This window comes from Rhinopithecus roxellana, chromosome 16, assembly GCF_007565055.1.
Source record: "Rhinopithecus roxellana isolate Shanxi Qingling chromosome 16, ASM756505v1, whole genome shotgun sequence".
Taxonomy (NCBI): Eukaryota; Metazoa; Chordata; class Mammalia; order Primates; family Cercopithecidae; genus Rhinopithecus; species Rhinopithecus roxellana.
In genome coordinates this window covers 73,639,556-73,711,644 of record NC_044564.1, presented here as the reverse complement: position 1 = coordinate 73,711,644, position 72,089 = coordinate 73,639,556, and the positions used below count along the sequence as shown (strand labels likewise).

The 72,089-nt window shown below is 40.9% G+C and overlaps 1 protein-coding gene across 1 annotated transcript; it reads right to left on the bottom strand.

Annotated features, from left to right (window-relative positions):
- Nucleotides 1-14,330: 14,330 nt before the first annotated feature.
- MTAP (methylthioadenosine phosphorylase) lies at nucleotides 14,331-69,013 on the bottom strand. Its single transcript, XM_010353390.2, has 8 exons — nucleotides 68,773-69,013; nucleotides 56,454-56,540; nucleotides 55,199-55,257; nucleotides 53,450-53,617; nucleotides 40,598-40,700; nucleotides 22,490-22,729; nucleotides 17,867-17,989; nucleotides 14,331-15,303 (listed from the first exon to the last, which is right to left on the bottom strand). Exons 1-8 carry the CDS (start codon nucleotides 68,803-68,805, stop codon nucleotides 15,265-15,267), a joined length of 852 nt encoding a protein of 283 aa, XP_010351692.2. The 5' UTR covers nucleotides 68,806-69,013; the 3' UTR covers nucleotides 14,331-15,264.
- Between the last annotated feature and the right edge of the window lie 3,076 nt (nucleotides 69,014-72,089).

The following is a 72,089-nucleotide window of genomic DNA, read 5'->3' as shown; positions in this document are numbered from 1 at the left end:
TAAAAAAGAATGAAATAATGGCATTTGTAGCAATCTGGATGGAGTTGGGAACCATTATTAAAAGTGAAGTAACTAAGGAAAAGAAAACCAAACATCGTATGTTTTCACTTAGAGCTACACTATGAGGATGCAAAGCCACAAGAATGATACAATGAACTTTGGGGACTCAGTGGGGAAGGGTGGGAGGTGGGTGAGGGATAAAAGACTGGATATTGGGTACAGTGTACACTGCTTGGGTGATGGGTGCACCAAAATCTTGGAAATCAACACTAAAGACCATCCTCAGGTAACAATACCTGTTCCCCAAAAACTACTGAAATAAAATAAGAAATGCAAATTATTGGGCCCCACCCCAGACCTACTAAATCAAAATCTTGGGGGATGGTGCCCAGAACTTTTAGGTTCTACTAATCCTGCCCAATCTCTTAAGAACAAATATATTGGAGTATACAAGATTCAAAGAAGAGCTTTCTCCAAAGTATTCTTTGGAAATAATTGCATAAAATTACAATTATTCCTTCCATAAATGTAGGATATACTTTGCCTATAAAATCTCTGGGTGGGCCTGGCTGGATTTTGTTGTTTCCTGACATAAACGGTTTTTCTTTTTAAAAGATATAACACATATAGACAGAAAAGCACATAAAATTTATATATAAAGTATGAATCATAAATAAGCATTTATAAAACAAACATCAGCTTAACTATCATCAGATTGAGACAGATAGTTCTGGTACCCTGAAAGCCCCTCCCACCATATATTCCTTGTCTATCATAACCCTTTCCCTCCCTTCTAAAGGTTAGTTTAATCCTGAATTTTATGGTAGTGGTTTCCTTACTTCTCTACAGTTTTACTAATTATGTATGCGACCTTGAATAATATAGTTTAGTTTTGCCTAGTTGGGGGCTTGATATAAAGGGAATCATGCAATTTTATGGACTACATGGTTTGTGTCCCCACAATGTTCCTATGTTGAAACCCTAACCCCCAATAAGATGGTATTCAAAGGCGGGAACTTTGGGAGGTAACAAGGTTTAGATGAGGTCATGGAAGTGGAGCCCCCATGATGGGATTAATATCCTTATAAGAAGAGAAAGAAACTAGAGTTCACTAGTGGCCATGTGAGGCTACAGCAAGAATTCTACAAGCCAAAAAGTGGGGCTGCACTACATACCACATCTGCCAATACTTTATCTTGGACTTCCCAGCCTTTAGAACTGTGAGAAATAAATGTATGTTGTTTAAGCCATTCAGTCTATAGTATTTTTACAATAAATAGCTTGAATTGACTAAGATATGTAATTTGTATTATACAGTGTCTTGCTGTTTTTCACTTAACATTATGTTTGAAAGGTTCAGCCATATTGTTGCACAAGCTCTACTTTGTTGATTTTAATTGATGTTATTATTCCATTATACCACAATCCATTTATCCATTCTGAGCATTGTGTTGTGTCCATTTGGGGCAATTAAAACAAAGCGTCTATGACCGTTTTTATATATGTGTTGGTGTATCCAACACAAATTCATGCCTTTCAAATTACAGGGTATTTCCATTAGCAATTGTTCACTTTTCAGCTCTAAATGCACTCTTCAATATATGGTTTACAATTAATAATAGAATTCTCCCAAGTGCTTCTCTTTTAAAGTGAGCATTACATTAACTTTTTTTCAGTGAGGATGTTGATGGGACATTGCAGGATAAAGTTTCTTGCAATTTTTTCAGAGGTGTGTATGTGAGGACATCCACTAGAACCCACTAAGGCCTAAGATTACTCTGCAATATTGCAGCCTCAGCTTGATGATAACCTTTCCACAGCCCTCTGGACATAAAAACCAAAGCTCCTACATGACCTTCACGACAGCCCCCTGTGGCACAGAGGCTCACAACACAGAGCTACCACTTCCTGTGTGGGCTCCCGTGTGTGGGTATGCTCTGGTCTCCTGCTTTCATCCCCAGCTTCCTATTGCAGGCCACACTAGGTATTGCTGATTGCCTGTTTCCCTACCTGTACACTAGAGGGTTCCCTATTGTTTGCTTGGAAACTCCAGACCAGCTGTGGTCTGGCTACATCAGCAGATATTTTTTTGCTATCTAGTGGCCAAACACACGTTCTCCAATGAGGTCTGAAACTCTTTCAAGTTTGTCTTTCCTTAGGTACTCTTTCCTCATATTTTATAGTTGCTATTTAATCATAGGTACTAAGTCTGATATTAAACTTCCATGTTTAGCCTCCTGTGGGGTTTCTATCTCCTGATTGGATCCAGACTGCTACAGTAAGCTTATCTTCAATTTAGTTGGATAATGTCACATTATTTTCTCAATGTGGTTTATCAATTTATGCTGTCACTAGCACTGTATGAGAATTCTTGATGCTCAAACTTGGAGTTGTCAGACTTAATTTTTTGTTCAACTGATGGGGTGTAGAGGTATCTCATTGTATCTCATTATAGAGGTATCTCTAAATTTTCATGTCTCTTATCACTAAGCATTTATTCATAAAGTGATTGACCATGCAGAGTTTCTCTTTTATTGAACTGACTATTTAAGTCTTTTACTCCCTTTTCTAATTGATTGTCTGCCTTTTTTCAGTGATTTGTGAAGGTGTTTTTGGATATTCTGGATATCAGGCTTTTTTCAGTTATAAGTATTACATATATCTTCTCCTGTCCTGTAACTTATTTTTAAATGTATCCTCCTTGTTTTCTACTTCATTAATTTAATTAAGTTCTGCTTTTCTTTTGTAATCACTTCTTGAGTTAGGGGCCTCACTTCTTAATTTTTTGTTTTTCTTTTTGAAAATAAGCATTAAAAACTATAAATTTCCCTCTGAACATATTTGGCTTCATCTCATGGTTTGATAGGAAACCAAAATTCCTCTGCAGTGAAACAGCCCTTGCTACTCTCAGACTAACAAAGGAACAAAGATCCTAAGTGCCCTATCCATACCTCCAATAAACTGTTGTTGACACAAGGAGAGAAGGCCAGTCTGTCTCCTGTGGGTCTCATCCATCCCCCTGCTTATCACCAGACAGGATACCCCCAGCTTGGGCCCACATCACAGACCATCCATCCTGGGCTGATTACACTGAGTGACTGCTGATCTGCATCTCTGGGGTGGAGCCTCCACCAGGAGACAAGCAAAAGACCCTTGGCCACAGCTACTACTAAGGTCCCTTCCTCTGCCGCCTCCAAGTTGGGGAGGGAACACAAACCTTGAGATCACCAATGACAGTCAAGCTGAGAGCCAAATCAGGAATGCAATCCCATTCACAACTGCCACAAGAAGAATAAAATACCTAGGAATACAGGTAACCAGGAAAGTGAAAGATTTCCACAAGGAGAATTATAAAACACTGCTCAAATAAATCAGAGATGACAGAAACAAATGGAAAAGTATTCCATGCTCATTAACAGGAATAATCAGTGTCATTAAAATGACCACACTGCCCAAAGCAATTTAGAGATCGAATGCTATTCCTATCAAACTACCAATGACAATTCTTCAAAGAAAATTTTTCTTTTTTAAATTCACATGGAACCAAAAAAAGAGCCCAAATAGCAAAGGCAATCCTATGCAAAGAGAACAAAGCTGGAGGCATCATGTTACCCAACTTCAAACTATAATCCAAACTACAGTAACCAAAACAGCAAAGTACTGGTAGAAAAATGGATACATAGACCAATGGAACAGAATAGAGAGCCCAGAAATGAGGCTGCACATCTATGACTGATCTTTGACAAAACTGACAAAAACAAGCAATGGCGAAAAGATTCCCTATTCAATAAATGGTGTTGGGATAACTGGGTAGTCATATGCATAGGATTGAAGCTGGACCCCTTTCTTATACCATGTAAAAAAATCAACTCAAGATGGATTAAAGACTTAAATGTATAACTCCAAACTATAAAATCCCTGGAAGACAACCTAGGCAATACCATTCTGGACATAGGAATGAGCAAATATTTCATGACAAAGATACCAAAAGCTATTACAACAAAAGCAAAAATTGACAACAGTGATCTAATTAAACTTAAGAGCTTCTGCATAGCAAAAGAAACTATCGACAGAGTAAACAGACAACCTATAGAATGGGAGAAAATATTTGCAAACTATGTATTTGACAAACATCTAATATACAGCATCTATAAGTAACTTAAACAAATTTACAAGAAAAAAACAACCCCATCTAAAAGTGGACAAAGGAAATGAACAGGCACTTTTCTAAAGAAGACATATATGTGGCCAACAACCATACTTTAAAAAAGCTTGGTATCACTGATCATTAGAGAAATGTAAATCAAAACCACAATGACACACCATCTCACAGCACTCAGAATAGCTATTATTAAAAAGTAAAAAAATAACAGATGCTGACAAGGTTGTGAAGAAAAAGGGAACATTGATACACCGGTGTGAGTCGAAATTAGTTCAACCATTGTGGGAAGTAGTGTGGGGATTCTTCAAAGAGCTAAAAACAGAACTACCATTTGACCCAGCAATCTTATTACTAGGTATATATCCAGGGGAACATACATCAATCTATCATAAAGACACATGCAGCACTAGTCACAATAGCAAAGAAATGGAATCAACCTAAATGCCCACCAATGACAGACTGGACAAAGAAAATATGGTACATATGTACCATGGAATACTATGCAGCCATTAAAATGAAGGAGACCATGTCTTCTGTTGGAACATAGATGGAGCTGGATGCCATTATCCTTAGTAAAGTAACACAGAAACAGAAAACCAAATACCACATGTTCTTACTTACAGGTGGGAGCTAGATGATAAGAACTCACAGATACAAAGAAGACACAACAGACACTGGGGCCTACTTGAGGGTGAAGGGTGGGAGGAGGATGAGGAGCAGAGAAAATAACAATTTTTGCAATCTATCCATCTGACAAAGGGCTAATATCCAAAATCTACAAGGAACTTAAACAAATTTACAAGAAAAAAACAAACAACCCCATCAAAAAGTGGGCAAAGGATATGAACAGACACTTCTCAAAAGAAAATATTTATGCAGTCAACAAACATGAAAAAAAGCTCATCATCACTGGTCATTAGAGAAACACAAATCAAAACCACAATGAGATACCATCTCATAGCAGTTAGAATGGCTATCATTAAAAAGTCAGGAAACAATACAGTGTGGTGATTCCTCAAGGATCTAGAACTAGAAATACCATTTGACCCAGCAATCCCCTTACTGGTCATATACCCAAAGGATTATAAATCATTCTACTATAAAGACACATGCACACGTATGTTTATTGTGGCACTATTCACAATAGCGAAGACTTGGAACCAACCCAAATGTCCATCAGTGATAGACCTGATAAAGAAAAGGTGGCACATATACACCATGGAATACTATGCAGCCATAAAAAAAAGGATGAGTTCATGTCCTGTGCAGGGACATGAAGCTGGAAATCATCATTCGCAGCAAACTAACACAAGAACAGAAAACCAAACACTGCATGTTCTCATTCATAAGTGGGTGTTGAACAATGAGAACACATGGACAGAGGGAGGGGAACATCACACACTGGGGCCTGTCGGGGCATGGGTTAGGGGAGGGATAGCCTTAGGAAAAATACCTAAAGTAGAATGATGGGTTGATGGGTACAGCAAACCACCATGGCACATGTATATCTACGTAACAAACCTGCATGTTCTGCACATGTATCCCAGCACTTAAAGTATAATTTTTTTAAAAAAAGAAAAATGATTAAAAAATAATTTTCACTAGTCTTTCTGGGAACTGAATCCAGAGTTCTTTTCTGCACAGAAGAAACTACCATCAGAGTGAACAGGCAACCTACAGAATGGGTGAAAATTATTTTAAAACAACCATTCAGAGTCTCTGGAAATGGTCCGTGAACATATAGCAAGTTAAGAAACATTCAAGGACATTTACTAAAAGAGATGGCCTAGAATAAAAGAAACACAAAGTATGTGTTAACCAATTGCAATGTACAGACTTTACTTGGATCCTGATTTAAATAAACAACATGTAAAAAATGGCATTTATAATACATTTGAAATTTTGAATACTATTTTCTGACTTAAGAAATTTTTATTTTTTATGTGTGCTAGTGGTATTGTGGTTATCTTACAAATATTTATCCTTTAATAGTATCATTGAAATATTCATAGATGAAATCATACATGAGAAATGCTTCAAAATAACATCAGAGGTGAACAGTCAGTGGGATTATAGAATAAACAGATTGTCTATGAAGTAATTCTTGAAGCCGGGTGGCAGACAGGGGTTCATTATATTGATCTTTGTTATTTCTGTATACATTTGAAGTTGACTTTCCTATCACTTACTGCTTTAGTCTTGTAATCTTGATTCCTAAGGGGTGGGAATTTGTAAACTAAAGTGAAGTCAGAGAGCAGCTAATGAACACATCATCACATTCCGATGTGTGGAGTTTTTAAGACTGAATCATCTATAAAACTGAGGGCACAGTTTGATAACACTATTTCCTGTTAATCTGCCCTAAATGAAATCATCAAATGTTTTTATTTTTTATTCTGAAAAAAAGTGCTCTGCAACAACATGCTTATTAAACCAAGAACAGGTCCCCTTTTCACTTATATGCTGAATTCTGAAACATTTTCATTTTGATATTTATACATTTTCAAAAATAACTTCCTTAGGATTCAGTTAGTATGACTTTTGTTCAACTTCTATAGCTGTTCCTTTTAAATTGCTGATTGAGATAAAATGAACATCGCTGTCTTAGTCCTTTTGGGTGGCTATAACAAAATATCTTAGACTGAGTAACTTAAAAACAATAGAAAGTTGTTTCTTACAGTTCTCGGGGGTGGAAGTCCAAGATCAAGGCACCAACAGATTCAGTGTCTGATGAGGGCCCACTCTACTTCATAGATGCCACCTTCTAGACGTGTTCTCACATGGCAGAAGGGGCAAAAGAGCTCCCTCAGGCCTCATTTATGAACTAATCTCATTCATGAAGGAAAAACTATCATGACCTAATCACCACCAAAGGCTCTACCTCTTGATACGATTACATTGGAGATCAGATTTCAATATATGGATTTTATGAGGACACAGAAATTCAGACTACGGCAGCTGTTCATTAAGTGCAAATCATGTGCCAGGCCCTCAGGAGTGGCATCTAAATTAGTTCACAATTTAATAGAAGCCTACAGTCTCAAGAAGACAAACTATAAGATAAAAAACAAAGTAAATAACTGTCAGGACAACAGAATACATTTTATATAATTTTTTTCCAACTTAAAACACAGTATTTAGAATTCCAAATTCCTTCCATCCTAGGTACTTTTTCAACTTAATTACATCCTGATTAACTCTCACATCTGTTAAGGTAATAAGGGGGCATGAATTAGGAAAAGAGGAGAGAATAGGAAGAGGGCTCTAGTAATATTAAGGAGCCAATGTATTTATAAACATTCATTCCCTTGGAAAATGTGGACTTTTGGTGTCTGTCATGCCAGGACACCATGATCCTTACCAGGCATGAACTGTTAGAGAGGGGCAGACCCCAGACTCACATTCCTCCCACGAGGGAGTGCTCACTATCTGGGGAGGTAGAATTTTAAATAGTAAAATTATATATTACAAATGGCCTATGAGTAATATAAGCTCCAGGTGGTTTGGGAGTACAAAAGAGGAAATATTTGCTATAGACTGCTCTGACAAGAATCCTGGGAAAGAAGCAATTTGAGTTGGAAACAGAAGGATGGCTAAAACTTCTATAGGCATAAATTTCATAGATTTATAAATTTATTTAACATATATATGTTATATATATATTTGTTATATATATGTGTGTGTGTATATATATATATAGACACACATAGTATCTCTTAAATGACAGGTACTGTCTGAAGAGTCTGGGGACACAAAAGTAAACAAGGTAGAAATAATTCCTGAACCATCAGACAATGAATCAGACAATTATAATACAGTATGACTAGTAATGTAACAGAGCAGTGTGTTTGCAAAGTGCAGAGAAAGGGCTAATTCAGACAGTGAGTCAGATAAAAAGAGATGATGGTGGAACAAAGAAGAGTCTTCCAAGTGGAGGGACAACTTACAAAAGGCTAGAGACAAAGAGGAGGCTGGCTTGCTTGGAGATGGAGTCAAAGAGTCGTGCTAATACATCACTAGCCAAGTGTGGCTGTTGAACACTTGAAATGTAGCTAGTGCAACTGAGCAAATGAAATTAATTTTATTTAGTTTTAATTAAGTTCAATTTAAAAGTTGATAGCCACTTCAATATAACTGAAACAACTTAGGTACGTGAGTCTATTTTTTCAAAGTAAATTTTACGAATCTTAAACACAGATAGAACATTTCTTATAAAAATTTAGCCTTATAGCCAGGCATGGTGGCTGACGGCTGTAATCCTAGCACTTTGTAAGACCAAGGCTGGCGGATCACTTGAGGTCAGGAGTTTGAGACCAGCCTGGACAACATGGTGAAACCCTGTCTCTACTAAAAATACAAAAATTAGCTGGGCATGGTGGCAGGCACCTGTGATCCCAGCTACTCGGGAGGCTGAGGCAGAAGAATTGCTTGAACCCGGGAGGTGGAGGTTGCAGTAAGCCGAGAACACACCACTGCACTCCAGCCTGGGAGACAGAGACCCCATCTCAAAAAAAAAAAAAAAAAAAAATCACCTCTGAATTGAGATGTACTGTTAGTATTAAAATACCTGATTCCAAAGGTTTAGTATTTGAAGAATATAACATTTCATAATTTTTAAATATTACATGTCTCCATAACATTTTGGATATATTAAAATATATTACAAATAATTTCAACTGTCTTTTAATTTGTAAATACGGCTTCTAGAAAATTTTAAATTACATATTGGCTCACATATTTCTATCAGACAGCGCTGATTTAGAGTGCCATGAGGTGTAGGAGGTGACAAAGAGGTCGGAGTAAGTCAGAACATGCAGGACTTTGCAAGTCGTATGTATTGGGAAGCTGTACATTCAAGATAGTATTGGCTGGAAGCCTACTAAATCCCAAGCACTAGTCTGGTCATTTGGGATATCAGTAAATGACAAGTTTCCTGCTGTCACAGAGGTTCTACATTTTGGAGGAACTGTGTGTGTTGGGAGTCACAGAACAATAAAACAAATATATACAAATACTAGAGTATGTAGGGAGAAGTTAAGAGCTATGAGAAAAACAAAAGGTTGTGCTTATAAGAGTCCTTAGGAGTACTTTGGGCATGGAGTGAGGGGCATTATCATCTGTTAAAATACGATGTTTGGGGTTGACCCATTAAGGTGATTCTGGAGCAAAGATTTGAAGGAGGTGCTGTAGTGAGGCCAGGTGGTTATCTGCTGGGAGTTTTCCAGGTAGAAGGAACACAAACCAAATACTCTAATGTTAAAGGCAGGAGGAGGCCTGGTGTGTTCTTGGAAAAGGGCTGGAGCAGAGTGAGCGAGAAGACAGTAGTGAGAGGAAGTCAGAGAGATAGGAGGGCAAGTGCAAATCACATGAGGATTCATAGGCTATCATAAAGATGTGGGATTTTAATACAAGTGAAATAGCATTTTGAGCAGATCATTCTGCCTCCTGGGTTGCTTGATCTAGGGAGCAAAAGTAGACGCAGGACCTGTTAGGGGTTATTACAGTATCCAGGTGAGATGAGAGTGGCTCAGACTAGGTTGGAAGCAGTAGCTGTGGTGAGGAATAGTCAGTATCTTGACATATTTGGATGGTAAATAATTTTTTCCTGGTTTGAATGTGGGTTTTGAAGAGAAGAGTCAAGGACTTCAAGTTTTTAATCTGAGGAACCAGAAGGATGGAACCGCTAGACTGAGATGGGAAAGCAGGTGTAGGGGAAGTTGAGGAGTGACCACCAAGGAACAAGTGAAGATGGAGAAGTCCAGGATTGAGCCCTAGGGCAGGCAACGTTAAAAGATCAGGGAAAAGCAAGAAACCAGCAAAGGAGACTAAGAAGCAGCAACCATCAATGAAGGAAGAAACTCAAGAGTGTGATGTCCTTGGAGTCAAGTAAAGAAAGCTTCCAAAGAAGAGGAAGGGGTCAAGTGTATCAAATGCGGCTGATAGGAAATGAAGGGTTAAGTGTGAAAATTGACAATTAGTAAATCGGCGACCTTGAGAATCTTGGTGGTGCTGAAGGTGGTGCACTGGCAAAATCTGAAATGAAGAGGATTAAGGAAAGTCTGGAGAAGAGGAATTGCAGGCAGGAGAATCAACTCTTCAAGGGATTTTATGCCAATGAAAAGCTTAAAAATGAGAGAGTACATAGAATTGGGGTCAAGACATCAATGGGAGAAATAAGCATATTTGTGTGCTGAAAAAGTGATTCAATAATAAGGAGAAAAATGATTATGAAAGGGGTAATCACTAGACTGATGTCCTTACTAGGTGAGAAGCATGGGGTCTGGTGGTGCATAAGAGAATGATTAGGGAGAAACACCTATGACAGTAGTTCTCAAAGTGGGACCAGCATCATCTGGAACTTGTTGGAAATGCAGATTATCAGGCCATGCCCCAGATGTCCTGAATCGGAAACTCTGGGGTGGCGCCATGCAACCTGTTTTAATAAGCCCTCCAGGTGATGATGATGCATGCTCCCGTTTGAGAAGAACTGTCACAGATGGTAACAGGAGGGAAAACAGTTTGGGAGAGAACAGAGGGGGGGTCTTGAAAGTGTTCCACTGATGTTTCACTTCTGTCCGTGAAGAGGGAACTAGTCACCTGCTGAAAGTGAAAATGGGGATATGTTGAGCTTGTGCTAAATACAAGGAAAAGAGGCTCCTAAACTGATGAGTTAAAAAAACAACCTCCTGCCTTTACAAAAGCTTACAGAACAGTGAGGGAGGCACATGTCTGTAAGAGAATGACAGCCCCTAAACAAAGTTCTCATTCAAGGCTTTCTCCTAAATAGTTAGATATACTTAACCCATTTAAGTATTACATATGTGGCACGGTTTTTTTTAGTCCTTTCACCCTTCTCTTGGTGCTTTTTAGATAGTCATCCTCCTGCAAGCATGGTGCCCAGAACTGGATACAGTGCCCCAAGCATAATCTATCAGAAGTTAAGGCCAAGAATCATATATTTTATCTCATGTTACATGAACTGCTATGAAGCTAGGTATCCACTCCTTAAAATATATAAATTAAAGGAACAACTGCCTACGGTGAAAAGTTCAACCACTATAGAAAGGTATGAAGTTGACAGTTTAAGTCTCTTGATTCATCCCTCAGAAGCTATCAATAAGTTTCTTTCCAGAAACTTTCGGGAAATATAAACATCCTCTCTATACATCACCACAAACTTATATTTATTTTACTCTATGTATTTTTGATTTCCACTTTTGTCATGAACATTGTTCCATACTGGTGCATAAACAGATATCTATTCTTTTTGACAACTTCACATTACTTATTTGAATTGATGCACCTTAGTTTATTCAGAACATCCTATGACACTGAGAATTTTAGTCATTCCCAAGCTTTTGCCTATAACAGTTCCAAGATGCACTTATATCTGCAAAATATTTTTAGGTATCAAATGTAACCTGCTGTTCCAGCCTTTTTCAATCTTTTTGGTTAACATTCTGTATATAAACAATTCAGGCTGTCGTCTGTTTTTTTTTTTTTTTTTAAAGTTTATTTTTATGTTAAAAATATATGTTTGTAAATGTCAAAATTAACCAAACCCTGACACTTGACAAGACTTACAGAAAGGAAAATCACAGACCAATCTGTCTCATGAGCATAGATGTAAAAATCAAACAAAATATTTGCAAACCAAATCCAGCATTATATAAAAGGGATAACATACCATGACTAAGTAAGGTTTGTACCAGGAATGCAAGATCAGTTTAACATTAAAGAATCTACATTAACAAAATAAAAGAGAAAAATCAAGATTTTCTCAGTAGATGCAGGAAAAAGCACTTGGCGAAATTCAACGCGCATTCATGACACTCTTGGCAAAATAGGAATAAAAGAGATCTTCAATCTGATAAAAACATGAAACAGAAAAAACTTATAGCTAACATATTTTAATAGTGAAAAACTAGATGCTGTCCCCGGCTGTTGAGAGTAAGACAAGAATAACAACTCATACCACTTCTATTCAACATTAGGTTGAAGGTCCTAGCCAATACAACAAAGCAAAAAGAAACAAAAGGTAAAGACTAGAAAGAAGAAGTAAACTGTTGTTAATCATATATGAAATGATTGTGTACACAAGGTATCCCTAAGGCACTTGCAATAAAATAAATATAAGACATACTACTGAACTAACTGAATTTAATAAGATTACCGAATATAAAATCAATATACAAAAATAAAACGTATTTCTGTATACCAGCAATAAACTTAAAAATGAAATTAAAGTACTATTTACAATAACATTTCCACAAAATATTTAGGAATACATTTAACAAAAGATATACAAGACTTCTTCACTAAAATTACAAAACATTGCTGAGATAAATTTTAAATTTTAAAAGACCCAAATAACTGCAGAAACATACCATGTTCATGGATTGAAAGGTTCAATACTGTAAATTCTTCCCAAATCGACCTAAAAATTCAGTGCAATCCCAATAGCAATTCCAGCAGATTTTTTTCTTAAAGAAAAATGGACAAGCTTAATATAAACACTGTCACAAGAATGAATAATTATTTGGAAAATAGGTGTTGGTGTGGCCACAACCATGCCCCTGAGGTAACAGCCAGAGAAGAGGCTCCAGGAGCGGATTCCTGTGGATGCCAAAGCAGGCTCACACGGCACCTGCAGGGTGGCTGGCTCAGGGCAGGTTGGGGGTCACCTTAGTCACTCCCTCTTCAGGGAAGTTCGTTGTCCTCCGCTCCTGAGGGTGACACTGTCCCGGAGTTTTCTTCCTTGAAACAAGCCATAGTAGCTACCTCTGGCCCTGCACAGCGACTCATGCTAATGAAGGGGGCAGTGAACAGGGGCCAGGTCATAAGGACTATGACCCTCGGGGACCACAGGGCCAGGATGTCATTCTCAAAACCATGAAAATCAATGCCAAACACAACAGCAGATTATAATTCCAACAAAGACTTCTACGTACATGTAAATCTATTAATCAATAAGGGCTAAGTCACTAAACTACAGCTTCTCATGATGCTCACCATTCATCCTTTGGGGAAACCAAAATGCTCACAACTTACCATGGTGTTCACTTAATATACTAGCTTTAATAATAATTAAAAAAAAACTAGTACAGCATCACAAGTGAGAAGTGTTCCAGGAAGCGTTCTTCAACAATATCCTCAAGCATAAGGTATGAGGAAAATTATATTGGCTTTGCGTAAGGCGTGAATGATTGGGTGAAAGAAAAGACTATACTGCGTTCATTTGGTTAGTCTGAAAATGATGTTGCTAGAGAAGGCTATTTAATCAGGAAAAGTACCTCTGCAAGTTGGAGAGAACTGTACTTTCTGAACACAGCAGGAAAAATGCCCATATTTTTGCCCTGACATTCAGACACCTACTAAGAATGAGGAAAAGTAAGGTACCATCTATGTATCAAATTGTAGCGAAAACAATCACAGGTTACAGAGCTAGAGAAGCCTGGGTTCAGATTCATTAAGTTCTCTACGGATTGCTAATGGATAACCAGAGTTAAAATTTAATACTACATGAGGGAATCCAAGGGTCATAATCATACTTGACCCAAATGGCTCACACTAATGACTCAGATTAATACTGGAGAGTAACTGTTTTGTTTACAATCAGCAGCTTATTATCTTGAAGTCAATCTCACAGACACAAACAAACACATTGACTTTACAAACTCTTTAAATAAAAGGTTCTGTATCCTGATCCTTACGTATCCTGTAAGTCTACAGTGAAAAGAAAATAATTCTGAGGAAAAATATCTCCCCATGATAAAAACCTGAAGAAAACAAAAAGCATTTTTATAAAATTAACAATAAAAGAGTTAAAAAAGCAAGCGTCCACTTTATTAAAAAGCAAAAATCACCAACTCGTGGAAAATAATTTAACTCATAAAAGGGAGAATGAAACATCACTTTTTAAAATATCAGACACCATAAAATGTGCCTTTAGTCTTTTAAACAGTTTAACTTTTAGCCTATCTCACTATTAAACACCTAACTTTTCTCAGAAAGCTGTTGCAAACCCAAGTATTGTTCTGACTGTACAGAAATCAATGATCCTCTTCTTTTGCAGAATAAAGATGTAACTTCCTTAAATGACATTCACCTTTATACTACCATCTTAAATTCTGCTTCATTACCAGAAACAATGTTTTCAAGAACTGGATCTTTCTAAATCCATTTTTATTTTTACAACAACTTTACTATTTGATTATATTCATTGTAGAAAAATGTGAAGACACAGAAAGATTCAAAGAAAATAAAAATTATCCCAGTATCCCTCCCCTAAATACAATAACAAGATTATATATATATATTTCTTTCTAGTTTTGTTGTATATTTACGCAGCATTTTAAAGCAAAAACTAGTACTACAAAATGCTACCACATCCTTTTTTCATTTCATATATAGAGCAACCATGTCTTTTTAGGACATTAAAATATGCAAAAAGGATTTTCAGTTGGCTGATTCACAATCTAATTATAACTAAGACATAATTTGCCTCCAATTGCTGGGTATTCAGATTGTTTTAATTATTTGTTATTATAACTATCATTATTAAACACCCTTCTTTATATGTAATTCTTTGTATGTATCTCTGATATGGTTTTAAAGAGAAATTCCTAGATGTAGAGTACCCAGCACAAAGTACATCAGTATTTTTAAGTCTTTTGATGCATTTTACCAAATCGCCCTCCAGAAACACTGTACCAATTTACAGTCGCATCAATAAATAATCAAAGAGTCCCATTTCTTCCTCATATTCTTTGGCAGTATAGGAAAGTAGAGATTACCCTCCATCCTTTATTGTTGCAAATTTAATAGGGGGAGAAGATAATGGTGGTTTTTTTTGCCCCTAAAATGTAATATTTTTTCCCACACGTTTACTGGTCATTTGCTTTTCTTCTGAATTTTGAAGTTGTCCAAGTCATTCAGGAGTCTCTAATACACACAATGTCTTGTCTTTCTTACAACATGCTCTTTGACAGGCAAGGGCATGAAAGCTGCATGTCTTTCCCATATTTTTTTCAAGTTAAGCAGGAATTCCCAAAATGACTGGAATTAGAATGTCTTCTTTTCTCCTGGGCAGTCATGATACTTTAATGTCTTGGTAATAAAACAGAAAACTGGGCCATATTCTGAAAGGAAGAAAGGAGGCAGTGATACTCACATGTGGGCGTAATTACTGAGATGTTTGTTTAAAAAAACAGATTTTGATTTTCTAGATCAAAGTGAGGACTCAGGAAACATACACTTTAAATAAATTCTACAGATAATTTTCAAGTTCACTAACCAGATGTGGAACTTTAGGTACTCTAAACTCTTGGTTCTTCACCTCCCTTTCCTGTAAAGTGAGGTTAATAATGCTTATCTCAGAGCATTGTTCTGATAATCACTTATTGCCACACCAACCCCCAGCCTGGATTATTGTTTATGCAACCTCTATCCCTTATCCTTATCCCACTGTAAGAAATCATTGAAATTTTTATGTGTCTGTATCTCCAAACACCATAGGATCATGATCACAAGTCTTTAACTTTGCAAACCAGACCTTGACATATAGTAGGTGCTAAGTGTTTCTGAAATGACTTAGTGAGTGAATGAATGATATATATTTCAGTGCTTAGAGGACTAAAAATACTACCCCAGAATAAGGGATTATTAGTATGGTGTTCCTTAATGCTACAGAATGAAGGCCAAGATTCTCAGTTTTGTCTAGAGCAGGAATTCCTAATTTTCTCTCTCTCTCTCTATACATATTTATCTATCTCATCTATCTATCTATCCATCCATCTATCTATCTCATAACCCCCTTTGAAAATCCGATGAAAGCTACGTAAACTAAGTCTCTTTAAAAATGCATACAAATAAAACCACACAATTTCAGAAGCTCCAGGAAAAGAGAACACTGATTTCTACTCTCCAAGCATTTTTACTTAAAAATAAAGCTAAAACAGTAAATATATTACTTGAGAAATTAACTTCAAGCTTTTGAAAGACTATGGTCAAAGTGGGGTCAGTTGGGAGACTTAAAAAAAATAAACTTGGCCGGGCGCAGTGGCTCACGCCTGTAATCCCAGCACCTTGGGGGGCCGAGGTGGGTAGATCATGAGGTCACGAGTTCAAGACCAGCCTGACCAACATGATGAAACCCCGTCTCTACTAAAAATACAAAAATTAGCTGGGCGTGGTGGTGCGCGCCTGTAATCCCAGCTACTCAGGAGGCTGAGGCAGGAGAATCGCTTGAACCCGGGAGGCAGAGGTTGCAGTGAGCTGAGATCGTACCACTGCACTCCAGCCTGGGTGACAGAATGAGACTCCATCTCAAACAAACAAACAAGCAAACTTCTATGACATTTTGCTAATAATAGTCCGAGTCACGTTTCTGGCAAACCAACATGCGTTTTTTATGCAAGCTCCAGTTGTGCTACTTGACTGCACTCAAATGTATTTTTTCCCTTTTAATTCTAATAACAAGGGTTTCCTGCATCTCTATTACGATAAAACACTTCATGGGGAAAGGGGATATCATTTATTCATTAAATAACATTTAGCTCCTAGGTATACAGTGTTGAAACCAATAGATTTGTTTCTTAGTAGGGAAGATAAACTACAAATTCCAGCATTCCTGACTGTCAGTCCTAACTGCTGAGAGACACCTTAGTTACAGTGGTGTGCTGGATCCTGTTCGTACCAGCTTGCACGAGCTGACTGCGTGTATCACTTCTCAACTCGTCAGTGGCTTCACATTAGTAGTGTGAAATTGGCCGTACTGGAGCACTTGTACTATGTAAATCAGCAAACATTACAAATCAAGGCTCCGCCATGCCCAGTGATTGGCAGTCACTTACCACCATACAACATCCTCATTATACTAAAACTGTGGCTCTCTTATTCCAGAGCTCCTAGGTGGTAATTCAGGTAGGGAGGGCTTAGATCAACCTTTCAAATCCTCTCTCCACCACTGCCAGAAGACCCAAAAGTACAGGTGTATTCTAGGAGACTTCGAGGTATGGTCCTCTTTGGATAGTAGGGGAATGCAGTGTCTGATCAGTTTGAGGCAATTCTTTCCCTATGTGGTTAAGAAGAGTCACAACGTGCCCAAACAAAAATCATGCAACTCTGAGTTTATCAGTTAGTTTAAATTATATTCTGAGAATTAATACTAGAGTTGGAAAGCTATCAATCTACAAACATCCCAGATGTATCATTAATTACTGTTTAGTTTGATGCATGATTAACCTTAAGCAGATATTTTCTGGTACCATTTTGGTACTATTGTCAGAGTTTTGGCTTTAAAGGATTGCCACAAATTTGAATGGATCTGCCAAAGAGAAAATAGCTTTGTCAACAATGTAAGCAATATGCAGAGAAAGCACTATCAATCTTCTGAAGTAAGACTTAGGGATACTACAGAGCAGGACAATGTGAAGAATCTGGTACACTAGATAATAAAACTCTCGCAATGGTCTTGCATTACCAGCCAGAAAATATGACTACTCAATTTCACAAGTGGTTAGTATGGTAGTAGATGTCACAAAAACTTGTTGAAAACATCTAGGCTGGCATAAAATACATGAGGACCAAAGGTGAAATGCACGTAAGAAAAGAATAGTCTACAGACATGGGCATGAAAGGGCATGAAAGCTGCATTGATGTACCTGATGTACATGTACCTGATTGTACATGGCTGACACTTACCTTCAGGTTATGGAGGGTTTCTGACCATTCCGTGGACCCTATCTGAGGTATGGTAGTCAGCAGTAAGCTTTTGGCTTTATTAGCATTTTCTTTCAGGGTCTTTAAGACCCGGTCCACCGAAACCTAGAGAAACAACAGCACTGGAGGTTACTAGAACTTAAAATTCCACTGCTTGTCATAAAATATTTTTCTGAGTTCCAGCCTTGCTACAGTCTAAATGTTTTGTGTCCCCTCAATCTATCTGTTGAAACCTAATCCTCAATGTAGGAGATTTGGAGGTTGGGCACTTGGGAGGCAATTAGGTCATGAAGGCAGAGTCCTCATGGATAGGATTAATCACCTTACAAAAGAGGCCCCAGTGCCATTCTTTGAGGGCCCCTTCCACCGTGTGAGGTTCCAGTGAGAAGATGGCTGTCTACGAGAAAGTGGGCTCTCACTAGACACCAAATGTGCCAGTCCCTTGATCTTGGACTTCTCAACTTCCAGAAATGTGAAAAATAAATTTCTGCTATTCAGAAGCCACCCATGCTATGGTATTTTGTTACAACAGTCCAGAAAGAGTAAGAAAAACATGACTTGTGAAGTCTTTTTATTCTACATTTAAACCCCTGAGTTCAAGTTCTGCATTTATCAAGATGGTCTTAGTCCTAGGAGACCTAGGGAGGTCCTGGAGAAACTCAGTGACATCTCTGAAAAGCACTGATGAATTTTGATATCGTTTGGATCTGTGTCCTCACCAAATCTCATGTCGAACTGTCAGAGGTGGGGCCTGGTGGGAGGTGGTTGGATCATGGGGTTAGATTTCTCATGAATGGTTTAGCAGCATCCTCAGGTGCTGTTCTACTGATAGTGAGTTCTTGTGAGATCTGATTGTTGAAAAGTGTACAGCACCTCTCCCCTCTCTCTCTCTTGCTCCTGCTCCCACCATGTGAGAGGCCTCACTCTCCTTTTGCCTTCCACCATGATTGGAAGTTTCCTGAGGCCTCCCCAGAAGCTAAGCAGATGCCACCATCACACTTCCCATACAGCCTGTAGAACCATAAGCCAATTAGACCTCTTTTCTTTATAAATTACCCAGTTTTAGGTATTTCTCCATAGCAATGTGATAACAGACTAATACAGATTTCAATATGGTATCTGAGAAAATATCTCAGATGTATAACGGTCTAGAAAGATGTGGCTGTTCTCTTCATGTCCACAGTCAAATGGATTACAATGTTAAAACTGTTGCTACACTGGATAATCAAACAGAAGTATGTTTCTCCTTAGAAAATTATTCCAGTAATAAAGAAAAATATTATGAAATTAAAATACCACAATTTTTATGGCTCCCAGTGAATTAATGGATTGGCTGCTAACCTCACAAACAGAACCAAACAAACAAAATCCCAAATAAACCACTCATTATGTGCTTCCTGACGAAAAAATAAAATGCTACCTTAAGACACCTGAATCTGATTAAATATCTAAATCTAGCTACCAATTTATAGACAACACAGAGGACAGAGAAGCCTATTAAACTACTCCAAGGAGACGATTTCAGCAATTCAGACTGTGGGAAACTCAACAGGACAAACGATCTGGTTCCTTCATAAAAAGCTTGCAACCAAAAATATAATTTAAGGCATTTAACAAGAAATTTAAATTTTGGCTGGGTATATTAAAGAATTATTATTGGAGAATGAAAATGATAATGTGCTCATGTTAGATAACTCCTGAAGTGTTTATGGATAAAATTATTGATGGGAGTCATAATCATATTGGTTGTAAGTTAATATAATGGTTGAAGCTAGATGCTGAATTCATGGAAGCTCGTGCTATTGGCTACTTCTATATATGACTAAAATAGCTTCATAAGAAAAAGTTGAAGAAAGTGAATATAAAATTACCATCAGAGACAGAGTATTTGACATGCTTTCCTATGCTTCGAAGAAATAAAACATTCAGGGACACAAGGATTACACCTTTCTATTTCCTTAAGTATAGTCCAGACCCCACCCACAAACACCAAGATGTGTATAGGAAAAAATGATGAAGACTGCAGCAGAGGGGAGTCTGCACTACTATGGGAACACAAAGCAGTGACAGGCTGGGTATCTGCCAGGTACATGTAAATGATATATTTTAAGCTGAGTCTTTGAATGCAGAGACATGAAGCATCCAAGAAATTTGCCTTGTATTTACTTATTTCCTTATATATTTTTCCTGTGACTGGTTATTTCTGTATAGATACTGACCTCCCTTTTCTTTGTTCCAGCTGTTGGGCTTCACCCAAAACATCCTTCCCACAATAAACCCTCTGTTCAAGGTGCAGTTCAAATGCCTTTCCCCGATACTACCCACCTCTTGGGCCGCCCACTCCATCAGAGTCACCTTCTGATGACCACCCTCTTATGAGCCAGCATTATACCAGTTGTTTTACATATATTATTTGGTTTAATTATTCCAGTAATCCTTCAAGGTCTAACTGACTAAACAATGACTAAACAACCTCCACTCCTCACCTAGAGCCCTGGCTTCATTGTACAGAAGAGTAAACAAGTGAAATAACTTGCCCAATGTGACAAGAAAATGGAGCAACTAGAATCTGAAGATGAGTTTAGAAAACTCCAAATCCTTCTTGCCACGCCAGGCTGCACATCTGCACAAAGCACAACGATACATACGATTGGCTGAAATAATGCCATCTTTATGTGGGCCCTCCTTGTGGCATTTAACACTGTCTTCAAGCCTTTCCATTTACAGAGCTTAATTTCTCTGCTTTTCAATAAAGTAGCTCCAGCTGACTATTTCCCCAACATCCTTTGGCTACTAAAGGAAATCACTGCTGGTTCTACAAAGGAGGAGACATATGTTATTAGACTGAGCAGAAAGCCACAGGCAGGAAGCAAACTGCTCTCAGGGTGTGGCAGGGGCTGGAGTTTCCTATTAATTGGAAGCAGCTTCTTGACATTACGAGGCTGAGTTGTTCTTTAGGTTACCAAATCTGCCAAATAAGATATTATGTTGTGACTTAATGGAAGAATTTGCAAATCTCTTACATAAGAGGCATCCTAGTACTAAGCAAACAGTCTATTACACTGAGGAGTCATCATAAGGAATTCATGAAAAACAAAGAACCTGTGTTCATCTACGACCCAAAACACTGTACACATGGATGGACAGGCGGCAAAAAGATCTAACCCCATTTTATGTGAAATTAGATAGTAAAACAAACAACTCTCTAAAACGGTGGTACAGTATTAGTCCTCTTTGGAGACGTCACTTACCCTAAATGTGCTCAGAAAGGTCACCCCTAAATGTTTTCCTTACTTCAAAAGTGACTGCAGTTTTGTCCCTTTCTTTATCTTAAAATGAGATAAATGACAGGACAAATGATCTAGTTTCTTCAAGTAATACAAGGAATAAAACGAGAAAGAGGTGAAAATCAGATTAAAAGAGACAAGAGGTATATCATTAAAATACAATGTATGGATTGTAAGGGATTCTGATTTGATCAAATTGTTAAAAATTATGAGACTGTAGGAAAAAGGAATAGTCTGAATATTTGATTATATTAAGAAATCAATATCATTATTTTTGTACAATGATGGCATGGTTATAACTTAATTTTAAAAAGACCTTTTAGGAAAATATTTACTTCACAATGAGGGCAGGGGAGAGAGAATTAGGTAGGGACGTACCTATGACACAAGATTGGCCATGGCTAATTGTGGAACCTAAGTGATGGGTACCTGGAATTCATTATATTCCACCCTGTACTTACACAGATGTTTAAAGTTTTGTTTTGTTTTAGAAGCTGACATTGTTCCAGTGTCCTCAAATTCCAGCTGGATCCTGCTGCCTTCTCTGCCTGAACCCCTCACTGAACTTCCATCTGAAACCCTTACCATGGTCCCTAAGGCCTGGCGCGGCTGCATCGCATCCCTCCTCTCTCTCCCTTCTCCCCGGTCTCCCTCCTTTCCACTCTACTCAATCATGCCCTTCTTGCCCATTACACTTAAAACAGGAAGGCTTCTCATACTTCAAATATTTGGTCTGGTCAACTCTATTCAGTTGACCTATTGTACCCTTGTACCTCGCCATTCTATTTCTTTATAACCGTTAGCTTTCTTATATTGGTTTGCTTAACTTCTTTCTCCATTAACAGAATGTTGTCTCCTTAAGGATTTGTCTATTTGCTGTCACATTTCTATGCTGAACATAGTATCCAGCCACGGTAGGTTAAATAGATGGATGTGAACATACAGCCCTCTCACGAGGAAAGGGTTAAGTTATAGATTTTTTTTCCTTCTTCAAAACAAAAAGTAGCACAGCAGAAGAGATTGGCGATCAAAATACACCTTTATCCTTAAAATAAGGACCAGGTCATAGCATGATTCTCAACACATCTACATGCCTACAATGTACTATTCACTATTAATCCTTGGGTAAAAGTGTCTCTTTCTTTCCTATGATCTTTGTTCTTACCTTCCAATAGGAACTATAGAAAATGTTGACAACTTAAAACCTTGTAGAAAGGCACTTTCTGAAACTAATTTAATAGAAACAAACAGTTAAGACATCCTCTTATTGGTACCCAGAAACCCATGCTATATGTGCTCAGAAGAGAATTCCACCTACTGCTTCCTCATGCTCCTTCCAGCAGTCATAATCTGTTGCCATGGCGATACTTGCATAACAAATTCCAGCCTCCTTAGCAAGAACCACCTCTGGAACTGTGGTCATGTTGATAACATCTGCCCCCCAGGTGCGGAACATGAAGCTTTCTGCCCGGGAGCTAAAACGAGGTCCCTCGATTGTGACCATTGTCCCCTTGGAGTGGCACCGGAGTCCTAGCTTCTTAGCAGTCTCTATAAGAACCTAGAAAAGAAAAACCAGAAACTTCAAAACATACAAGCATATGCACAACTTAAGGCTGCATTTCCCCCCAATGTTTAACAAGTTGATTTCTTAAAGACGATTTGTCACCATAATAAATGCCTACTATCTGCCAGGCTCTCAGAAGAGGACCACGGAAGGGTGTTTCCTGGACCCTTTCTCATTTACATAATCCTCTTGTTTCCCCAGCCCTTTGCATATAGAAACTAATAGCTACGCAAGTGAGCACCAAGCTCTTTCTACTCACCAGGCATTTGTTTATATGCTTTAATCTCATCTGCTTCTTAACAACTTTAAGAGACTAAGCTGGTTTGAGAATACAGACTTGAGTCTTAACTTTCAACCTCGCAGGCTAAGCTAAGATGCCTCTCATCGCTCATCTTCTCAAACAGGTGTGTTGAGTTCTGTTTCCAGGTTCCTGAAAAGCTAATTCTCATTACTTTTAAAAATACAGAATCTGAAGACTTCTGTAAAAGCTTTTTCTGGTTAGAAAGTGATTTCTCTTTTGCCTACTGCCTTTCCACAGACTTGTGCTGATTGTTTTTCTGTTCAGGGATAAACATCTTGGAATTCCTTTAGCAGCAAGGTTAGGGATGGGTTTTTAGAAACATCATTGAAAAGTCTGATCATTTTCTCCAGCGTTTTATTTAATACTTCACATCTAATCTTCAAGTTATTAATTACCTTCATTTTTTCTTAGCTTATGCTTCAATATTCCCTTTAAATTAAAAAAAAATAGTCTTTTCAACTTAACTGTTAACTTACTGAATCACTGTTGAAAAATCATCTCTGTATGCCTTAGTTTTCTCAAGTGTAAACTGAGAATAATGATATCGCATAACTCAAATGTATGAGGAAGATTAAATGAACTAAGGTATACACAAGCAGAGAAGCATGCCAGGTACGCTGTATGCACTAAGCTGGTCTTCTAACAATTATTAATACTGGCAGCTTCTACACATATTTGGCTAACCTTCCCGGGATACTCTATAAATAAAGTGGAGTGACTCAAAGTCAAAGTCTCCAATCTGGGCAAAGTCTCACCTGCACGTGTGCTTATCACATAAACAAATTAACTTATTTCCTTAAAAAATAACTTACACTATGCCACTGCAATGGGAAACAGAATTTTAACAAGAGTCTTGGCAACTCAAAATTTAGCAAGCTATGGACAATGAACAGTTGAGGCTACATCATGTTTATCTTATAAATGCTGAAAATAAAATTATGCTTAATTATCACTTTTCCCTAAAAAGTATGTTACAAATGCAAAAGCCTAAATCTCTACCCCACCCCCTTTTCCCCCCACAAAATTAAGACATACTAAGCCCACTCCTGCTGGTTCAATAATGTCTTTAAAGATCCCGAATAACTGAGTTGTATGCCTTGGCTAAAGTTCAGAGTGCTTCTAGAAATGAATGGCTCTAAGTAGAAAGCTGAAACTGGATCCTTTCCTTACCCCTTATACGAAGATTAATTCAAGATGGATTAGAGACTTAAATGTTAGACCTAATACCATAAAAACCCTAGAAGAAAATCTAGGTAGTACCATTCAGGACATAGGCATGGGCAAGGACTTCATGTCTAAAACACCAAAAGCAACGGCAGCAAAAGCCAAAATTGACAAATGGGATCTAATTAAACTAAAGAGCTTTTGCACAGCAAAAGAAACTACCATCAGAGTGAACAGGCAACCTACAGAATGGGAGAAAATTTTTGCAACCTACTCATCTGACAAAGGGCTAATATCCAGAATCTACAAAGAACTCAAACAAATATACAAGAAAAAAACAAACAACCCCATCAAAAAGTGGGGAAAGGATATGAACAGACATTTCTCAAAAGAAGATATTCATACAGCCAACAGACACATGAAAAAATGCTCATCATCACTGGCCATCAGAGAAATGCAAATCTAAACCACAATGAGATACCATCTCACACCAGTTAGAATGGCAATCATTAAGAAGTCAGGAAACAACAGGTGTTGGAGAGGATGTGGAGAAATAGGAACACTTTTACACTGTTGGTGGGATTGTAAACTAGTTCAACCATTATGGAAAACAGTATGGCAATTCCTCAAGGATCTAGAACTAGATGTACCATATGACCCAGCCATCCCACTACTGGGTATATACCCAAAGGATTATAAATTATTCTACTACAAAGACACATGTACACGTATGTTTATTGCGGCACTATTCACAATAGCAAAGACTTGGAATCAACCCAAATGTCCATCTGTGACAGACTGGATTAAGAAAATGTGGCACATATACACCATGGAATACTATGCAGCCATAAAAAAGGATGAGTTTGCGTCCTTTGTAGGGACATGGATGCAGCTGGAAACCATCATTCTTAGCAAACTATCACAAGAACAGAAAACCAAACACCGCATGTTCTCACTCATAGGTGGGAACTGAACAATGAGATCACTTGGACTTGGGAAGGGGAACATCACACACTGGGGCCTATCATGGGGAGGGGGGAGGAGGGAGGGATTGCATTGGGGAGTTATACATGATATAAATGATGAATTGATGGGTGCTGACGAGTTGATGGGTGCAGCACACCAACATGGCATAAGTATACATATGTAACAAACCTGCACGTTATGCACATGTACCCTAGAACTTAAAGTATAATAAAAAAAAAAAAAAAGACATACCCCCCCCCCCAAAAAAAAAAAAGGAAATGAATGGCTCTTGACAAGTCCTCATCGTCACTCTGGCACTTTGGGAGATAGGTACCATGCTTGTGAGGAGGAGGAAGAAATGGAGGCTATGAATATGTGTCAGCCACCTGAACCAACATTTTGCATTCCTTTAAGAACAGCTAACACTATCTTAAGGTAGCAAAAAATATCAAATACAGGGTCCAGGTCCAGGTCTGAGGTTAAGATGATTTCATTTTCTTACTTTGTGTAACCACTGTGAACTACTAAAAAGACGGATGTGGTAGTGAAACTACCACAACCCTCACCAAGGAACTAGCAATATTAGATCACCAGCCTAAATAGATTTAATGTCAGGACTTTCACATTAACTCCTAAAATGAATAGAAGTAACACTGCTTTTGGAACACATATTTGTACATGGTACAAAACTTAAATAGTACAAGGAAAACCACTGTCCCTTCCCAAGGGAAACCACTATTACCAGGCTTTTTGTTTCAATAGTTTTTGGGGAGCAGGTGGTTTATTGTGATATGTATAAGTTCTTTAGTAGTGACTTCTGGGATTTTGATGCACCTGTCACCCAAGAAATGTACATTGTACCCAATGCGTAGTCTTCTATCACTGATCCTCCTCTTCCACTTCCCCACGAGGCCCCAAAGTCCATTATATCGTTCTTTTTTTTTTTTTTTGAGATGGAGTTTCACTCTGTTGCCCACGCTGGAGTGCATTAGCGTGATCTTGGCTCACTGCAACCTCCGCCTCTCAGGTTCAAGCAGTTCTCTGCCTCAGCCTCCTGATTAGCTGGGATTACAGGTGCCTGCTACCACGGCCAGCTAATTTTATTTTATTTTTTTTGTATTTTAGTAGAGACCCCTTTCACCATCTTGGCCAGGCTGGTCTTGAACTCCTGACCTCCTGAGCCACCCACCTCGGCCTCCCAAAGTGGTGGGATTACAGGCGTGAGCCACCGCGTCCGGCCCCATTCACGCCCGGCCCCATTATATCATTCTTCTGCCTTTGCATCCCCATAGCTTAGCTCCCACTTACGAATGAGAACATAATGATATTTGGTTTTCCATTCCCGAGTTACTTCACTGAGAATAATGGTCTCCAACTCCATCCAGGTTGCTGCAAATGCCATAATTTTGTTCCTTTTTTATGGCTAAGTAGTATTCCATTGTATTAGAGTTCTCTAGAGGGACATAACTAATAAAGGGGAGTTTATTAAGTATTAACTCACATGATCACAAGGTCCCACAATGGGCCATTTGCAGGCTGAGGAGCAAGGAGGGCCAGTCCAAGTTCCAAAACAAAGAACTTGGAGTTTGATGTTGGAGGGTAGGAAGCATAAAGCATGGGAGAAAGATGTAGACTGGAGGACTAGGCTAGTCTCTCTTTTAACATTCTTCTGCCTGCTTATATTCTAGCCATACTGGCAGCTGATTAGATTGTGCCCACCAGATTAAGGGTGGGTCTGCCTTTCCCAGCCCACTGACTCAAATGTTAATCTCCTTTGGCAATACCCTCACAGACACATCCAGGATCAATACTTTGTATCCTTCAATCCAATCAAGCTGACACTCAGTATTAACCATCACGAGTCCACATGAATCCATACACATCTCCTGAGATCATAATCTTCAAATAAAGACAATAATAAGGTCATAATTACACCTAACATAATACAACTATCCTTTGCGCAACTAGAAATGCACCAAACACCAATCCAAATACTACTACATAAAGTCAGCAATATTTAAATGATGATGTGAAGTCAATAAATCTTATGTCATATAATAAAGGAGAAAGAAAATAAAATGAAGATATTCTCTTAATACAATTGTATACATGCACAAACATGTGTTTAACAACAGGAGGAGGAAATACTCATGACAATTACAGCCCTCATTTCTGTAGCTGGTCACAGGGTTGTAGCTGGTATCGATGACTACCTTCTACTACCCATTCTGTATTCCCTTCGCCTTCAGCAAGCACCTCAGTAGGTTGCGGTCTTTTTCCTGGTGGAGTGACTGAAATCTTCATTTCTGAAGAAACTGGGTCATTTGTAGTCCTGCCTGGATTGCGCTGTTGTAGTTTCCCAATGACCTTAATTACAGGGCAGGGTAATACTAACAGACACCCTAATGGATCTCCTGTATTCCATGCATACTCTTCTTTACCTCCATTGTGGATTAGTAGACTGATTTCATCTTGATAGTCCGGGTCAATCACTGCAGCCAGCACTGTAATTCCCTTCTTAGCCTGTTGACTTAAAGGTAGGAGGAGCCCAAAGTATCCAGGTGGCAAGGATGGAGGCTATGCATGGGCACAGCAATGTGCCTTGAGGACCTGCTTGAGCCTAGTCATATATATACATATACCATTTCCATTTGATAACTGAATGCTGCTGTGCACAACCCACTTTATGGCTAGACGAGTGAGAAAGCCCCCAGTTCATGATAGGCAGTTCAGGTGGCATGATGACTTGATGACCCATAGTCAAATGTTCACTTTCCACCAAAGTCCAGTAACAGGCCAAGGGCAGTCTCTCAAAAGGAGTGTAGTTATCTGCAGAAGATGGCAGGACCTTGCTCCAAAATCCTAGAGGGCTCCACTGTAATTCACCTATGGGGGTCGCCAAAGGCTCCAAACAGCATCCCTATCTGCCATTGACACCTCAAGCACCATTGGATTTGCTGCGTCATATGGCCCAAACGGCACAACAGTTTGCACAGCAGCCTGGAACTGTTGCAGAGCCTTCTCCTGTTCTGGACCCACTCAAAATTGGCAGCCTTTTGGGTCACTGGATAGATGGACCAGAGTAACGCACTCAAATGAGGAATGTATTGCCTCCAAAATCCAAATAGGCTCACTAGGCCTCTTTCTTGGTTGTAGGAGGGGACAAATGTAGCAACTTATCCTTCACCTTAGAAGGAATATCTCGACAGGCCCCACACCACCGGACCCCCTAGAAATTTTACTGAGGTAGAAGGTCTCTGAATTTTAGTCAGATTTATTTCCTGTCCTCTGGCATGCAAAGGCCTCACCAATAAGTCCAGTGTGTATGCTACTTATTTCTCACTGGATCCAATCAGCATACTGTCATCAATGTAATGGACCATTGTGATATCCTGTGGGAGCAAAAAGCGATCAAGGTCTCGCTGAATAAGATTATGACACAAAACTGGAGAGTTGATATACCCCTGAGGTAGGACAGTAAAGGTATACTGCTGGCCTTGCCAGATGAAGGCAAATTGCTTCTGGTGGGCCTTATGGACAGGAATGGAGGAAAAGGCATTTCCAAATCAATGGCTACATACCAGGTACCAGGAGAAGTGTTAATTTGCTCAAGTAATGAAACCACATTTGGTACAACAGCTGCAACTGGAGTCATCACTTGGTTAAGCTTATTATAATTCACTGTCACTCTCCCCAAGATCCATCTGTCTTCTGTATGGGCCAAATGGGAGAGCTAAATGGGGATGTGGTAGGAATCACCACCCCTGAGTTTTTCAAGTCCTTAATGGTGGTACTAATCTCCGCAGTCCCTCCAGGGATGTGCTATTGTTTTTGCTTTACTATTTTTCTAGGTAGAGGCAGCTCGAAGGGCTTCCATTTGGCCTTTCCCACCATAACAGCCATCACCTTACCAGTCAGGGAGCCAATGTGGGGGTTCTGCCAGGTGCTAAGTATGTTATGCATTCTATGCCAGTTATGCATTCTGGCACTGGGGAAATGACCACAGGATGAATCTGGGCACCCATAAGACCCACTGCAAGTCAGACCTGAGCTATAACTCTATTAATTACCTGACTTCCATAAGCCCCTACTTTAACTGGAGGACCACATTACGTTTTGGGTTCCCCGGAATCAACGTCAGCTCACAGCCAGTGTCCAGTAGTCCCTGAAATGTCTGATTATTTCCCTTTCCCCAATGCACAGTTACCCTGGTAAAAGGTCGGAGGTCTCCTTGGGAAAGGATGGGAGAAAGATTCACAGCATAAATCGTTAGTAATACAGTGAGGTCCTTCCTCAAGAGGACCCAGCCTCCTCTTCATTCAAGGGGTTCTGGGTCTGTAAACTAGCTAAAGTCTAGAAATTGGTTGAGGGGCTGTGATTCTGTTTTTATAATTCAAATTAGTCTTTTGTCCATCTGACCTAGAAGTTTCTGCTTATATAAACTAAGTAGGAATGCAGTAGGCCTCCTATCAATTTTACTTCTAGCAATGCTGTAATTAATTAGCCAATGCCAGAGCTTTACACGAGTCAGACTATTCTGATTGCCGCTTTGCCTCTGCTGCCCATTATGGTAGCTATGCCCACTTTGCCTTTGACTGTTGAGTGCTGCCATGGCCCCTGCCACCTTGGAATCCAATTATTCCCACTGTATTTAAGTTTTATAGTTGAGTGACTGTGGTTCCCACAGTTAGATCTGACATACAGAGAAGAGCAATTACAGGGCTCTTCAAAGATCCCAGTGCTGCCCTCACAAATCTTTCTGCAAGGCATTGGTCAAGGGCATATTTTCTGGACCACCAGGGATGAATAGGTCTAAAGTGACTAATCCACTCCATCATCTGAATTTCCATAAGCCTTTGGATCCCCTCCTCTAAATTAAACCAAGGGAGATCAGGCATTTCCAGCTTGTTCACAGTGGACCATCTTTTAATCCATATTTCAGCTAACCAAGCAAGTAAACAATTAGAACCTTTTTTAACTCCCAGAGCTGCAACATTAAATGCAGAGTCCCTACTTAGTGGACCCAAATCAATAAATTCAGCCTGATCCAACTCCATTGTTCCTTCGACCATTATCCCACACCATTAGTATCCATTCCCATGCCTGTTCTCCAGATTTCTGTTTATATAAATCAGAAAACTCAAGCGGTTCTTTTTGAATGTAGCGCACCACCTCATGGGTCACAATCTCAACCTCACCACTAGGGGCCTGCTGGGACTTCAGTCCAGTTATAGGTCTAGAAGCAAATGGTGGTTTTAGGGGTGGCTCCTGAGAAGAATCAACATTATCTTGCCTGGCAACTGCCTCAGGGGAGGCCATCACTCTTGCCTCAGGCCGCACAGGGTTTATCTCCTCAGACAAAGGTGAAAAGACTGATGGCAGCATAGGTCAGGGAGGGAATGTTGCCACTTCTGGGGATGGGAAAGCTGCTTCTTCTGGAAAATACGGTTCATCAGTTTTTTCAAACTTAGGGTCCCCAGCTTCATCAGGGTCCTACCACACATCCCAATTCCAAGTTGCAGGGCCCCTTCATTTTCAATCAATGCTCTCAGTTTAACAGTAGACACCTGGCGAGGCTGTGCATGTACCTTTCACTGCAGGTCGGCCACGCACATGATAAGAGCTTGTGTCTGTTTTTCCACAATTTCAGCTCTTTCTCTACAGGAGATAGGACTCTCATTCAGAGCAATCTTAGCAGATTTGAGGTTCCGCATCTGCTTCTGGAGCTGGGAGATAGAATCCCTGAGTTCATTATTTTCTTTCATCACTTTGTCCACTGAACTTAGGAGCAACCAACCGGCTTCATTATGTTCCCTGGTTCTCCACACATGGTCAAAGTTATTATGTACAGAGTCACTAAGGGTGATTCCACATATGGTCAAAGGTATTATGTAGAGTCCTTGCCTCTCACGAATGATGAATCAGGAGTCTCAAATGTATTTATTTTGCATAACTCTCTAAACAGTTCATGCCAAGGACTATTGGTGTTCTCCATATTATTAGAAGTAGAGTCCTTAGCATCTTTGGGTCTAATCATATTAAGCAGCCAACTCCAGAAACCCCCATACCAACAAAAGAACTCCATCATTAATATTCTGTTCCTCTATAACCAGTCCTTGTACTAAAATCTGTATAGGTCAGGATTCTCTAGAGGGACAGAACTAATGGGACAGATAGATAAAGGGGAGTTTATTAAGTATTAACTCACATTATCACAAGGTCCCACAATAGGCCGTCTGCAGGCTGAGGAGCAAGGAGAGCCAGTCAAAGTTCCAAAAATGAAGAACTTGGAGTCTGATGTTTGAGCACAGGAAGTATCCAGCACAGGAGAAAGATATAGGCTGGGAGGCTACGCCAGTCTCTTTTTTCACATTTTTCTGCCTGCTTATATTCTAGCCATGCTGGCAGCTGATTAGACTGTGCCCACCCACATTAAGGGTGGGTCTGCCTTTCCCAGCCCACTGACTCAAATGTTACTCTCCTTTGGCAACACCTTCACAGGCACAACCAGGATCAATACTCTGTATCCTTCAATCCAATCAAGTTGACACTCAGTATTAACCATCACACCCATGCTGTATATATACCATATTTTCTTTATTCACTCATTGGTCAATGGGCATTTAGGTTGGTTCCATAGTTTTTACAATTGCAAGTTGTGCTGCTACAAACATCTGTGTGCAAGTGTCTTTTTCATATAATGACTTATTTTCCTCTGGGTAGACACACAGGAGTGGGATTGCTGGATCACATGGTAGTTCTACTTTTAGTTCTGTAAGGAATCTTTATATGGTTTTCCATTGTACTAGTTTACATTCATACCAGCAGTGTAAAAGTGTTCCCTTTACACCACATCTACACCAACATCTATTATTTTTTGATTTTTAAATTATGGCCATTCTTGCAGGAGTAAGGTGGTATCGCATTGTGGTTTTAAATTGCATTTCCTGGATTAGTGATTTTGTGCATTTTTTCATATGTTTATTGGCCATGTGTTTTGAAAATTGCCTATTCATGTACTTAGCCCACTTTTTAATGGTTTTTTTTTTTTCCTTGTTGATTTGTTTCAGTTCCCTGTAGATTCTGGATACTGGTCCTCTATTGAACGCACAGTTTGTGAATATTTTCTCCCTTTCTGTGGATGGTCACTTTATTCCGCTGATTATTATTTTTTGTTGTTGTGCTGAAGCATTTTAGATTAATTAAATTGCATCTATTTGTCTTAGTTTTTGTTGCATTTGCTTTTGGGTTGTTGATCATGAACTGCTTGCCTAAGCCAAGGCCTAGATAGGTTTTTCCAATGTTATCTTCTAGCACTTTTATGGTTTCAGATCTTAGATTTAAGTCTTTGATCCATCTTGAATTGATTTTTATGTAAGATGAGAGATGAAGATCCAGTTTCATTCTTCTACATCTGGCTTGCCAATTATCCTGCATCCTTTGTTAAACAGGGTGTCTTTTCCCCAGTGTATGTTTTTGTTTTGCTTTTTCAAAGATCAGTTGGCTGTAAATATTTGGCCTTATTTCTGGGTACACTATTCTGTTCCACTGGTCTACATGCCTACTTTTATACCAGTACCATGCTGTTTTGGTAACTATAGCTTTGTAGTATAGTTTGTTGTCAGGTAATGTGATACCTCCAGATTGTTCTTTTTACTTAGTCTTGCTTTGGCTATGTGGGCTCTTTTTTGGTCTCATATAAATTTTAGGATTTTTTTTTTTTTTTAAATATTTCTGTGAAGAACGATGGTGGTACTCTGAAGGAAATTGCATTGAATTTGTGGATTGCTTTTGGCAGTATGGTCATTCTTACAATATTAATTCTACCCATCCATGAGCATGGGATGTTTCCATTTTTTTGTATTATCTATAATTTCTTTCAGCAGTGTTCTGTAGTTTTCCTTGTAGAGATCTTTCATGTCATTGGCGAGGCATTTTACTTTTTTTTTCCTGCAACTGTTATAGAACAGGTTGAGTTCTTGATTTGATTCTCCGCTTGGTTGCTATTGGTATATAAAAGTGCTATTGGTTTGAGTATATTGATTTTGTATCTTGAAACTTTGCTGAATTCATTTATCTAGGAGCTTTTTGGATGAGTCTTTAGGGTTTTCCAGGTGTATATGACCATATCATTGGTGAACAGCAACAGTTTGACTTCCTCTTTACCGATTTTTTACCCTTTATTTCTTTCTCTTGTCTGATTGCTCTGGCTAGGACTTCTGGTACTATGCTGAAGAGAAGTGGTGAAAGTGGGAATCTTGTCTTGTTTCAGTTCTCAGAGGGAATGCTTTCAACTTTTCCCTGTTCCATATAACATTGGCTGTGGGTTTGTCATAGATGGCTTTTTTTTTTTTTTTTTTTTTTTTTTGAGACAGAGTCTCACTCAGTCGCCCAGGCTGGAGTGCAGTGACGTGATCTTGGCTCACTGCAAGCTCTGCCTCCTGGGTTCACGCCATTCTCCTGCCTCAACCTCCTGAGTAACTGGGACTACAGGTGCCCACCACCACACCTGGCTAATTTTTTGTATTTTTAGTAGAGACAGGGTTTCACTGTGTTAGCCAGGATGGTCTTGATCTCCTGACCTTGTGATCCACCTGCCTCGGTCTCCCAAGGTGCTGGGACTACAGGCGTGGGCCACTGTGCCCGGCCCATAGATGGCTTTTATTACCTTGAAGTATGTCCCTTCTATGCCAATTTTGCTGAGGGTTTCAATTATAACTAGATGCAGGATTGTGTCAAATGCTTTTTCTGCATCTACTGAGATGACCATATGATTTTTGTTTTAAATTCAATTTATGTGATGTATCACATTTATTGACCTGCCTATGTTAAACCATCCCTTCATGGCTGGTATGAAACCCACTTGATCATAGTGTATTATCTTTTTCATATGCTGTTGGATTTGGCTAGCTAGTAATTTGTTGAGGATTTCTGCATCAATGTACATCAGGGATATTGGTCTGTAGTTGTCTTTTTTTGTGACGTTCTTTTCTGATTTTGTAGTTAGGGGGATACTGGCTTCACGGAATGAATTAGAAAGGATTCCTGCTTTCTCTGTCTTTTGGAATAGTTTCAGTAAGATTGGTACCAGTTCTTCTTTGAATGTCTGATAGAATTCAGCTGTGAATCCCTCTGGTCTTAGATGCTTTCTTTGCTGGCAATTTTTTAAAATTACTGTTTAAATTTTGCTATTTAATTTTGTTTTGTTTTAATTTTGTTATTGGTCTGTTCAGAGTTTCTATTTCTTCCTGATTTAATTGGGGAGGGTTGTATATTTCCAAGAATTTACTCATCTCTTCTAGATTTTCTGGTTTGTGTGCATAAAGGTGTTCATAGTAGCCTTAAATAGTCTTTTATATTCTGTGGTATTGGTTGTAATATCTCCTGTTTCATTTCTCATTGAGCTTATTTGGATCTTGTCTCTTCTTGGTTAATTTCACTAATGGTCTATCCATTTTAAATTTTCAAATATTTATGTTTCATTTATCTTTTGTATTTTTTTGTTTCAATTTCATTTAGTTCTGCTCTGATCTCTGCTGTTTTATTCTGCCAGGTTTGGGTTTGGTTTGTTCTTGTTTTTCCAGTTCCTTGAGATGTGACCTTAGATTGTTGATTTGTCCTCCTTCAGACTTTTTGATGTAGGAATTTAATGCTATGAACTTTCCCATTAGCACCACTTTTTCTGTATCTCAGAGGTTTTGATAAGTTGTGTCACTATAATCATTCAGCTCAAAGAATATTTTAATTTCCATCTTGACTTTATTGTTGACCTAATGACCATTCAGGAGCAAGTTATTTAATTTCCATGTATTTGTATAGTTTTGAGGATTCCTCTTGAGTGGAGATAATTTCCAATATTATTTCACTGTGATCTGAGAGATTACTTGAAATAATTTTGATTTTCTTAAATTTGTTGAGACTTGTTTTGTGGCATATGTTCTATTTTGGAGAATGTTTCATGTGCTGACGAAAATAATGTATATTCTGCAGTTGTTAGGTAGAATGTTCTATACATACCTGTCAAGTCCATTTGTTCTAGGTTATAGTTTAAATCCATTATTTCTTTGTTGACTTTCTGTCTTGATGACCTGTCTAGTGCCGTCAGTGGGGTACTTAAGTCCCCCACTATTATTGTGTTGCCATCTATCTCATTTCTTAGGTCTATTAGTAATTGTCTGATATATTTGGGAGCTCAGTGTTAAGTGCATATATATTTAGAACTGTGATACTTTCCTGTTGGACTACTCCTTTTATCATTGTATAATGTCCCTCTTTGCTTTAACTGTTGTTGCTTTAAAGTCTGTTTTTTTTCTGATATAAAAATAGCCATTCCTTCTTGCTTTCGGTTTCCATTTGCATGGAATATCTTTTTCTACCCTTTTACCTTAAGTTTATGTGAGTTCATGTGTGCTAGGTGACTCTCTTGAAGACTGCAGATACTTAGTTGGTAGATTTTTATCTATTCTGCCATTGCGTACCTTTTTTTAAGTGGAGCATTTAGGTCATGTACATTCGACATCAGTATTGGGATGTGAGGTACTGTTTTATTCATCACGCTAGTTTTTGCCCAAAGATGTTGTTCTTTTGCCATTGTATTATTGTTTTATAGGTCTTGTGAGATTTACGATTTAATGAGGTTCTATTTTGGTGTATCTTGAGGTTTTGTTTCAAGATTTAGAACTCCCTTAAGCATTTCCTGTAGTGCTGGCTCAGTAGTAGCAAATTCTCTCAGCATTTGTTTGTCTGAAAAAGACTACCTCTCCTTCAATTATGAAGCATATGAAGCTTAGTTTTACTGGATACAAAATTCTTGGCTGAGAATAATTTTGTTTCAAGAGGTTAAAAATGGGACTCCAATCCCTTCTGGCTTCTGGCTTCTAAGATTTCTGCGAGAAATCTGCTATTAATCTGGTATGTTTTCCTTTATAGGTTATCTGATGTTTTTGTCTCACAGCTCTTAAAAGTCTTTCATCTTGACTTTAGATAGCCTGATAAATATGTGCCTAGCTGATCATCTTTTTGCAATAAATTTCCCAGGTGTTCTTTGATTTCTTGTATTTGGATGTCAAGATCTTTAGCAAGGCCAACAAAGTTTTCCTCAAATAAGTTTTCCAAACTTTTAGATTTCTCTTCTGCAGGAATATCAATTATCCTTAGGTTTTGCCGTTTAACATAAACCCAAATTTCTTGAAGGCTTTGTTCATTTTAAAATTCTTTTTCTTTGTCTGATTCAGTTAATTCAAGAGCTTTGTCTTCTAACTCTGAAGTTCTTTCTTCTACTTGTTCTAGTCTATTGTTGAAGCTTTCCACTGCATTTTGTATTTCTCTAAGTGTGTCTTTCATTTCCTGAATCTGTGATTTATTTTTTCTTTATATTTCTCTGGAGAAGTTTTCATCCATATCCTGCATTGTTTTTTTAAAATTTCTTTATGCTGGTTTTCACCTTTCTCTGCTATTTCCTTGAGTAGCTTAATAACCAACCTTCTGAATTCCTTATCTGGCAATTTAGAGATTTCTTCTTGGTTTGGATCCATTGCTAGGGAGCTGGTGTGATCTTTTGAGGGTGTTACAGAATCCCATTTTGTCATATTACCAGAATTGCTTTTCTGGTTCCTTGTCATTTTGGTAGACTATTTCAGTGGAGAGGCTGAAAGTCAAGGCCTGCTGTTCAGATTTTCTTGTCCCATGGGGTGATCCCTTGATGTGGGCTCTCCCCTTTCCCCTAGGGATGGGGCCTCCTGAGAGCTGGACTGCAGTGACTGTTACTGCTCTTCTGGGTCTAGCCACCCATTGAGGCTACCAGGCTCTGGACTGGTGCTGGGGGATGTCTGCAATGAGTACTGTGATGTGATCCATCTTTAGGTCTCCAAGCTGTGGCTACCAGCACCTGTTCTGGTAGAGGTGGCAGGGAAGTGAAGTAAACTCTGCGGGAGTCATTGGTTGTAGATATGTTTAGTGTGCTGGCTCTCTTGAATGCTGCTTATCCTAGCAGTGAAGTTGTCATGTGGACACATTCAGGATCTCTGGTTAGGTAGGATGTTGCAGGCAGTGAAATTAGGTGTTGTCTTTTCTGTCCTGGGATCAGGGTTATTCTTTCACGAGTTGCTGTAATGGCCTGAGTTGACTGCCAGCCAGGAGGTGGTGTTTTCAAGAGAGCACCAGCTGCAGTAGTAGTAGTGGGCTCTAAGCTTGCCCTAAGATGCCCAAGGTAACTATTTTGGTTTCTCAGGCAATAGGCAGGGCAATAAAGCTCCAAAGAGTTTCTATGTTTTGTGTTTGGCTTCCAGGGTGGGTAGGGAAATATCATCAGGTGGGGGCAGGGTTAGGTGGTTCTGGGCTCAGACTCTTCTTGGTCAGGGCTTGCTGCAGCCACTGTGGGAAATTAAGGGGTGGGGATGGTTTGTTAGGCCACTGGGTTTATGTTCCAGAGGGGATCTTGACTGCCTCTGCTGTATCATAAACTTCACCAGGGTAGTGGGGGATAGTCAGCAGCAAGAGGCCTCATCCAGCTACTATGCAATTGGTGAGGCTAGTTTCACTCCTGCAGTGCCCTGCTTAGACCTTGCCCCAGGATGTGAGTTACCCTACTGGGAAAGCAAGCATGGCCTTTGGACCTCACCCCTTCCTGTCTGGCCACTCCATTGGCAGCAGCTCCCGTACTCACTTGTATCTGCCACGGCTCCCACTAGTCCCCTGGACTCTGCCCAAGAAAATTTGTGCCCAGCTGAAACCACTACCAACTTCATTTGGGAGCTTCCTTCGCCCTGCCACCACTCTCCAATTCCACTGGCTGCCTTTCCTGAGGGCCACTGTGAGATATAGTCAGGGCTGGCTTCCTTGGACTCAAGCTGGAGACTGGGAGTACATCCAAAGCACTTCCTGCTGCTACTTCTACTTTCATATTTCACATAACCCCCTAAATCCATTTCATCTTTAGGTAAGGTTAAATTCTTCTTCCATGATCTGGATTTTTAGATTTCCCCAGTGGGGATGTGTATTCAGAGGTAGGTTCTCCCCGACTCACACTTTGGGAACTCAGTTTTTTGCCTGTTTTGCAGAATTTGCAGTGGTGTGCCGCTTCTTTCAAAGGATCTTTGAATTCTTTTGGTTTTCCTGGTAAGTTCCTGGTTCTTGGAACAAAAGATCATAGTGTCTCTATATGCCATTCTGTCCATCCATGTGGAGCTGCATGTTAGCCCTGTCTTTTCTTTTTTTTTTTTTTAAATGGAGTTGGAGTTTCTGTCACCCAGGCTGGAGTGCAGTGGCACGATCTTGGCTCACCGCAACCTCTGCCTCCCGGGTTCAAGCGATTCTCCTGCCTCAGCCTCCCAAGTAGCTGGGACTATAGACGCCTGCCACCATGCCTGGCTAATTTTTCATATTTTTAGTAGAGACAGGGTTTCACCATGTTAGCCAGGAAGTTCTTGATTTCCTGACCTCGTGATCTGCCTGCCTTGGCCTCCCAAAGTGCTGGGATCACAGGCGTGAGCTACCATGGCGGCCAGCCCTGTCTCTTATCTGCCATCTTCCCCATTTCCAGTTACCAGCTTTTTTGTTAACTTTCCAAAAATATTTTATTTGTATATAAATATTTACATACTTACTTCTTTGTATATATACATACTTTAACATAAATGGTAGAACATGGTACAACCACTGAGTATCTTACTTGCCACTTGACAATTCATCATGACAGTCCTATTCCATCAGTACATGAAAGATCATGTGGATGTTAAAAGTGAAAATTACCAACTGGCAGCACTATTTACTCTTCATGTTTTTGGACACTATTTAAAAATTTCTTTCTGAATGCTTATTTTGACATTTTCTTAAATTGCCTTCCCCAGTATTCTCTCAGTCTTTATGTAGGGTTCTTTAGCTGAATTAATTTGGCTTCAAGGGAGGCTAATTTGGATTACTGGAAATTATCACCACAGACCCACATTTACATGTGCTCTCTACAGCTCCATTGTGCTTCCCCCACCTACCTCTACTCCTAGTTCCCCAGGTCACTGTATTTTGCCTGAGAACTGACCTCAGATTCATACCAGCATGCATACTGTCTTCTGAGACTATTTCTTCCCAAGCTGCCCCCATTTTGAAGTGGACAAGAATTTTATCCATACTCCATTTCCCCCAGGATAGCAAATTGATTATGTGGACTGATCTGTGCTTCAGAGAAGACTAGCAGCATTCTGATACATTCTGTGGATAACTATCCAGAAACATGCTATACATACATATACAAACTTCACCTGCCAATTTTTTTTTTTTTTAAAACAAGTAAAAAACGTACTTTCCTAGAAGTCAGAGAAAATCAATGTGCAGTGGTACCTCTGAAATGGCTTCCCTCAGTACTCAGTTTTATATTCCAAATTCTTGTTTGAGACTAGAAATATTTCTCCCATCCCTGTGTCCTCAGTTTAGGTGCCCTTGCTGTTAACTATAAGGAAATGGGTTTTCTGTGATTATGTAGGATAAAACATAAATGCTAAAAGAAATCATCTACTCTCTATATGCAGGTGTTAACATTATCTGAATGACTAACATGTTTAGGTATTTATATTCTCTAAGTTAACTTATAAGGGAGGTTTTATGAAGCAGTTAATCTCTAACAATACTTCTGATCTTTTGAGTTGTACCTGACTTTCAAACCTGGGATTATAAGAGAAGTAGCACATGTGGACCAAGCCACAGACTTCTTAGTCATAGTAGCCATTTTTGTTCCTTGGGAACTAAAACTATGATTCCACACCTTATACCACCACTGGCCCTTGTGGGGCTGTCCCCATAGTTCTGATTTGGCTATAATGGTAGACAGAAGGCTGGGCAGTAACGACCAAACTCAGGTCAAAGGCAACAGCTGCCAATCTGACCATTTTTCGAAGATCAATAATAGTGATTTAATTCATAAAAGCAGTTACCAGCCATTGGATGTTCCACAACTGACAGGCATGGTTCAGAGACTTCATTAAGTATTAACTCTCTCATCCCTCACACAGTCTTATAAGGTACATGCTATAATTATCTTCATTTTAGAAGATAACTGAAACCCACAGATGTCAAATAATTTGTCCTCTTGGACACAGCTACTTTGTTGAAGAGCAGAGATTTGATCCCAAGTAATCTGGCTCCAGACTGCATACTCTTGAGTAATGTGATATTCTATGTTAAATCATTTAAAACTTATCCAGATAGCAAAATCAAAACTTATTAAAAAAGTAGGTTGCAACTTTGAGTGGTTTAGCTTAAAATGAGAGTAACAGAGGCATTATGAGCAACAGGAAATAACTCTTCATAAAACTTTGCATAATATAAAGCAAACCTGAGTGAGGGTATGAGGCCACCTGCTCTGCCAATTAACCAAATGCCAGATGCCACCCCAAGCCCATATGATTTATTCTGGTACACCCTGCAGAAAGACTACACACCTCTCTCGTTTTGGGGCAAAACGGCTCAGCCATTGGAATATGGCACACTCCTCTGGCACAAGAATGACTTCCATCATAGAAGGACTGAGGTCTCATAGTGGTCCTACAAAATAAAGCAAAAAAGGTTTTTGTTTGTTTTATTTTAAGGCCATCTTTCCATCCTCCAAGGGCTGGTGAGTCAACTTTATCTAGGTCAATATTTTTGTCTTTACTCCAGACTCAATTCCTCTGGATAAGCTGAAGACAATCGTTTACAAAAGCTTCAGGGTGGTATTCAGCTTTTTTGGCTCTGGGCTGGCAGCAACACACTGCACAGCAAGAATTAAAGTGTCTGCGGTCTGGCAGCCGTGATGGGGTAACCACTTTGGATTGCAGGTGCAACTCAACGGTGAGCTCAGAAAGGCCAGGTAAAACACTTAAGAAGTCAATACGAAAATGTTTCATCATCATAGATGTGGAAAATCATATAGTTAACACCATATACACATCACCCAGATTCAACAATTTCTTAAATTTTGTCCAACTTGCTTCCTCTATTAGCTTTTTCACAGACACAAATCCCAGGCTTTGACTCAGAGCAGATGCAAATTTCCCCAATGTCTTAAAAAAATTTGTTTTTAAATAGTTGCTTTGTTAGTTTCAGGGTCCAAACAAGTACTTACCTTGCATTTAATTCCCATGTCTCTAAGAGTAATTCCTGCCTGTAACGCCAACTACACTTTTTCATGCCAGTGACCCACTGAAATAAACAGCCACTTGTCTTGCTCCATATTTAGGAATCTTTGTTTGCTGCCTCATTTAGATTGCTCTTTTTTCCAGCTGTAATTAATTCTAAAGTGTCTTAGTTCAAGTCCTACAACAAAACAGTTTTGAATCCATAAGAGAGGCTAAAATTAATCTAAGTACCAAGTCACCTGGAAATTTCTTGTCAGAAGTTTTCAGAACAAGCCACTTTCTCTGTGCATTCAATTATTCTAAATTTGAACTGATGAGTAACACAGGGAGGAGGGGACAGCATGGGAAAGATGAGTTAAGGGAAGCCAACAGGGGCAGGTAGATAACATGATGTTGTCCTCTTCCAGGGGTGGGGGAGGCAGCACTGAGAAATAGTTTTGCTGGTTCCGTTTAAACAGCTGGCATGTCTACTGGCCAAAATTAACCTGTTACTTCTAGTCCATCACACACTAAACAGTGGCATTAGCTGGCACCAAGGCCACCTCACTCAGAAATAAGGCTTCAGTGCTCTGGAGGAATGAAAACCCCATCCGAGCTCCTCCCAACCTTCTGTCATATGTGCTTTAGGGGAAATGCTAAGTTAACCCCAAAGCAATTCCAGATGGAGTTGAAGAACAGGTCAAATGACTGTTTCAGCCTGTATAAACAGAGGCTTTTCTCTTTTTGAAAGATTAACCAATAAAACAGTGCCACGTACTCAACTTCAGCTCTGGCTTTGTTTCAGCCTTTGATGAGTCAAGCATTAGCAACATCCCCACTTATAACCATGGCATGAAAACAGGGCCACAAAAGCCTCCAGTGGCTATACTCCAACTGACTTCCACACCATAACACCCGCATCTCATCTACCTCTGTCCATCTCCTGTCTATCCCCACCCACTTGCCTTGGAACCCCCGCCTTTGTTTTGAACTTTTTAACCTTAAGAATAACATGTAATTATGTTAAACTTCATGCAACGTTAATATGCATCTGATAATTATTAACTACAGTCTTAATTTCCTCTCATGCATTTTTCTTTCTCAACAAAGCTCCCTAACTACTAGCTATGTGGACTTAAACCAAATTGCCATATCTTTTTGAGTCTTCAGTTTCCAATTGTAAAACACAGTATTCATCCACCTATTTACAAGGATGTTAGGAAGATTAAGTCAACCAAGATGTCCAGATAACCCATAGCAGCTCACAAGTGTGGGTCTGGGCTAGAGACAGAATTGGAGTCAGGACCAGATGGAGCCTCACAACACTCAACCTTGTAAGGTGCAAGCAAAGAGGGTAGCTCTGGGGAAGAAGCAAGGCCTTAAAACCATTTTGGGGCTATACTATCAAGATACTAGAAGGGAAGGTGCAGATGAGAAACACCTCTTATAGTTTGCCCACCTATTTGCAGTTTTCTGCATCATCAACTTAACTGTCAATACATTCAGTATTGAAACGTTTAATGATCTAAACTTAAATTCCTATAAACAGCAACACACCTGCACAGCATAACAGGATGTATCATTGTTAATGCTGAATGAAATTCTGACCAAGAGCAATAGGGTTTACAATCACAGCTGAGGGGAGTGGATGATGCCCTCAAAAGAAATTCTAGAATGAAATGTGTATAACTTTAATAGCACCAGCCCTCCTTCTGAAGGTCTCTATCAGAGAAATCAGAAGTTTTACAACTTAGCAAGAAGCCTGGAATAAGTCTGCCAGTCACACCCCACAAAATGGGGACTGTTGCCCAATTAAGCCTGCCTGTTCACTTCCAAGTTCCAGCCAAAACAGCTCTTCTATATTAAGAATCATATTTCTCCCTCATGCTGAATTTTCTGAGTGACATGGAGAAAACACAGGAAACATAGTTTCGTCCCTGCATTCAAATGAATTTTTGTGTGGTCTTCGGCAAATTACTGAGTTTCTTCAAGTTCTTTCTTCATGAGGTATTAGCAACATCCCTATTGCTATGGTCTGAAGTTTTGTGTCCTCCCAAAATTCCTATGCTGAAATCCAAATTTCCAAGATGTGATGGTATTAGGAGATGGAGCCTTTTGGAGGTGATTAGGCAGCTCTCATGATTGGGATCAGACCCCTTATAAAAGAGACCCCAGAGAGCTAGGTCGTCCTTCTACCACCATGTAAGGACATAATGAGAAGGTGCCATCTGTGAGAAAGAGGGTCCTCACCAGACACCAAATCTGCTGGCAACTTCCCAGCCTCCAGGACTGTGAGAAATTTCTGTTGTTTAGAAGCTACCCAGTCTATGGTATTCCGTTATATCAACCTGAACAGACTAAGACACACATTTACACCCTTGCTTAAATATAAAAACAAGGCTGCAAAAACCTCCAGTGGCTACCTCCCAATAGATTATGATGCAATAACATCTCCATTTTAGATTTCAAATAATGGCCCCTCCAAAGATGTCCACATGCTAACCCTTAGAACTTATGAGTATATTACTTTAGATGGCAAAGGGGAACTAAGAGAGCAAATGGAATTAAGGTTGCTAACAAGCTGACTTTAAAATAGAAAGGTTATTCTGGATTAACTAGGTGTGTGGCATGTCTTCACATGAGTCCTCACATGTGGAAGACGGAGGCAGAAGAATCAATGTCAGCATGATGACAGGTGAGGACTCCACTGCCATTGCCATTGAAGATGGATGAGGGCCGTAAGCTAAGGAATGTGAGTGGCAAAGGGCAGGGAAAGGGATTCTCCCCTAAGCCTCCAGAAAAGAATGCAGCCCTGCTGACAATTTTTTTAGTTTCAGTGAGACCCATGATACACTCCTAATTTACAAAACTAAAAGGTAAGGTCTGCTTCTTACTCTTGCTTTAACCAGTAAACCCCTCTAGCTAGGCAAGGGGACTAATTTTTATCTCCCAATTAGCTTGGGATCCTACTGGAAAACATGGATTTCAGGGACTGACTTATCCACTGGCTTTACTACTCACTAGCTGTGTGCCTCTGGGAAAGTCACTCTCGTCTCTCTGCACCTCAGTTGTATCAGTTTCCTTAAATGGACGCAATCCCACTTACCTTATAAAGTCCCTGTGAGAACCGAATGAGACCACATGAAGCAAGCGCTTGGCACTTGTCACTATCATTTACGGAAAATATGCTTCCGAACATTTCTTCTGCCAATCCCAAAGTATGACATATTGATGGGCCTCAAGTCAAGGGTATCCAACAAATTGCTTAAGGTTGTCAAGCAGGGTTATGTGATAAGAAGTTAGCCGACAAATAAAAAAAAAACTGCCTATGGAAAAGTAAAGGAGACAAAATGATGTGTGCTGGCAAGAAAAATGAGTTCAAGACAGTCAAAGAGAGAACACTGGCACTTTCAAAGAGAGGGAGAAAAGGCTAGACATAGATTGACTGGTAGGTTGTTTCTTGAATCAAGACTCTCACATTGGCTTGAAGATAGCCGTTGGTTAATACGTTTCCTTTGAGGAAATGTGTGTTGCAAACAAGCTGAGGGTAAACACTCATCCCCTGGCAGAGGCAAACACAATCATCGACCTCTGAGGACGTTTCAGAATATGGTCTGTATCCACAACAAGCCCCAACATGCAGAATCATGAGTCAATTAATTTACTGGCAGAGCAGAATAACGGCTGCTCATAAGGAGGATGGTTTAGGGGAAGTGAATCTACCCATCATTTAAAATATATCCCAAGAATCAAACAGCAGCGTGAATAGGCAGTCATGAGAAAAAATTCGGACAGAAACAACATCAGACTAAGAAGTGGAAAAATTCTGTCTTAATAACCAGAAGTAAGTGAGGCTCACACATGTAATCCCAGCACTATAGGGGGCCAAGGTGGTTGCAGCCTTTGAGTTTAGACATTCAGGACCAGCCCAGGCAACATAGTGAAACCCTGTCTCTACAAAAACATATGAAAAATGAGCTGGGAGTGGTGTCACACCCTTGTAGTCCCAGTAATTGGGGGCCTGAGGTGGCAAGATCACCTGAGCCTGGGAGGTCGAGAGGCTGCAGTGAGCTGTAGCGCCACTGTACTCTAGTGTGTGCGACAGAGTGAGATCTTGTCTCAAAAAAAGAGAAGTGAAAACTTATGAATTTGGACCAATACCATTAAGATCCTCCCACTGTTCTGATATCAACAGTGCCCCTGAGTGCTGGTGGTGGCATAAAAAAGGAGGAAAACCAATGGATGTTTATATCCTAGTCAAGCAAGGCTGCTTAATAAACAGGTAAGTTTTTCCTTACTTTCTATTATATTTCATGAGATCATGCTAAACAGTAGCACAAAAATAAAAATCCTCACTCTACACAGGTGGTGACAACAATCTCTTTGGGCCTCAGTTTTCTCACTTTTTGTAAAAGGGAAGGATAAGGTAGACAGAAGATGTCTTCTAGAGCTATGATAATAAGCCGTGTCAGAAACATAGGAAGGGCCTAAGTTTCCTCCACTATAAACTGGAATGACTGCTGTATGCCATAAGTGGGATTAACTGATTGTGACACCTAATAGGAACTCAAAAATTGGTAGTGTAGGATTTTTAATAACAGGATATATTATGGGAAGTTAATAACACAACTAGGTTATGGAATAGAACGTAAGAATGAACCTCATCCAGGGGAATAGTGGACACCACTTCAAGGACAGCTACAGACAAGAGGATGGCAAAGAATGGGGACGCAAGTAACCGGGGAAAGGGAAGGTGAAGGAAGATGATGAGTTCATGCTTAAGTTTCTGTCTTCTCTATAAAGGTGGAGGTGACATTCTCAGCTAAAGAGTGAGGGAAATGAGGAAGAAGCAGTAAGAACAGTAAAGGTTAAAAATAGCTGTTGACAGGAGTGAGACAAAGAGCTAAATAAAGGCTTCTTGTGTAACTCTTTACCATAAAACACTTTGTAGTCATCAAGAGGCAGAAAGAGAATGACAAAATACTTGACATTAGAGCATACTCCCAACCTCAGGGACCAGAGCTTTATGCTATGACATAAAGTTCTAGGGGAAGCCCAAGGCAGGGCTGGTCTCTGGGAGAAGGAAACAAGACTGACATAACTGATCCTTCAGCACTGTGTTTACAGCGGGGCTTTCCTGATGAGTAAGAATGCTGACAAAAGCGAAGTCGAACCCCTCCCAGTTTTAGCAAGAAAATAAGTTGAAGAAATCGTCTGAAGAGGGGAGGATACCAGAACTTTTAGGAATCAATTCAACACTCTCATTTAGCAGATGAGGACACTAAGTGACAAACGAATTTCACAGCACAGCCAGGAAAGAATTCTGGATGTCCTCACTTCTAAGCTGGGATTCTTTCACTGCATTCTTTGAGAAGGTAGAACCCAAACACAGGCCTTGGGCACAACAGGCCAATATGTTATTAGCCACATTTTACAGAAACTACCTAGCACCAGGAATCACACTGTGCTTCCTTTAATATTCAGTTTTTGGTCATATTTTTCTCATTGTAAAAAAAAAAAAAAAATCAATGTCTGCAAAACATTCCTGATAAAGAAGACTATTAAAAAAGAAATCTCATCCTTCTCCTTACTGACATGTTTGCAAGTTTCATCTTGAGATACTTCTGACAGTGACAGCAGTTGAGCAAGTCCTACTCATCTGATCCTTTTTTAAAAAATATGTAGCTGGATGTAGTGGCTCATGCCTATAATCCCAGCACTTCGGGGAGGCCAAAGCAGGAAGATTGCTTGAGGCCAGGAGTTTGAAACCAGCCTGGCAAACATAGTGAGACCCCCGTCTCCTAAAAAAATAAAATAAAATAAAATAAATTAGCCAAGCATAGTGGCAAATTCCTGTAATCCTATCTACTAGAGGGGCTGAGGTGTGTGGATTGCTTAAGCCCAGGAGGTCGAGGCTGCAGTGAGCCTTGATCAGGCCACTGCACTCTACCCCGGGCAAGATCCTATCCAAAAAAACAACAAAAAAATACAACGTGGGCATCTTTTCAAACAGTTTACAGATCTTGTTTTTCTTAGATTTGCATAATAAATATGGTGTACTGATTTCCTACAATCATCAGGATTAATGGTAAAGAGAAAGAAGAGCAAGTGTAGAAATTGCTGGAATCCCCTGCCCATGTATCTTTAATGGCACGGACAGTTAGTAGTTGGGGGTGAAAGAAAGGCCCTATCATCAGTTCTCCCACACATACAAATGATTGTGTAGAGGTATCATCTCACAAGAACTGGGCTAGAAAATGGAGGGCCCATGTACCACAAGTACAGGAGGAAACAACAAAATGCCTCATGATTTCAATAAAGCAGCTGGCAGGGAAACAGTCTTGCTTTGCTCCAATGGCAAAAATCTCATAAAAAACCAATCCTGTGCACCACTTTATAATGCATCATCGAAGTTGAGCTTTAGAAGTCGGGTGGGTGCGCGAGGCAGGCTTAGAGTCATGCCTTTCTTCTCCATGGCTGATGAATAAAAACTAAGCAAAGGCCCAGTGATGCATAGTCATGCTTCTAAATTTCTCTAAGTCTCATTTACTTTGACTCTTTTATGAGGTCTTTTTTCCCTCATAAACAGAACATCTTGCTTCAGTTTCCTATAAGTGACTCAGTGAGAGCCAGGTGTGCATACATACAAGGGTGTGTACCACAGGAGAGAAGTTCCAAAATTATGAATCTTGGAGTACATATCTTATGAGAGCCTTTTAATGTATAAATAGCCTGATGACTTTCTTTCAGGACAGACCAAAGGTCAAATACTTTCCCCAGTTCAAATAGACTGTTTAATCGCTGCAAAGAAGTGGAACAAATCCCACTCCTAACCATCTTTTACCCTCAGTGGCCAAATGACTTCTGGCTCTAACAATGGGGACCTTGTACAAGTTAAAAGAAATGGATTCATCAAACACAATCCAGCAGGAGGCATAGGCACTGAAGAAACCTACTGCAGACAAGCCTCCTAGACAAAGTTCTTGGTAGAGATTCTGATTTTCCTATTTTTAATTTTTGATTTGGGAAGAACACTGCACACAGAGGCCAGGGCCTATGGCAAGGAAGCATTAGGAAACTCGTCCCTGTGCAACAAAAATGGGAAAATGAAAAATATAACCCATTCTTTTGGAATTTAAGTTCTAGAGCAAGATATATGTTGCTTTCTAGGATGCTCTACTCACAAATGAAAGATTATTATGTTCACTTTAATTGCTATGGAATTTCCTCGAATGAGAAAGATACAAAGACTGGCTGCACATACGCAAACATACTCGAGCCCACTGCACTCTCTATCTCTCTTTCCAGGACAGTCACACCCAGAGTTCCCCTCTTCTCATGCCCAGGCTTTTTAACTTCATCAGCTGTAATGTAGCATGAGAAAGAGAAGAAAAAAAATTTTCAGAAAAGAATGACGTTTTTCTTAAAAGAGCTTCCAGCATTGTCAGTCCTTCAAGAGTATATTTCGTCATTAGAGCAGAAATCTGATGTTTCTAAAAACAACCCTAAAAACCAGCCACATGTCTTTCTTAAGTCTGAGGCTGGTCCCCCTGCCCTGCCCATGCTGGCACTGAAGGAAAAGAAAGTGATGTGCTTTAGCTTGGCCATCTATAAAATAAGAATAGCCATATTATTAAACAATCTTGATAACCTTTGAAGCACACTTTAGGATGAGGATTTTTTTTTTTTTCTGAGACAGTGTGCTGACAGAGTTATGGCAATAGGCCAATGTGTGTTTCTAGATAAGTCCCTGGAGAGAATACAAGGGCAGTGTAGGGAAAAGGAGCCTGGGCCAGGCACAGTGGCTCACAATTGTAACCCCAGCACTTTGGGAGGCCAAGATGAGTGGATCACTTGAGGCCAGGAGTGCAAGACCAGCTTAGCCAACATGGTGAGACCCCATCCCTACTAAAAGTACAAAAATTAGCCAGGCATGGTGGTGTATACCTGTAATCCCAGCTACTCAGGAGGTTGAGGCACGAGAATTGCTTGAACTCAGGAGGCGAGGTTGCAGCGAGCTGAGATTGCATCACTGCAGTCTAGCCTGGACGACAGAGTGGGACTGTCTCAAAAAAAAAACAAAAACAAAAAAAAACAAACAAAAAAAAACAAAACACACACACACACACACAAAAGAGTGAGAGAGAGAAAGAGAGAGATGGTACAATTCAGCCCTCCATTTGGAAGAAAGAACCAACACGCAGTGGGTAAAGTGATTTGCCCAGGGCCAAACAGAGTCAAGATGAAACCTCCTGATTCAATGCTCCTGCCCCAGCTGCCCTGGAATCTATAATCCACCGGGTGGCTTTACAGGATGTTACAATTCTGTTAAACAAGTTGAGGCTGTGGGTATGACTCTGGGAAACCCCAGGCTAAAAATGGCAAAGCCTGTAGCTATTTGTATCTGATGCCATCAGCAAGTGGAGGTAGGAGATGCCTGTCTCAACACACCAAGATTCACTTTACTAAGAAATGTGCTATCAGTAAAACACATAGAGGGTATTACCCACAAGGCAAAAAGTTCTGATTTTCTTCTGCTATAAGATGTTCAAACACATAATGAATCATATACGTGCTCAAGCCTGGTTAAGTGGAACCCACTCAGCTCAATCAAAGGCAGTAACACTTAAAAGACGCATCCAACAGCAATATGATGTTAGCCACCTAGGTAATTTAAAAATTTCTAGTGGTCACTGAAAAAGTAAAAGAGAAACAGGTAAAATTAACTGTAAAATCTTGTCTAACCTAATATATTCAAAACGTTATCACTGCAAATAAGTAATCAATGTAAAAATTGAGATTTCATGCTAAATTATATTTTCTTAGGGATCCTTCTTTTTTTTGAGACGGAGTTTCACTCTTGTTGCCTAGGCTGGAGTGCAATGGAGTAATCTCGGCTCACTGTAACCTCTGCCTCCCAGGTTCAAGCGATTCTCCTGCCTCAGGTTCCCGAGTAGCTGGGATTACAGGTGCTCACCACCACACCTGGCTAACTTTTTTTGTATTTTTAGTAAAGACGGCGTTTCACCATGTTGATGAACTCCTGACCTCAGGTGATCTGCCTGCCTCAGCCTCCCCAAAATGTTGGGATTACAGGCATGAGCCACCGCGCCCTACCAGGGATCCTTCTTTTAACAGATTCTTTTCTTCTGCTGTTGTAAAGTAGTATCAACTAGTGGACCCTCCAGCCAGTCCGCCCACACTCTCAGTAATGGCACTCAGTTATTCAGAAGGTTAACACATGCAAGATCCCACAAAAGGCACTTGTTAGAGACTTTGAACTTCCAAGGAAACATTAAGAAGGCAGGTTATTCATATGTCTCATAAACAGAAAAATACTAGAAGATCTAGGTTACCTGGCTAAGATGCGCTAAGATAGAATGAAACCAGATCTGATGGCAATACCTGTTCTCTTTCTAGTCTCCAACTTCTGACCCAACTGCTTTCTTGAAAGAGCCAGTATGTGAGTAAAAGATCTGGGAAATGCAACAGTGTATAGTTATACCATTTAACTAACAAATTAACCCAAGGCTCAGTGCCCAATTCAGACTTTACAGTATCATCTGTAATACTTCATAAATCTGGATCATCCTGAATATGGAGTTTTGTATTCTGCTCTATTTAGCAAACATATTATAATCATTTTCTTAAACTATTACCTCCAAACACATGGACGTTGACAGCCATTGAGATTTTAATCAAGATGTATCCAAAACACAAACTCCAGCCTATCCCTCTATTCAAATGACTATGTTCAAGCCCTCAAAAAATACTGACAGTGCAAAGATGGGCCAGGAACTGTGGGCGTTGGTGATATGGTGCAAACAGGGCAGACAAGGCCTTTGATCTCACATGGCTTATATTCTAGAGGGAAACAGGTTATAAATATATAGTGTCAGGTATAAATACATGATAAGGACATAATTCAGGGTGAGAGACATGTAACCATTTTAGTCTAAACCCATTATTTATTAGGTTGAACCACATGAAACTGCTGATATTCAACCATTTCTGACCAACGGGATGGGCAATTTCAAAACAGTTTCATTCCATCAGGAAACAACCAAGAATGCTTCTGATGGACCAGAAATTATAATGAATCCCTGAAAGGCAGAAGACACAGTGGCCTGGACTGGACAACCCTCTCTCCCATAGCAGAAGCTCTAGGAGAGGGCTGTGAATGCCGTAAGCTCAGAGATAACTGATGGGAGAAGCAGCATGGACTGAGGTAGTAGGCAGGGTGATTGGATGGGGGACTGTGGAAGGATCCCCAAATGATTGAACTCTGTGCTACTCCCCACTCTCCATCCAGCCCAGGAGGCTCCTGTCTTCATCCAGAGCATTCTGAGAGGCAATTATTTCTACCAGGAATAGGGGAGGGGGTGGCCCTAGTACAGCGGCCCCCAACCTTTTTGGCACCACATAAGGAAACTAACTGAAGGAAAGTTCCAAAAACACAACCTGATTAAAAAAGTAGGCAAAGGACTTGAATAGACATTCCTCAAAAGAAGACACATAAATGGACAACAGCTGTATGAAAAATGCTCAACATCACTAGTCATTAGGAAAATGCAAATAAAAACCACAATAAGGTATCACCTCACACCTGTTTGATGGCTTTTTTTGCTGTCACCCAGGCTGGAGTGCAGTGGTGCATTCATGAATCATTCTAGCTTTGACCTCCCAGGCTCAAGCGATCCTCCCACCTCAGTCTCCTAAGTAGCTGGGACAACAGGTGTATACCAACACACCTGGCTAATTTTTGTTTTATTTTTTATAGAGACAAGGTCCCACTATGTTGCCCAAGCTGGTCTCAAACTCCTGGGCTCAAGCAATCCTCTTGCCTCAACCTCTTGAAGTGCTAGGATTACAGGCATGAACCACTGTGCCAGGCCACAAATGGCCTTTATTGAAAAGACAAAACATAGTAAGTGTTGATGAGGATGTGACAAAAAACAGAACCTTTGTATACTGCTGGTAGGAATATAAATACAGCCATTACTAAAATTCCCCAAAAAACTAAAAACATCAACTACCACATGATCCAACAATCCCATCTCAGGGTGTATAAGGAAATGAAATTTTATGTCAAGAAAGACATCAGCCCTTCTACGGTCCCTGCAGCATTATTCACAATAGCCAAGACATGGAAGCAACATAAATGTCCAACAACAGATGAACAGATAAAGAAAAGGTGGTCTACATACACAACGGAATACCATTTAGCCTAAAAAGAGAAGGCAATTCTGTCAATTGCCACAACATGGGTGAACCTGCAGGACATTATGTTAAGTGAAATAAACCATTCACAGAAAGACAACTACTGCATGATCTCACCTATATGTGGAATCTAACTAAGTCAAACTAATGGAAGTAAAGAGTAGAAAGGTTACCAGGGGCTGGGGTTTTGGGAGATGTTGATCAAAGCACAAAATTTCAGTTAGACAGGAGGAATAAGTTTTTGAGATTATACTGCACGGTGATTATAGCTAATGACAACGTATTATGTATTTCAAAATTGTTAAAGTAAAAATCAAATGTTCTCAGCACCAAAGATGATATGTGGGGTAATACGTTAATTAGCTTTGCTAATCATTGTACAAGGTATACATGTATCAAAACATAATGTTATACCTCACATATACATTTATCATTTGTCAATTAAAATTCAAAAACAAAAACTCACAATGAAAAGCTTAAAGCAGGCTGGGTGCGGTGGCTCACGCCTGTAATCCCAGCACTTTGCACTTTGGGAGGTCGAGGTGAGTGATTTCCTGAGGTCAGGAGTTCAAGACCAGCCTGACCAATATGGTGAAACTCCATCTCTACTAAAAACACAAAAATTAGCTGGGCATTATGGCATGCGCCTGTAGTCCCAGCTACTCGGGAGGCTAAGACAGAGGAATTGCTGTAGTCCCAGCTACTCGGGAGGCTAAGACAGAGGAATTGCTTGAACCTGGGAGGCGGAGGTTGCAGTGAGCCGAGTTCATGCCATTGCACTCCAGCCTGGGTGATGAGTGAGGCTCTGTCCCCCTACCAAAAAAAAAAAAAAAAAAAAAGAAAAGGAAAAAAAAAGGCAAGCAAGTCTGTGGCCCTGCCCTCCCGGTTTCCCTGCTGGTTCCCAAACATCGTCCATTTGAGCTAGAAATGACCAGCTACAAGCTACAATAGCCTAAAGCATTTTGTATGACTGCTTACCTGTCAATGAATTGATCAATAATGACAATATCACCGGGCTGAATCTCCTCCCTCAAGGAGCCACAAGCTGTGGTCACTATGACATGTGTACAGCCCTCTTCCTTCAAAGCCCAGATGTTCGCCTGGTAGTTGACCTTTGAAGGCACGATGGTGTGCTGCCTTCCATGCCTAAAGACAGAAGAAATCGTCAACCCGTGATGAGCACACCACCAACTGTTTTCTCTTAGAGTCTAGAAAAAATTAAGTGATTCTCTAGCAATGACCACAGACTAACACAGGAGGTCTCCTAGAACCCACTCCAGTGACCAACTATAACTAAAATTTAGGTTCCCTGGATTCTGAGAAGCCACTTCTGTTTCAAAAATGTAGACTGGCAGACAAAGAGCCTAGTGTGGTCCCCACTGTCATGCTCTGTATAAAGTGTCAGTGAACCTGGGACTTGCATCCAGCCATTAGAAAATGGCAAATGTGCTATAAGTCACTCCCATGGTTAGGCTCTACCTTGCAAGCATGCACGTGAGATTCTCCTACTGGTCTCCTGCATGCTTGCAAGGTACAGTCTAGCCATGGAGGTGACTTCTAGCACCTTTGCCATACCCTAATAGCAAGAAGCAAGCTGCTGCCAAGTGAACAGCCTGTGCAGCAGGCCACACAACAGAATGTGAACCACCTCTAGGAGCCAAAGGCCTCCGTCCTGTAACTTCTAGGAAGTGAATTCTCCTACAACCACATGAGCTTGAACAAGGACCTCAAGCTCCAGATGGGAACTCAGCCCTTGAATATGCCTTGTGGGGCCTTGTGCAACCGCAAGCAGAGGACCTGCTAAGCTGTGTCAGACTTCTGACCAACAGGAACCAGGAGATCATGTGTGCTTTTTTCTTTTTCTTTTTTTTTTTTTTTGAGTCGGAGTCTCGCTCTGTCGCCCGGGCTGGAGTGGTGCAGTGGCCGGATCTCAGCTCACTGCAAGCTCCACCTCCTGGGTTCACGCCATTCTCCTGCCTCAGTCTCCCGAGTAGCTGGGACTACAGGCGCCTGCCACCTCGCCCGGCTAGTTTTTTGTACTTTTTTAGTAGAGACGGGGTTTCACTGGGTTAGCCAGGATGGTCTCGATCTCCTGACCTCATGATCCGCCCGCCTCAGCCTCCCAAAGTACTGGGATTACAGGCTTGAGCCACTGCGCCCGGCCTCGTGTGTGCTCTTTTAAGCTGCTAAATTTGGGGTAATTTGTTACACAACAATAGAGAACTCATACATATATCTTGACTAATTTCTAACAATGGGATAAAAATGACTTGGCCTCCTCTGTAATACGGAACAGCATCAGCCTCCTTAAGGAAACAACAGCACAGACACAAGTAACCCACTTCAGAAGCCCTAAGCCCACCCTCCACAGACATAAAACTACTACTAGCAAGAGGTCATTAATGATGGATTGCTTTTCTTTATCTTTATAAGAAAGGGGAAAAAATGAACAAAACATTTCTTCTTGCATTTAGAACTAAAACCAGAGCTTTGATTTTAGTCATCTGATCTACTTTCCCAATCTAAGGGGCAAGGGCATGAGATCTAGATCTTTCATCTCCTAAATCAATATAACTTAACCAAAAATGAAACATTGTAAATAAAGGTTACTAAGATGTTCTGATTCTGTCAACATATAAAAACTCATACTTGTATCTTTACTCTTTCCAGAATTTAAGTTTAAATTATCCTTTAGTAGTAACATCCAAAAAGCTTAAAATACCATACCTTGCAAGAAGGACACAATCAACATTTTTTATCTTCCCCAAAATTAGGGCATCGGATGGCTGCATGCAATGAAAAAATGTCAATTAATTCAGCGATTTAAAAACAGGTATGTAAATTAAAATTGTTCAACCACAACAGTACTCATGGAATCTGAAGAGTCTGAGGATACAACTTAGAGAAGAGGTAAGATCTGATTATCAATATAATCATTTAATCAATCACTTATTGATCCCTCTGCAAGCATAGATTCACAGGACTCAAGGTTACCATGAGTACCTGTGTAGGTACCATTTAGTCAGATCTGTTCGTAATGAGTACCCCAGGGGACTATCATGGTAGACTGGTCAAACTTAGATGTGTCAAGGTTATTGGGCAGGTTCAAGAACAGGTATGAGGGTGAAAGGCAGAAAGGATAAGAAGTCACTGTCATGACACTAACAACTCAGTACTGGAAATGTCTGCTTGTGTTAACCAGGTCTAAGATGATCCTGGAAATGACTTGAGGTAACAAAGGCTGGAAAGATCCTTAGAACCAAGGGGTTTAAGAAAATGAACCAAGATGACTGCAGGACTGGGAGCACACAAGGTCAACCTAAGAATTTAGCTGAAAAGGAGGGTTTGGTTGGGACAGCCAGATAGACAGATCTTACAGAAGGACCAGAGGACGTAGCAATATGGAATTAGGAGAATGCAGACACCCTCACCCTGGCATACATAGGCTAAGTGACACGGGACTGAAGAACAAGCAACCTCTCCTATAAAAGGAGGAACGTTTTATTTCTAGCTCAGTTATGCATTCAACTAACATGAGGTATGTTCTCATTCCCCAAAACAGTTCTTTTCACTCGAATGTCACTTAATAATCATAATTCATCCTATTAGTCATCAGCCTGTCCCCTAATTTGTGTGGTGTGACCTATTGGCCTCATATTAGAAGGTGATTTGAATGTAGATTTGAAAGTACAGTCTGGAATGAGTCTGTGTTCTGAAATGAGTAACTGATTTCCAGCAACAGAATTAGAGAAGTGAGGTACATATCCAGTAGCCATTTTCTCAAAACATCAAAGTCTGAGGCATCCGTCAGACACCTTCTCAGCTGATGGAACCCAACAGCAGAACTTCTGGCCCTCTCTGCTGTGAGCAGACAGCCCTGGGCTGCCAAAACAAAAGCAATTTTTTTTTTTTAAATTTAAAAATCAAGCCAGCAAGGAGAAATGAAAAAACTAACATGTCTCCACTAATTGGATATATTAACCTTGCCAAATGGAGTATCCACATATTTTTCAGTTCTTCCTTCTAAAATTTCTGGATCATCCAGGCCTGTTCCACCAATTATTCCAATCTAAGAGAGAAAAAGACAGAGAAGATTATTGTATTTGGTGATTTTTATTAGAAATAAAATTCTAAGCAAATTCATTTATTCATATGCTCTTCTCCATTCCTGCCAAGCCCTATTTTTTTGAAATCTGAAAATTACTGAACAACAATCAACAAATATTTCAAAGCCTTCTACAAAAATCAACAAATATTTGAAGGCCTTCTATATTCTAGAAATAACCAAAATGTAGGGCACCTTTTTGGACTACATCACATTTACTTCTGACTGAATTATAAGTCAGCACTGACAGGTACTCTAACCAACTCAAGTTAGAAAATCAAACCTAAACGTAGGCAAATATGGTAGTGGAAAGTACCTTCTAATCAATTTTGTTTCTCTGTCAAATGGACAACAGAGTAAAGAATGTCCAGAAGACTGCTGGGATATGAAATATTAGATATTCCATTTGGTAGTGATTTCTCCTCACTGTTCTATTTGATAAAGAAATTAGAGATTATCTTTCCTACGCCATTAGAATCACAGAGCTAGGAGAGAATGCAGACAGAGGAGACTGAAATAGCATGAAAAGTTACCCGCATATACATTTATGAAAACAATCATTCATATATGTATGCAAATTCGTATTTACATATTGTAGATATACATATAGGATACTCATGTATACTACTCAGTAAATTATGTAAACATAAATAAGTAATTCAAAATGTAGTTATAAGTTTTTTTTAAGTTCATGAATTGTATTGCATTTTTCAGAGATTATCTTGAAAGTCCTTGTCAGAGTTAAAGAAACCTGAGAGTTGATATAATTTGATGATTAAGAAACAGAAACAAGAACAATTACAAAAATAAATATTAACTAAACTGCTAAAACTAAAAATTAAGTAACAAATCATTAGGGAAATTTCCTTGGGCTGGTACTTCCTAAAGGACAAAGTAAATAGTGCCAGGCTAACTTTATTAGAAACCTAATTAATGCGAAGTGACCTGAGCATTGTTGTTTTTCAATGAAAAGCTTTAAATCTATTGTCACCTGGGTAACTAAATAAAATAAATTAGGCCTCAAGAAAAAATTCCAGAGTTCAGAATTCAGTGAACATCTGAATTAAATAATTTTCAGGTCAGGTTACACAAGTTGAGTCCTATCAACACGTAAAAAAATGGTTACCTTTCTGCCTCAGTTTCCTGAAAAAAACAAAAAACAAAAAACAAAGGCAACAACAACAAAAAACAAACAAGAAAATAAGGACAATTTAGTGAAGTTTTTACTGAAGAACTCTGCCTGTTTCCCATGACATGGTTACATAATTTGTGACTGTCCACCACAATTTCCTTAAGTGGCAAAGCCAGGTTTTGATGTTGGCGCCATCTTGTGGAGGTATATTATTAAAACCACAGCAGGTTAACATACTTTATGTCAATGAACTTCACATTATTGTTAAAGGGTAACCAGTATTATAGCTTTCAAACCAACAGAAGTGTTCACTTAAGTCAATACATTTAAATAACGGCACTTCAATAGAAAACAACAAAAATTCATCGTTTTAGGAAATCCCAACCCTTCTTTAGCCTGGCTTCTCCAACTTATCCTTCATTCCATGGACCTCTGAAGCACCACAGGTCATGAGGAGGCTAAGAAACCATCCAGCCCACATCCTCACCTGGGATACAGATATGAACTGCTGACTCTGAAATTACTCTTAGCCAACTCCCTGGGATTCAGCTACTAGCTTTTTAACTCATCACCACTTTGACCTGGCTGTTTCTGGGTGTTCCCTGAGCCATGGCATCTCAGATTCTTGATTCAACACTGGATGCTTGGGATCAAATACACAAATCAAGTTGGGCTTTGTTTGGAGCCACCCTCTGAGTTTACGTGAACTTGCCCAGCATTGTAGCAGTTGTTGAGAAATGCTAACCAGGTGTCCTGCTGAAATTCAGAGCCCCTGAGCTCACTCTCAGCAGCCCCAGGCTTCAGTCTGCATCACCTGACTGCATAATGACTCTGCACTAGGTAGCTGGCAACTCAGCCCTCAGCAAGGAACATGTAGTAGCCCTGGACATGAAAGCAAGAGTGGCTACTGCTCTGGAATGATCTGCTGGCAAGCCCATCCAGTCACTTAACTAGGTCCAGTTGTTTATCGAAACCTACACTGTGCGAGGGATACAGGGACAAGCGTAGCAACTGAGTCCCGCCATCCCAGGAAACGACCTCTAAGATGGAGGCCGGCAGGGTCAAGATGTGGCCAATGTCGCCACCTGCTGGCCCCACAGCAAAGTACAACTGGGATGAAGTACCCAAGCACTGATGGCCCAATTCTATCCACATTCCCTTGAGTCTCTAAGTTTGTGTCAACTCAATACTGCCTTAGTAATAAAGTAACTGTGTCTGTGGACTTACATGTTACAGGCACTGTGCTAAGTGCTTCAGTGATCTTACCTTATTTCATCATCACGACCATAAGATGGGCCCTATAGAATGTTACCCGTTTTACAAACGAAGAAAGAGAAGCATAAAAATTAAAAACATCCAAGAGCAAATCATAAGGAGCAAAGCTGGGATAGAAATCCAGGTCTTTCAAGCTTAACCACTATGATCTGCCCTCTCCCAATATCCCCTGGAGTCCTTCATAACATTACACCTTATTAGAAAAGTTTTTTTGGTCTCCATGTTATGAGGCAACATGCTCAGAGAGGTCAAGTTCATGACGAAGGTCACAGAACAAGCACAGAAACAGTGACTCCAGGTATCTGAGTGAATCATCTCAGAGGGGAGGAAAACTCTCAATGACTTCATCCACGCTCAGGAAACAATGACAAGACCCTGCCAGGCCTCCTGGGCCGGAAGCGTCAGTCCTCAGTTCAGTTAATTCTAGACTGTGTAAGAAATGTGTTCAAGACCTGAGATGGAATTTCTGCCCAGCCAGGACTTCTTTATTACACAAGATAGAGTTCTGAAATAGGGAGTCAATCAAGGTCCTTGACAGATTTTAAAAGCTAGTGGCTCATGCCACACTTTTCCACTGACTGACCATCAAACCAAACTTCTCAAAACTAGACTTTCTGCATTGATAGTAAAGCTCTTGATGACATCTGCTTCAGAACCCTAAAGCTGCCCACACCTGCCTACAGTGACTTGAACCACCTGGTGTCTGCAACCATGAGTGGGGTCACCATCTGTCTGCACTCCCCTGGCCAACTCAGTGCTGACTTGCAGAAGCTGGCCGTGAACAGGGTCCTATTCCCCCACCTGCATTTCATGTCTGGTTTCGCCCTGCTGACCAGTCGGGACAACCAGCAGTACCAGGCCCTGATGGTGCATGAGCCCACCTGGCAGAAGTTTGATGCCAAGAACATGATGGCTGCCTGCAACCTCTGCCATGGCTGCTACCTAATGGCGGCTGCCATGTTCAGGGGTCACATGTCCATGAAGGAGGTGGACAGGCAAATGCTTAATGCCTAAAACATGAACAGCAGCTACTTTGTTGGTTGGATCCCCCAAGATATAAAAAGAGCTGTATGGACTTCACACCCTGGGGGCTAAAGATGTCCGCCACCTTCACTGGCAACAACACTGCTATTTAGGATCTGATCAAGTCCATCTCAGAGCAGTTCACAGGTGTGTTTCGGTGCAAAGCTTTCCTGTACTGGTACACGGGCGAGGGCATGGACGAGATGGAATTCACTGAGGCTGAGAGCAACATGAATGACCTGGTGTCTGAATACCAGCAGTAGCAGGAGGCCACGGATGAGGAGGAAGAAGACTTTGAGTGAGCCAAGGAAGAGGTAGGTGGCCTAAAGCCTTCTGTTACTGTGTAAAGGGTGGAAGTGATGTGAACCCTTTATTCACACACAATCTATTCTATGACAGCCATGTCTTACTGTATGTGCACTTGCTGTTCTTTATGGCTTGACATCACATGTTCTAAAGACACCACAAAGAAAGCATTTTCATAGTGAAGAAAAAATTTTTGTTCAAGAGGAAATCAATCCAAGGGTCTGACTTCTCTAAGACTGTGAAAGCATTTATCCAAATACCAGCTCACCTGCTCAGAACTTCCAGCAATGTGGAAAGGGTGCATACTAGCCCCTACTCTGTGTCTATTTCCACTAGTACCTGGCTACAAGAGATTTTACCAACCTTCTTTGTCCCAGAAACCATTCACCATCACTTTGAGGCCTGGGCGCACTGCCGTAAGGAACCCAGCACTCTATAATGGCATTCTCAAAATACCATGACCCCAAGCATTTGAGACCAGCTCATGCCAGGGAGATGGGCTGCCTCTGAGTGCCTCAAGCTCATGATGACGTAAGCGAGCCAGAGCTGGAGCTGGCACAGCCCGATCTGAGCATTGCAGTCCTTCAGATCTGGTTGCCATAACAATTTTGGCAAGCACAGCAGACAGAAGCCCTCATTATTAGGCTGACATGGCTTTGAGGCCTGTCAGGGCCTTGCAAAATCCTGGAAGCCTAGCTGTATGGGAGGGAGCAACCAACTGTCTCCGGCTGGGAGGACTGTTAAAAACCTGCAATAGGGTCCACAGGGATAGGTGGGGGCTTCATCTCAGAAAAGACACCCCCCTCTGTAGGCCACCCTTGTAGGTAGTGGTTATGGATGGAACTGTGTCTCCCCTAAGTTCATATGTTGAAGTTCCAACTGTCAGTACCTCAGAATGTGACTGTATTTGCAGTTTTTAAAGACGTAATTCAGATCAAATGAGGTCACAATGATGGGCCCTAATACAGTATAGCTCATGCTATGGTTTGAATGTGGTCATCTTCAAAACTCATGTTGAGGCTTGTTCCCCAAATACAGTGATGCTGGGAGGTAGTACCTTTAAGAGGAGTTTGAGTCCTGAGCTGCAGTAACAATCCACCCCATAAGGGATTAATGCAGTCCCAGGGGAGGGTGTTCTTGTTCTCATTGAGTTGGATTAGTTCCAGTAAGAGTGGGTTGTTATGAAGCCAAGTTTGTCTCTCTCTTTTTTGTGTTTCCTTTTCCTATCTCCCTGGTCTCCCTTTCATTTCTTTTAAATAAACCTCTTTTCTTCATAAATTACCCTGTCTCAGGTATTCTGTTACAGCAACAGAAAACAGACTAAGAAAACTGTTGTCCTTATAAGAGATCGAGATATAAACACATACAGAGGGAAGACCCTGTGAGACAAATGGAGAACACTGCCATCTACAAGCCAAGGAGACTGACCTTACAAGAAATCCAGCTTGATCTCACCTTGATCTTGGACTTCTAACCTCCAGGGCTGTGAGGAGATAATGCTTCTGTTGCGTAAGCTACCCAGTCTGTAGTGCTTTGTTACAGCAGTCCTAGCGAACTAATATAGTGACTCTATATTTTAGTCGGATAAGCTTGGACAACCCAAGGGCTCAAAACATCCATGGTTTTTATTTGACCAAACGCCCCTTGTAAAGTACAGATACCAGGCTAAAGGGCAGACATCCTCTTAAAGACACACTTCACCTGCTGAAATGGCCAGATTTTTTCAGAGGAGGATTTTCCCTAATGCATAATGTATTTGTTAGAGCTCTCCTATGCTTGTGGAACAACAGCAGGACCCACCCACCCTCCTGAGCCAGCTGCTGGATACTAGGACATTCCCCCTCTCCTGCTTTCAATACCAAAGCCCAGGCCCCAGGGATTCTGATTAGTTGGGCAAGGCACAGTTTGTTTTTAAAGCTCTGTAGGTGGTTCTAAAGTGCCCTCAGAACTAAGCAACCTGCTCTAGGGCCTAGACCATAAATTTCTAAAACGTGGGCTGAGTGTGGTAAGCTGAATAATGCCCCTGCCCCAAAGAGATCCTAGCTACATCCTAATTCCCAGAACCTGCCTCAAATATGATTAAATCCAGGATCTTGAGATGGGGAGATTATACTAGATTATCTGGGTGGGACCTAAATGAAATCACAAGGAGGTAAGAAGGTCAAATGAGGAAGAAAGTGATAAAATGATAGAAGCAGAGGGAGAGAAAAGGGGACATGATGTGAGGCCATGGGCCAAGAAGTCCTGGTGCCTCCAGAAGCTGAAAAAGGCAAGGAAATGGGTTTTCCCCATAAGCAACAGAAACTTATCTCCTCACAGTTCTGGAGGTTAGAAGTCCAACATTAAGGTGCGATTGGGATTGATTTCTTCTAAGGTCAGTCTCCCTCCCTGGCTTGGAGATGGCAGCGTTCTCCATGTGTCTTCACATGGTCTTCCCTCTCTATGTGTCTGTGTCCCAATCTCTTACAAGCACAACAGTTTTCTTAGTCTGTTTTCTGCTTCTATAACAGAATACTGGAGACAGGATAATTTATAAAGAAAAAAGGCTTATTTACCTCATGGTTCTACAGGTTCAGAAAACTGAAAAATGCAAGGAAATGGATTTTCTAAGAGGAACTAGTCCGATAGACACTTTAATTTTAGCCCTGTAAGACTCATTTTGGATTTGTGGACTCCAGAACTGTAAGAGAATACATTTCTGTGTGTGTGTGTGTGTGTGTGTGTGTGTGTGTGTGTGTCTGAAATAGAGTCTCACTTTGTCACCCAGGCTGCTGGAGTGCAGTGGTGAAATCTCAGCTCATTGCAGCCTCAACTTCCTGGGTTCAAGTGATCCTCCTGTCCCCAAGGAGCTGGAACTACAATGCACCACAATGCCTGGCTAATTTTTTTCTTGTATTTTTTGCAGAGACGGGGTTTCACCATACTGCCCAGGCTGGTCTTGAACTCCTTAGCTCAAGGGACCTACCCACCTCAGCCTCCCAAAGTGCTATGATTACAGGCATGAGCCACCGCGCCCAGCCTCATTTGTGTTGTCTTAAGCCACTCTATTTGTGAAAATTGTTACAGCAGCAACAGGAAACTATTACACTAAGGGAAGAGCTTGTTAAAAATGCAGATGGTCACCCTTTCCAAAGCTCTGTAGGTCAGTGGCTGTCAAACTTCAGTGGACATCTGAATATCCTAAGGCTTGTCAAAACCTAGATTGCTGGGCCCCAGCCCCAGAGTTTCAGATTCACTGGGACTGGGGTGGGGCCTATGAACTTGCATTTCTAGCAAATGACCAGGTGATATGAATACATGACACACTTTGAGAACCACCGCTTTAGATGCTTTTGAGGCACAGACTGGAATGCCATGACAACAACCACAGGTAAGGATCCAGGATGCACTGCATACAAACATTTTCCTTAACTGCTTCCTCAACTGCACCTATAGGGGTAAGATTTTTACTTAATCCATACAATTATCAAAAGAATAAAGTGAAATAATGTATTAATATCAGGCACTGTTTCTGTATACCCTACCACTCCTGGCAAAAATAAAAAATCAAAATAAACTTCCTCAAAGCAACAAAAAAAGCCCGATTTCCTCCTTTTACCCTGCTGAGCAGTACAAAACCTGGCTGCTCCTACCTCTCTTCAGCAGGTAGTCTTTTTGTGATTTTGCCTTAGGGTCCTCAACTAAATGTCAAACAGCTCTCCTGGGGGTGTCTGGAAACAGGGCTATTTCTGGCTGTTGTCATGACTATGGGGAGTGCTAATGGCATTTCTGCAGAGGGGGTTAAGGGTTGCACTCCATGTCCCGCAATGCTTGGGACAGTCCTACAAAAGAAGTAATTGTCCTGCCCAAAATGCCCTTGTGTCCCTAGGCAAAAAAATGAAGGCTCGTTGGTCATTTGATTTTCAACTGGGGCCTGCGGGTTGTCCTCAGTTTCAGATGGCCACACAAGGACTTTCAGGCTGAAGGCCCTTGTAGGCCACACTCGCGACAGCCAAGCGGAGAGTGTAAAGGCCCATGTTCCACAGTCTACAAACCATGACTTGTCCGTCTCCCTTAATATCATTATGTTTATAGCTCACTACCAACCCACAATGGGACCATATCCCCTCCTTGTCACAGCAACCATGATTAACAAGTTGTTGTTGTTGTTATTATTATTATTATTTTGAGGCAGGATCTTACTCTTGTCGCCCAGGCTAGAGTGCAACGGCGCACTCTCTGCTCACTGCAACCTCTGCCTTCTGGGCTCAAGTGATTCGCCCACCTTGGCCTCCTGAGTAGCTGGGATTACAGGTGTGCAGCGCTGTGCCGAGTTAATTTTTGTATTTTTTGTAGAGATGGGGTTTCACCATGTTGCCCAGGCTGGTCCCGAACTTCTGAGCTCAGGTGATCTGCCCATTTGGGCCTCCCAAAGTGTTGGGATTACATGCATGAGCCGCTGTGCCTGGCCAAGTCTTATTTTTAATCTCCCAGAGTGAAAGCTGGGAGGCTGCTCAGGGGAGTCATGCTACACTGCTGGAGCCCTCCAGAATGCCCTCTATTTGGGTGCCAAAGACTAGTTTGGCCCTCTCTCAGGAATACTACCTGCCCTTGGCTGATGCTGGAGGACAATGTCTCCCTGAGGTCCTCTCAGACAATGGCAATGTTAATCCCATAGCCTCTGGCTCCTGCTGCCTCTCTCCATGGCTACCCCCCAAGTAATAGCCTCACGCCCTGCCTGGACCACCTCTCACTGCAGTGAACCACAAAAAAGACTGTTTCAATTACTCTCACTCCAGGTGGCTTTCTCCCTCCCTCAACCTGCCACCCACTCTGCTCCTACAGTAAAGAGGCCCCTCAGCATCTCAGCCTCTGGCCCCCTAACCAGCAGTATCTGGGAGGAAGGAATCCTACACTCACCCTCCTTGGCTCCAAGGAGTCACTCATGGCCCCTTTTCGTCCACTTTGAAATGACCCACCAGTATCACCATCTTTTTGATTTTCCAGGTCAAAAGCAGAAATCATCCTGTTCTTCTTCCTGCACTCCCCACATCTTACCTGCAAATTCTATCCCCAATTTCATTATTCCTCACCATCTCCATGGCTCCCACCCTAGACTTCAGCACCAACACCAAGACTTCTGGCCTGATCTCTTAGCTCTTCCCCTGCCCACTGGCTATTCTGTACACAACAGCCAGGTTAATCATTTTAAAATGTAAATCAAACGCCACCTGCTGCTCTTCCACAGTTTCCAAAACATTTAAAATCAAAATTCTTGATCGTGGTCTATAAGGATGGCCTTATGAGCTGCATTCACCCAATTCTCACTGTGCATCCGTGATTTCCATTCCTACTACACTGAGCTCACTTCTGCGACACCTTGGTTTTTGCTCTCCTACCCCCATCTCTCTCCTCAGGTCTTCACTTGGATCTTTATCCTTATTTTCACTATCAGCTTGTTTAAGTCCATTCAGGCTGCTATAACAAGGTATCTTAGGACTGGGTGGCTTATAAACAGCAGAAATTTCTCACAGTCTGAAGGCTTAGCAAGTCTAAGGTCACAGCAGATTCAGTGTCTGGGGAAGACCCACGTTTTGGCTCATAGATGGTGTCCTCTCACTTAGTGGAGGGAATAAGGCAGCTCTCTAGGGCACTGATTCCATTCACGAGGGCTCCACCTTTATGACCCAATCATGCCCAAAGGCCCTATCTTCTAATACCATCACATTGGCGATTAGGTTTCAACATAGAGATTCTGGAGGCAGACTACTGCACAGCTTAAAATCCACCTCCCTAGTAGTCTTGTCTGACACCCCTCACCCAATGGAATCTTATTGCTGTTTCACTTTCATGTCAGTTGGTTTTCCACCCTGACTAGAATATAAACTTGAAGAAAATAAAGGCCTTGCTTACTCAAAGATGCATCCCCAGTGTCTGGCAGGTATTCAATAAATATTTTTGATTAGGATTCCACCAGTAGATGGCTAGATTTGAAAGATATGCCAAATATTATACTGCCAATCCAAAACTCAGTGGAATCTTTCACTCGCATGCGTTAACTGCACCTCCTAAATTGAGAATGAATTTAAGATCCATTCCCTGTTCATATCTCTATTTTAAAAAGAGAGGTACTTGGGCTGACATTAAAGGAGTACCTAGAACTGGGCTGAATGTGTTACACGTTACTGTATTTAAACCCAGCCACCTCTCAAAGGACCTGCCAGCAACACCAGTGGGGCTCAGACACACATGTGCCTCCTACACCTCTACCTGGGTGGTGTCCAGCCGGCACTGGAGACAGCCTGCTTTCTGCTCGCACTCTGCCTCCCTCTTCAAGATGGACATTCTATCAAGTGCTCATTTTAATTGTGCATTAAGTCACAAGAAAACAGGGCAGAGAGACCACACTTCAGATTTCAGAAATGCCTCACATCTAGTTGGTGGAATGCCAGGCTCTAGGCCCAACTGTGTCCTTATCTAGGTCCAGCTGTGTAATTCTGGACACCTTAGCTGACATTTCTGGGCCTCAACTTTACACCCGCAAAAGGGATTTGTGTGGTTATACGGATGGTCTTGAAGGAACATTTTCCAGTCCCATTATTCTATAATTTGGGAATAGGATGTGGTTTTTTTTAACCTATTTGCTCTGGACACTGGCACCTCACATTTTCTATACAGAATGTTGCCTTAGAAGTCTGGGGAATATGGTGCTGGCATCATGGAATCTCAACAGCAAAGCTGTCATCTGTTTTAAACTGAAAGAGAAATCAGCAGGCAGTCTTAGCACCATATGTATCTCTTAATTTTATATCCAGAAGCTTGCCAAGATCAAAAATACACATTATTCAATATTTACATCAGGTCTCTGAGAATCACACTGCCCATTCTGCACTTAAATGCACTGCATTAATTTGAAGGGAAACCGTGTGGCAGGGAGAATGCTAATCAGATTAAAGTAAGACTGTTTTAAACACCATCTCTCTGTTTTTAATGGCATTCGAAGTGTATTCCTGCAAGGGTAAGGTGAAATGTTGTGGCCTAATGATACCTAACACAATAACTTAATAATTGTTGGGGAAAAGGTCATTCAAAATTAATCTCAGTTCCCCCACTTATAAGCACTACCACTTAATAAGCTTCAACCATGTGCAACATAGACAATTTAATTCTAGCTCTCCCAGCAAATTCTGCAGTGAAATTCTCAGTTTATAGATGAGCACCCAAGAGAAGTCACATACTTCACACGAGTTTCATGAAAACCGTTTCTGCCTTGTTTCCACCAAACCATGAAGGCAGGGGCGAGGCCTTCTATAAATATTTGCCGGATGCAAGATTCTTTTCAAAATGACAAAATAAGTTTCATATGTAAGTCTGGATGCAACACCCTTCACCATTCCTCTCATTCTAACTGGCTCATTTAAACCTGCAAGGGCTTGATAAACTGATCTGGCTGATTACACACTGACCGCAGATTTGCCTTCTCCCGGGAAAACTGCAGTCGAGTGTAGGGTATCGAGATGCTCTGGAGAAGATCGCAGACCTTCCTATCCCATAGGTCAAAAATGTCTAAAAATCAAAGAAGTTAACTGCGTTCTTAGCCAGTAATAAACGCCCTAGAAGAGGTCTTAAGTTTTAGCATCGATTTTTCTTTATGTGCTGTAATTCGCTCTTGGAATACTAACCAGGAGAGAAGTGTTTAAAACCCCAGGGAAGCCAGCTGCTACTCTCAGAACTTGTGCCCTCTTCAGCACAAAGCTTCCCACCGCACAATGATCCCTTGTATCAAGACCTCTCAGGCCTAGGGCACAAGGAAATCGAACTCTAACTTGCAAGGCTGCAAAACAAAGCAGTTTGAAGCCGGACGCCTCCAAACGGTGCAGCCCTAAAAAGGGACGCCTGTACTCCTTTTCGAAGAAAGTCTCAGAACCCCTACAGCATTGCGCTGCTGGGGAAAACTTCAGCACGGAGGCCTACGTTCGGAGGAAGAAGCCGGAAGCATGCAAAAGAGCAAGTAAGCAGTTCTCCCACGTGGGCCGCAGGCAGCAAGCAGAGTCAGAGAGCGGAAGCTGGAGTCCCGCAAGGCACTAGGAGATGGTCACAGAAGCGCAGGCGCCCGGACACCTGCTGGCTCCAGCCGGGTGTCTTTCTCGGGAGAAGAGTGGTGCTCAGGAATGGTGGCGGCCTGGGCGCAGCCTCTCCCATCCACGACACCTCTCTCTAAAGGGGTGCCTACGCCCTACGGGCAGCGGGTGCAGATGAGCCAAAAGGTGGTATGTGTGTGTGTGTTGGGGAGGGGATCATTCGCAAGCGTACCCTCTCCTCGAGCAGCAAGTGAGTCCCGAGCGCCGAGCCCCAGTCCCTCCCCGCCGCGGCAGGGGCGCGCGGGCCGTGCGTACGGCCCGCGGAGGCGCAGTACCCCGGGGCGGGGGCGAGAAGGCACCCGGCAGGGCGAACTGCTGCGGCTGGGAGGGCTCATCTCACCTTCACGGCGGTGGTGGTGGTGCCAGAGGCCATGTCTCTGCACGGGAAAGGAAGCTGCAGTGGGCGAGCGCTCGGGACTAAGAGAACCAAAGGGACCGAAGAGCTGCAACTGTGCCAACCTCACAGCGCGGGACTGAGCAGTGCGGAGACCCGGGGCCGGCCTTGACTCCTCCTCTTCCTCCCCGGGACAGCTGGATTGGCTGCTTGTGTGGGCTCTCCCCCGCCACCCCTTCCCCAAATCGAAGTTCCCGCGTTCCGCCCCTTTTGCAGACCTTTCCGGTTCTCCGGCTTTTTGTGTGTATGGTTTTTTTTTCATCCCCAGTTGTAACTAACGGATAATGATAATAATGGAGACCATTTATCGAGCGCTGTATTGTTCCAGACTGCGTGTTTTGGACTTTAATTGGCTTACTTAACTTTCACAAAAGCCCTGAAAGAGCAGCACTCCCTGCTTGGCCCTATATTAGTGGCGTCAGAGGCCTCAGCAGCAAAATCTGGCCCGGCGGCGTTCCACAAGTTCTCGCGCAAGGAAAAATCCTCACCAAGGAGGGAACTGACCGGCCACTGAGATTCTCTTAGGGAGTTAACGCGGGGCGGCTGCCGTGGCGGGGGCGTGGTTTGCACTTCCTACGGCTGCGAACCCACCGGGGGTTTGCGTAGTTTCCTTGATTCCTGGAGGACACAACTGGGATGGACTTGACCCAAGACTCAGGGATGACGAAAGGGAAATAAACAGAGTAACGTACTACTGGATAATCTTTCTGATTTACGAACTATGATTTACTCGTCTTCAATTTGAGGGGCGGCTTTAAGGCGTTTGAGACCCTGCGCAACTCCCAGTCTGCTCTACCCGACTGGGGGCATCTTTAACCCTTTCTACGCCGGAGCGGCATCCAGTACACCTGGATTCAGAATCCAGACTAAGGTCTCCATCATTCAACACTAGCAGGACACACACACACACACACACACACACACACACACACACCACCACCACCACCAGCAGCAGCCCTTTACAGGGATAATCCCTCATGCTCAAAGCCCCCATCCCTTCCCTACTGGGATAATCCAATTTAACCTTCCTTGATGGATTAAGCGTTCTGAAACAAAACAATGGGTGACAAGGATCTTAAGGGTGGACTCTGAGATGTAGAAATGCTGCAAATTAGCCTGGAGGTGGGAGGAGGGCCGAGAAAGGGGATGCTTTCCTCTTACAGCATCAAAACACGGAAACGAAACACAAGTACAATTTAATTCAAAATACCACTGTGTGATGTTAACCTGGATACTGCTCATAGAACCTGTTTACTTAAACAGTATAGACTTTCGTCCTCTCATTACTATATGCTTTAGGTCTAAATTTTCTCACAATGTAAAGTTTTCTTTATTCTGTTACAATCATCTATTTCTTTTAAGTTATAAAATGCAATGGCAAAAGAGGAATGAAAGTAGAATTCGGATGCTCCTTTGAGAAACAGGAGACAGGGAGTCCTTCGTGGATGAAGACAATGTAGCTTTCTAGGGGCCTTTCTGCTGATTGCTCTATTGAGGAGCAGGAAGCCCACCACTCAGAAGTGAACCATTGAGGGCACAAGGATGCCCTGGGCTTTATGGCCGCTACCTAAGTAGGGGGTCCTAGCCAACTTAAGTGACTTGATATGATTAGTAAGTCCAGTTTCTACTCAGCACTGCCTCTCTGCTAAAAGTTAGACGCTGTAACCAAGTTAGATCTTGTAAGCTTAAAATACCCCTAGGCATAGGAGTTGGAAACTTGGAGAGGACCAGGCTGGACTTCTGGACTTTTCTACTATAACTTGCAGGTAAGGGCTCAAGCATTTGCTCTTGAAGATGTGATGTCTGTGAAAAGAAAATTCTTTTAAAGTTTGAATTTCATATACACTTAACATGTGACAAAATATTATTCTACTTTTGATATTTTTCCAACCACTTAAGATTGTAAAAAAGCATTCTCAGTTCAAAGTTGTACAAAAACAGGTGGAGAGCTGGGTTTGGCTGAGGTCTTGGGCCATTGTTTTCTGCTCAGGGTAGTGCCTGAATCAAATGACCCCTTGCTACCCAGACTTGGATAACCCTTGGGCAGGCTTGTGAGACAGTGCTTTCTTTAGTGCAGTATCTTTGAAAAGGTAGGCAGTAATATTTTTGCCTTATTTCCAAGTTTTAGGTCATGTTTTTTCTTAACAAGTCCTAAAATAAAAGGAAGACAAAATTTTCATTAATTTTCAATACGCAAAAATTTTCAGTGGTCTCCCTTTTTGATTACTATGTCAACAAGACAAGGAGAGTCGGTCTGTCTAGGAACATAGATTTTGCCCTGCCCTTCTGTTCTTACCCTATAAATCCCCCTCTGTTAACCTGTACCCTTGCTTTTCTGAAGATAATTATAAAGAACTAGGTCATCTTAAAACAATTCTGATTATGAAACAGTATGAAGGTTTCAACAGCTTCTCCCCTTTTTGATAATCTCTCATAAATGTCTTCCCAGCTTCTAGGTCCTAGCCAACAAAGTACTGAAATGGTTATCACCAGTAGCTGACTATATTGGGTCTTGAGCAATGGTTCTTCAGTGTCCTACAGTTCCCTTTTACTAAACATTTTATTTTTGAAGTCTTCTCCAAACCATTCCAGAATCATCAAATATTCAAGAGGAAGTATTCATACAAATGCATGAAATGTATCACCTCAACCAACTGCATCAGCTTTCCCACTGAATTGTTATATTTCTGTGCCTGGCCAGTGTGTCTGTCCTGGATGGGTACTACAAAATGGGCCCAAGCTGGCTGATAACCCATCCTTATCTGGAGTTATTAAAGCTGGCAAGTTTTCATGGCCTAAGAAACTCACATAACTCCCCACTACCTTATAGATATTTGGGGCAAAATAAAAATTCTAAATAACATGAAAGTGTACTTAGAGATCCCCAATTATGTGTTAATCAGATCTTTTTACAATACACCTGTATCACAGCCACAATGAGTAGGGACATTTTGGCCACTCCTTCTGACAATGGATTAGAGTCCCATCCTGGCAGCTTAGTGAAAAAGCTAAAGTTCTATTAGCAAGCAGCCACTCTAGATTTAGCAGAACATTGTTGAAAAAATATCTGGGGAACAATAAGTAAACTAATTGTAATAATGACGGTAATACATTTTAAAAATTATTGCATCTTCAAATTCTCAGCCGGGCAAGCCTATGTCAGCATGAGGAAGCCAAAGATGTCTGAACTGGTATAAATTCGGGTTCAAAATTCACAATATCACCATTGTGCACAGTGTGGTCATTGGGAAGAAAAAAATTAA

Coding starts and splice junctions, on each gene's coding strand:
- MTAP (XM_010353390.2), bottom strand. CDS start 68,805: ATGGCCTCTGGCACCACCACCACCGCCGTGAAG. Junction 22,730..40,597: donor TTTGCCCCAAAACGAGAGAG/GTGTGTAGTCTT, acceptor TTTCTTTTCTAG/GTTCTTATAGAGACTGCTAA. Junction 15,304..17,866: donor AAACCCTCCATAACCTGAAG/GTAAGTGTCAGC, acceptor TCTTCCTTTCAG/AATATGGCCCAGTTTTCTGT.